The sequence below is a fragment of the Vicia villosa genome, linkage group LG5 (genome assembly GCF_029867415.1).
Source record: "Vicia villosa cultivar HV-30 ecotype Madison, WI linkage group LG5, Vvil1.0, whole genome shotgun sequence".
NCBI lineage: Eukaryota > Viridiplantae > Streptophyta > Magnoliopsida > Fabales > Fabaceae > Vicia > Vicia villosa.
Window position 1 is genome coordinate 91,091,994 of NC_081184.1, and position 72,089 is coordinate 91,164,082.

The 72,089-nt window shown below is 34.4% G+C and overlaps 4 protein-coding genes across 4 annotated transcripts; 1 reads left to right on the forward strand and 3 right to left on the reverse strand.

The window, feature by feature from the left end:
• The first annotated feature begins 12,424 nt into the window (after window positions 1-12,424).
• Window positions 12,425-16,557, forward strand: LOC131601836 (protein ADP-ribosyltransferase PARP3-like). The gene is made up of 17 exons (XM_058873734.1): window positions 12,425-12,574; window positions 12,659-12,951; window positions 13,031-13,226; window positions 13,334-13,447; window positions 13,530-13,587; window positions 13,663-13,732; window positions 13,832-14,006; window positions 14,096-14,229; window positions 14,315-14,552; window positions 14,639-14,766; window positions 14,849-14,925; window positions 15,012-15,382; window positions 15,470-15,572; window positions 15,655-15,737; window positions 15,823-15,966; window positions 16,047-16,229; window positions 16,306-16,557. Exons 1-17 carry the CDS (start codon window positions 12,569-12,571, stop codon window positions 16,372-16,374), a joined length of 2,442 nt encoding a protein of 813 aa, XP_058729717.1. The 5' UTR covers window positions 12,425-12,568; the 3' UTR covers window positions 16,375-16,557.
• Window positions 16,558-17,295: 738 nt separating this feature from the next.
• Window positions 17,296-19,451, reverse strand: LOC131601837 (beta-1,6-galactosyltransferase GALT29A-like). Its single transcript, XM_058873735.1, has one exon. The coding sequence runs from the start codon at window positions 18,840-18,842 to the stop codon at window positions 17,583-17,585; it is 1,260 nt and encodes a 419-aa protein (XP_058729718.1). The 5' UTR covers window positions 18,843-19,451; the 3' UTR covers window positions 17,296-17,582.
• Window positions 19,452-31,929: 12,478 nt separating this feature from the next.
• On the reverse strand, window positions 31,930-32,902 carry LOC131605001 (uncharacterized). The gene is made up of 2 exons (XM_058877409.1): window positions 32,437-32,902; window positions 31,930-32,246 (listed from the first exon to the last, which is right to left on the reverse strand). Exons 1-2 carry the CDS (start codon window positions 32,900-32,902, stop codon window positions 31,930-31,932), a joined length of 783 nt encoding a protein of 260 aa, XP_058733392.1.
• Window positions 32,903-56,119: 23,217 nt separating this feature from the next.
• LOC131606859 (zinc finger A20 and AN1 domain-containing stress-associated protein 3-like) lies at window positions 56,120-57,263 on the reverse strand. The gene has a single exon (XM_058878962.1). The coding sequence runs from the start codon at window positions 57,042-57,044 to the stop codon at window positions 56,559-56,561; it is 486 nt and encodes a 161-aa protein (XP_058734945.1). The 5' UTR covers window positions 57,045-57,263; the 3' UTR covers window positions 56,120-56,558.
• Between the last annotated feature and the right edge of the window lie 14,826 nt (window positions 57,264-72,089).

A 72,089-nucleotide genomic window follows, 5' to 3' on the forward strand; every position in this document is an offset into this window, starting at 1 on the left:
CTCCAAACCTGCATTCAAGTCTAAGAATGTTGTCTCTTCCTCAAGGCCGTTAGAACTTTTGCACATTGATCTGTTTGGCCCAGTCAAAACAGCATCTGTCAAAGGGAAGAAATATGGATTAGTCATCGTTGATGATTATAGCCGCTGGACATGGGTAAAGTTCTTAAAACACAAGGATGAGTCTCATTCAGTGTTCTTTGAATTCTGCACTCAGACCCAAACTGAGAAGGAGTGTAAAATCATAAAGGTCAGAATGATCATGGTGGTGAATTTGAGAACAAATTCTTTGAGGAGTTCTTCAAAGAAAATGGTATTGCCCATGATTTCTCTTGTCCTAGAACTCCACAACAAAATGGAGTTGTAGAACGAAAGAATAGGACTCTACAAGAAATGGCCAGAACCATGATCAACGAAACCAATATGGCTAAGCACTTCTGGGCATAAGCAATAAACACTGCATGTTATATTCAGAATAGAATCTCTATAAGACCTATTCTAAATAAGACTCCTTATGAATTGTGGAAGAACAGAAAGCCCAACATTTCATATTTTCATCCTTTTGGATGTGTTTGTTTTATTCTGAACACTAAAGACCATCTTGGTAAGTTTGATTCTAAGGCACAAAAATGTTTCCTTCTTGGATATTCTGAACGCTCTAAAGGCTACAGAGTATACAATACTGAAACATTGATTGTAGAAGAATCAATCAATATCAGGTTTGATGATAAGCTTGGTCTTGAAAAGCCAAAGCAGTTTGAGAATTTTGCAGATATTGATATTGATATCTCAGAAGTTGAAGAACCAAAAAGAAAAGTTTCAGAAGCTGAAAACCTAAGCAGCAAAGAATCAGAAGAGCAGGTTGCTGCATCCTTGGAAAATCTGAGAATTTCTGAAGAACCAACTATCAGAAGATCACCTAGACTTGCTTCAGCTCATTCAGAAGATGTGATCCTTGGAAAGAAAGACGATCCCATCAGAACAAGGGCATTCCTTAAGAACAATGCAGATTGTCAATTAGGTCTAGTTTCTTTAATCGAGCCAACTTCTGTTGATCAAGCTCTAGAAGATCCAGACTGGATAATTTCCATGCAAGAAGAACTAAATCAGTTTACAAGGAATGATGTATGGGACTTGGTTCCTAGACCAAATGGATTTAACATCATTGGCACTAAGTGGGTGTTCAGAAATAAGCTAAGCGAGAAGGGAGAAGTGGTAAGAAACAAAGCCAGACTGGTTGCTCAAGGTTATAGTCAGCAAGAAGGGATTGACTACATAGAAACCTTTGCACCAGTGGTCAGGTTAGAATCTATTCGTCTATTAATTTCTTTTGCCACTCAACACAACATCACTTTTTATCAGATGGATGTTAAGAGTGCCTTCTTAAATGGTTACATAGATGAAGAAGTTTATGTCCATCAACCTCCTGGTTTTGAAGACTCCATGTCTCCAAATCATGTTTTTAAATTAAAGAAATCATTATACGGATTGAAACAAGCTCCTAGAGGTTGGTATGAACGTTTGAGTTCTTTCCTTCTGGAAAATGGTTTCACTAGAGGAAAAGTGGACACTACTCTCTTCTGTAAAACATTTAAAAAGGATATTTTAATTTGTCAAATATATGTTGATGATATTATCTTTGGAACATCTAATGCTACACTTGGAAAGGAGTTTGCTGAGTCTATGCAGGCTGAATTTGAAATGAGCATGATGGGAGAACTCAAGTATTTCCTTGGGATTCAAATCAACCAAACTTCTGACGGAACCTATGTTCATCAAACGAAGTATGTGAAAGAACTTCTGAAGAAGTTTAATCTTTCTGAAAGCAAAGAAGCCAAAACTCCTATGCATCCAACATGTGTCCTAGGTAAGAATGAGGTAAGTAAGAAGGTAGATCAGAAGTTGTACAGAGGTATGATTGGATCTCTTCTATACCTAACTGCTTCTAGACCTGACATTCTCTTCAGTGTTTGTTTGTGTGCTAGATTCCAATCAGATCCGAGAGAATCTCATTTAACTACGGTTAAGAGAATTCTGAGGTATCTGAAAGGTACTACTAATGTTGGTTTAGTTTACAGAAGATCCAAAGATTACAACTTAGTAGGATTCTGTGATGCTGACTATGCTGGAGATAGAATCGAGAGGAAAAGTACTTCTGGAAGTTGTCAATTTCTTGGAAGTCATCTAATCTCTTGGTACAGCAAGAAGCAAGCAACCATTGCTCTTTCAACAACAGAAGCAGAATATGTTGCTGCTGCTGGTTGTAGCACACAAATGCTCTGGATGAAAAGTCAGTTAGAAGATTATCAGATATATGAGCGTAACATTCATATTTTCTGTGATAATACTTCTGCTATATGTTTATCTAAGAATCCTATCTTACATTCAAAAGCTAAACATATTGAGATTAAACATCATTTCATAAGGGACTATGTTCAGAAGGGTGTTATATCTTTAAACTTTGTGGATACAGACCATCAATGGGCTGATATCTTTACAAAACCCCTTGCTGAAGATAGGTTTAAGTTCATTCTGAAGAATATCAGTATGGATTTATGCCGAGAATGAGAAGATGAGAAGATCTTATGTATGAGTATCTTCTGAAAAAAGATTGGATTAGTCTTTTATAAGAAGTTCTGATTGTTATCAATTAGAAGTAGTGATTCTGTTATTACTAACGTTTCATTGTCTAAGTTGATTCAGAATATCTTTTAAACTAAATACAGCTGTATCTAGCTTTCCAGATGGTAACATGTGTCTACCCTATTTGGACAAGCATGCGTGCAGTTGAGGAGGCGCCTTTCCTAGGTAACTGTTCTATCACTTCATTTGTCATAGTTTCTCTCTCCTCTTGTCACGTAACATTAAATGCCATTCATCATTTCTTTTATTTTCTTTTTCGTGTTTATATCCGTCAAACGTTTCCCTTCCCTATAACGTTTCCTTCCCCACATTCCCTCTATTTATTTCTCCATTTCTTTGCATTCTTCAATCAATCTTTGTGCTCTCTCCTTCTTTCTCTCACTTTTCTATGAATATCTTTTGCGTAAACCCTAGTTCATTCTTCATCGATCTAGCGTTCATCATGAATCCTTCGCCTAGTTCCCTTCATCAAAACTTTAAACCAGTTGAAGAAACTAAGTCTCAAAAGTGGCTGATCTATTTGAATAGAACGGATGGAAGGGTTAATCGGTTACAGGATGAGAAACATATCTCGGGATGGCATTCCAAGTTTTTCTCAAGTCAGATCTCTTCTTTGATGCTGTTATCAACATTTGTCCAAAGGAAGAAGACTTTCTTGAGATATTGGATGAAGTTAGGTTCCATAAGGACTTAACTTCTATGTTAAGGGAAAGCCCATCTGAGAATACGCTCTCTCCTGGTGAACTGTTCTCAATTCCTCTTTAATATTCATTTACTTCTTTCTCTGGGAGCTGCTCAGGCATGCAGAGTTTCAAGATTTGATGACCAAGCAAGAGCAAGAACAACGCTGGGATTCATGATATGCTGGCTTAGATTAGGACTAGGCTAGGGTTGTAGTCTTTGTGTTCCTGTAGTTTTCTTTGCTTGTTGCACTTGTGTATCAGCATACATCTTCTGTAACTCTGTTTGGTTAATCAATGAAAAGCTTTTCTGCATAACTCTTGTACTTCTGCTTGTTTTATCAATGATTATTTGTTTTTCTTTCTTTTGTCGAATGCTTACATCTGAATCTTTTACATTCTTTTTGATGTTATGACAAAAAGGGGGAGAAATAGTGATAAATAATTTGATTTATATTAGCAGCTGCCGGGAAGAAAGCCCCCACATTACTAACAGAAGCTGCAAGCTTCATATGTTTCTAAGTTGTTTTGCAGGATTGAAAGCTCAACATTAGAAGCAAAATCATGAGAAATCGCAAATTCTGTAAAAGGAATATGCTCTTGGATTCTTGAAGCAAGTTGAGTGCTATGAAGCTTCAGAATCAGTAGCAAGAAGGAAGAATGATCAGATATTCTGATGATAGAATATGTTCTGATACATTTTATATGGCTTATATGGCTCTGATACATATTATATGTTCTGAAACATATTTTATGTTCTGATTCATTCACGCTGACTTTTGTCGTTTAGTTTTGTTCTGTAACATTTCAGGATGTAGAGATGCTCTGATGATGCTCTGGTACATTCAACAATGTTCTGATACAATCTAGCATGAAGTGATGTAAGAAGAAATTCAAGCTCTGAAGCTGTCCGCTGGAAGCAAAAATCAGAAGCTGTGAATATTCTGAGGATCAAAGAAATTCAAGTTCTGAAGCTGTCCGATGGAAGCAGGAATCAGAAGCTGTGAATGTTCTGAGGATCAAAGAAATTCAAGTTCTGAAGTTGTCCGATGGAAGCAGGAATCAGAAGCCGTGAATGTTCTGAGGATCTAAAGAAATTCAAGTTCTGAAGCTGTCCTATGGAAGCAGAAATCAGAAGCAGTGAATGTTCTGAAGTTCAAGCATATGTGAACGTCTCTACTGAAATACTCAGGGAAGTTTTTTTTATAAAATTCTTCTAGTATTAATTTCAGGGGGAGATTATTCATCTCAGGGGGAGATTGTTAATCTCAGGGGGAGACACATTCACATTATGTTTATATGCTTATGCTATAACTGTGCAATTGTCTTTTGCCGTCTGTTATTCTGATTGCAAATTCATATCATTTATATATGTTTTTGTCATCATCAAAAAGGGGGAGATTGTTAGAACAAGAATTGTTCTGATCAATAATCTTAGTTTTGATGATAACAATGTATATGAATTTTGCTCTAGATAATGTGGTACTCTAATCCTATGCAATCTCCTTTTCAGGAAATATATAAAGAGTATGCACAAATCAGCGCTAAGAAGCTTTGACTCAGAAGGTTCAGTATGCAACTTCAGCACATGGTCTGGCAAGACATCAGAAGATGGTCAAGCAGAATCAGAACATGGTCTATTAGAAGCATCAGAAGAACTTGAGTTCAGAAGCAGAAGCACTGAAGTCATGGAATCACGCTCAGAAGCATATCAAGATCAGAAGATCAGAAGATGCTCTGCACCAAGCTGTTTGTACTCTAATGATTTTCAACGTAGTATTTACAAAGAACAAATCAGAATCAAGTACTAGATGGCAGGCTACGCTGACTGACAAAAGGAACGTTAGAAGCTATTAAAGGCAATGTCGGTAGTCACAGCAAAAGCAAGGCTCGAGGTAGTTGACAAAACAGTGAAACATTAAATGCAATGTTGTACGGAATATGCAAAGCATTAAATGCTCCCAACGGTCATCTTCTCAAACGCCTATATAAATGAAGTTCTGATGAGAAGCAAGGTTACCAATTCTTAACAATTTCTGTGAATATTAACTTGCTGAAACGCTGTTCAACTCAAAGCTCAGAAACTTCATCTTCAACCTCACTACATTACTGTTGTAATACTTTAGTGAGTCTAAGCTTAAATCTGTAAGAGAAATATCACTGTTGTGATTATAGCTTTTCAGAAGCAATTGTAATACTCTTAGAATTGTTTACATTAATTTGTAAGTAACTAGAGTGATCAAGTGTTGATCAGGATACTCTAGGAAGTCTTAGCTTGTGTCTAAGCAGTTGTAATTAGAGTGATCACGTGGTGGTCAGGATACTCTAAGAAAGTCTTAGCTTGTGTCTAAGCATTTGTTCCTAGAGTGATCAGGTTGTGATCAGAAGACTCTAGAAGACTTAGAAGTTGTCTAAGTGGAAAACCATTGTAATCTGTTGCGATTAGTGGATTAAATCCTCAGGTGAGGTAAATCACTCCGTGGGGGTGGACTGGAGTAGTTTAGTTAACAACGAACCAGGATAAAAATAACTGTGCAAATTGTTTTTATCGTTCAAGTTTTTAGACTACACTTATTCAACCCCCCCCCCCTTTTAAGTGTTTTTCTATCCTTCACCTCCATCAAGGCTGTAACACAAACACACCAACCATAATCACACCTTTTGTTACCGTAGTCAATCTTAAGCATGTATGAATCAAAGCACTTGTACCATTGCACTGGAGATGGGTTTAAACCATACAAAGACCTTTTCAATCTACAAACTAGTCTTATATGTCAAGTGTCACTAAACCCTTTTGGTTGATCCATGTAAATATTTTCATCTAGAATACCGTAAAGAAATGTTGTCTTCACATCCATCTGCTCAAAATGCATGTTTCTGCTGGCTACCAAGGCTAACACTACCCAGATAGAAGTATGTTTGACGGCTGGAGAGAAAATATCTTCATAACCAAACCTCTTATTTTAGGAGTATCCCATTGCTATAAGACAAGCCTTGAACCTTTTCCATTCGTTTTCTGTTACTATTGGTTTTTTCTTGACAACCACTTACAACCGATGATCCATTTTCCCTTAGGAAGTTGAACAAGCTCTCATGTTTGATTTTTCTTCAAGGACTCCATCTCATACGCCATTTCACTCATCCACTAAATTTTTTCCTAGCTAGTTATAGCCTCTCAAAAGGTAGAAAGGTATCTAAAACTTGTAAGAAGTGCATAAGCTTCCTAGTCTTCATACCCATATCTTTTTGGTGGATTGGTTGAACGATGCTCTTAGGGACGTACAAGAATATATTAATGTACTCCAAGTTAAACTTCAGGGTCATGGTCAATTTTAGTATCAGAGTATGATTCCTCATTTGCCCATACACTACCTGTATAATGTTCAATGGTGGCAGACCAATATCCACCTCAATCACATGTTTGATGGATGTTTCTCCTTCAGGTGCTAATACATTTGTTGCAACTGTATGCTTCAACATTAGCTGCTCGTGTAAAACAGTATCTTTGTGGATTACCATCTTCCTTTTAATCAGATCCCATAACTTGAACGCCTTCACACATTTTACGTAATCGACAAAGACACGCATTTTCGACTTTGGATCAAGTTTGGATCGATCTTCACTAGATATATGTACATAAGTTGGACACCCAAAAATGCTTAAATTGTCAAGATCAATAGAATTACTTGTCCATACCTTCTCTCCAACTTTCCCATCCAATGAAGCTCGTGGTGACATGTTGATAAGATAGCATGTTCTGTTAAGTACATCTGCCAAGAAACCTTTTAATAGTATGGCATTTAATAAGAGACATTTTGTTCTTTCACTTAGACGCCTTGTGAACAGAGAAATGTCTTTAAATATCGTGTTCTTCACAAAATTTCTTGAAACTGAATTAGTGTACTATGTTGCATTATCTAACCTTAAATACTTATTTTTTTTATATGTTTGATCCTCTAGTTTTGTCTTCCACAACTTAAATTGAACACTAAAAAATTCTTAAATTGTTAAGATCAACATAATTACTTGTCCATACCCCTCTCAAACTTTCCCATCCAATGAAGTTCGTGGTGACCTGTTGATAAGATAGTACGCTGTGTTAACTACATCTGCCCAGAAACCTTTTAATAATCCATCATTTAATAAGAGATATCTTGGTTTTTCAGTTCGACACCTTGTGAACTAAGAAATGTCTTTTAATTTTGTTATTTACAAAACCTCTTGAAAATTGAATCAGTGTACTCTGTTTCATTATCTGACCTCAAATACTTGATTTATTTTACCTGTTTAATTCTCTATTTATGCCTTCCGCAACTTAAATTTGGTAAAAACTTCAGATTTCTACTTCAACAAATACACCCAAACCTTGCGAGAAAAATCATTTGTGAATGTCATAAAATACTTGAAACCACCCATGGAAACCTCTTTGATAGATCCACACAATTCAGAATGCACATAGTCTAAAACTCCCTCAGTTTTGTACTTTTCGGTCTTGAATCGAACACGACACTATTTTCCAAGTATAAAAATACTTGCACAATGCTAACTTGAAACTACGAACACCCTTTAATAGATTTATATTATGAAGTTACGTCATCCCACGCTCACTTAGAAGACACATAAGCGTATGTTAAATTTTGGTTGCATCATTAACAAACTTAATTAATGCAACATCACCCACATTAGTTTGCAGATATTACGTGCATTCAGTCATACCCTAATTTTATCCCTTAATTTTTTTTAATTCATCTGGTCATTTTTCACCATTGACACATTTTTATAATTTTGCATTATTCATCTTTTATTTTTTTTCTTTTATTTAAAATAGCATTTTTAAATTTTTAATCACATGAATTTTATTACAAAATAAATGATTTATTTCTCTTTAATGAGAATGGTCATGTGTGAAGGTGTGTGAAACACAAGAAATAGGAGGTTTGAATTAGGTTTCAAGGTTTAAAATAAATTCTTCCCAAGTCAAACACAAAGAACACAAGAGCAACAATAAATGACAATTTTTTTATCATAGTTCACTGTCAACGAAGTTAATCCAGTCCACCCGCCAAAGTGATTTTGCATTCTCAACAAGGACTTAATCCACTATAACCGAACTGATTACAAACCCACAACAAAGACCAACTGTCAATGTTACAAACCACAAATACTACCCGTTAATATCTTCTTGATAAATTCTGACTATACCCTAGTCTCTCAAGGAACTATCAACTTACAAGTTGAAATACAAAGGTTGTGTTACAAGGTTGATTCTTAAAAGCAGATAACACAAGTTTAAATACAATCAAAAACACAAAAGTGTTAATAGCAAGTACATGAACAAAAACTCACTTGATGCAAGTTAACGAACAAAAGTTCACTTGCTTTTACAAAACTTTACAAAGAATATATCAGAGAATTTTGAGCTGCGTTTCACCGTAACTTTTGTAGAGTGTCATTCCCAAGATTTTTCTTATCTTCAATCTTCCATGTCTTCCTTTTATAGGCCAAAAGAAGTCCATTGAAGGGTAGAATAGGAATATTTAATTCCAATTGTTTTTTCCATAACAGTAAATGAGGGAGTGGTCGACAACATAGTATTATAGTACAGTCCTTGCGCCACACTATCTGGGTAGTGGAAACATATGTACCTCGTACTATTTCCTCATGTAAACCAATTTCGATCTTATATTATAATCTTTAAAGGATTATGATACTTGATAATGAAGCATGCTTAAAAGGACCAAAACTTGAATCTTCAGAGCCAAATTCATCAGAGTCTTCAGAACTTGTTCATCCAAAACCTTGTCTTCAGCACTTGGTCTTCATAATCTTTGTCTTCAGAACTTGTTCTTCGGAAACCTTGTCTTCATAATCTTCAGAACTTGGACAACAGAATCACAGAGCTAATGAGGTCTTCAGAAGCTCTTCCAAAAGAGTCATGATCAAAAGCTCTATCACTAACGTTCATCAGAACCGTTGTATAGAAGCATTTTGGAACTTGACTAGGTCATTGTAAACACCACTGGTTTCTTCCAGAGTCAGAGTGTGTTGAGTTCAGAACCTGATGACGTCACACACCTTATCTTCAGAGTCAGAGCCTATTAGAAAAAGCTACACACTAGACTGAAACCGTTAGAGTATTAAATTGTTCTCTAAGATATCATGTAATATTATCATCAAAACATAAAGCCAGGTGCAGAACCAAATTGTGTTCTTATAATTTCTCCCTTTTTGATGGTGACAAAATCATGTATTTTGATGAACAATTTATGCTAGGTTTAATTACATAAAGCATATTCAGAGTTCTCTAAACAGCTCCCCTTGAGATATATAGTCCCAAAATTCATTTTAGCTTGTTCAGATGCTCCCCCTAAGCTCAAGACTTACAAAATAATTTTGAAGTATAAAGAAAGTAGCAGGAAAGGAATACTTCCATGTTTGCAATTTCATCAGAGTTTGACTAGAAATGTCTGGTTCTTCATCTCAGGTCCTGACTTGCTATCAGAACACGATGAAGTGGTAGAACCGAGTTATGAATATGCATTAATCATTAGAACTTGGTTCATCTTGAATCTTTGCCATGTTCAGAACATCTAAAGTTGTTGGCTTCTCATAGATCTTGACCATGTCATCTGAATATCCTTCAGAGTTTTGTCTGTCTATAGAAATTCAGTAAACTTTTGCAAAGTTCCTAAGTCAAATGTTGGTTAGAAGCAAAAAGCTCAGAACATGTATGGGAATGATCTTCGAGAATAGGTATATTAAAATTATCTCAACTTCTACCCCTTTGTCAGAAATCAAAAAGAATTTAACAAAATAACCAAAAAGATAAACTTTATCGATTAAAAAATAAAGTATAGAATTTAAAAGAACAAATATTTGGAATAGTTTATGGAAATAAATATTAAAGTAGATCATAACACGCTTTCCTAGAAAAATAGAATAAAAGAGAGAGAAACGACAAAATTGTCATTAATAAATGGATAGAGGGTACAACTAGACAAACAAAAGAAACAACAAGAGAAATCACTCAACATATTCAAATATCTCGCATTTTTCTACATCTAAAGCATTAGCGAACATTCCATTCCTGACATTATCAACTATCTTAGCTCTTAAGAAAAACTCAGACAACCCTCTTCCATAAGGAATAAGAAAAGTTATTTGTTCTCTAGAAACCAGAATTGTTTTTTTGAGCTAGTTAAAGATGGTCTTATGAAAGTTGATGCAAATGTTGAATACAAGAAAATACAGAAAAGGCCTGTCTTCATAAGTGAGGAGTTTCGTGTTTGTTTTCCTTGGACGAAGGTTTGACATTAACACTTGATGCCAGACTCTTGCAACAGGAGGAAGAGTCGATGGACAAGAGGATCCACTGACTCGATTGAACTGGTCAAGAAAAATAAGAATTTGAGATTCAACCAAAGTGTTGTTGAAATGATAGTCTTCCACAAACGAGCTAACATCATTACACCCTATTGCGTCAGCAATAGAGGTTCGAGTGATTTTTATTGGATGACCAAACACAAAGAAGTGGATTTCATTTCCATCAACTGTAACAGATGCAATAATCTATAAATTCTTAACCAAATTTGGAAAAATGGGTCCATTAAGCGAAATAATTTTCCCATCCTTGTGTTTGTACATTCTTTAAGCGATCAAAATCTTGAGATTTCAGCTTGATCAGGTCGACAGTGTTTTTAGCAATCACGGATAAAAGTTCTTCATCACTTTGAAAAGTTCTTGAAGACGTGATGATATAAGAGAGTGGGATGATTTAGAAAATGGATTATGAGGATAAAAGTGTGATGGGAGTGAAAGGATATAATATAAGGAAAAAGAAGTGAGAACAACACGCAAAAAGACTCAAGTTAGATAATTATCCAACTTGAGACACTCAAAAGGATTTAATGATCAGAGAGAGAATTAAATATATCTGCTGATTTTAAGACAAGTGCTAGCACACTACGAAGCTTATGAACAGAGTTATACGGGAACTTAGTAAAACGAGCTACAATTCCTTATTTTCAAAATTAACTTATTTCCAAAATGTCACCAATCGAAATATGAGATTCAGAGAAATGACTTTTGTCATATTTTTAAATAAAATGTATACTTTAATATGACAAGAATTAACGAAGTAAACTCTTCAATTTCCATAGGGCAGAAGTTTTTCAGAGAAAAAGATTCTGATCTAGGACATTTCTGATACATGAGAACTTCACTTTTCAAAAGCCTTATATTCTAGAAACGAACAAAATAAATGATAAATAAATATCTCAGAGTCTCATTTTCTTGTCTCATTTTCTTATTCAAGGTGAACATTATTACATTATATCTTTTTCGTTCTGGACAAGACACTATACTAAGGTTCTTCGGAATGAAAACAAATCTATCTTCAATAAAGGATTTTGTAAAGATATAAGCTCATTGTACATATAAATTTTAAAAATAAAATTTCTTTCTGAACATAGTCTTGTATAAAATGATATTTAATTTCAACATTCTAAAATTTAAAATAGGATTTTAATAATATCCAAACACTCTTAATAATTTTCAATTTTTAATATTAAAATTTTTAAAAAAAAATTAGGGGAAGTAAAGTAAAAGTCACTCATATAGCCGGAGGAAAAAAGTGTTATTAACATATATTTTTAATATGAAAATTCAAATGTAGCATCCAATACAATTGATTTTTATTCAACCTTTAAATTGTTAGCAGCTCAAAATGCTACGAATCAGAAAGCTGAATATCTCTGCCCAACCGCTACTTTATTCATGCATTCGAAAGACCAAATTCAGTATGCTTGACTTGATCTTTGTCTTCACATAATTGAAAAAAATTGAAACAAAAAAAATAATAATAAACTGGTTATCATGATCTCGATTGGCTTGCACCGTTTGAGTCCAACCAACCGAATGCTAATATGTAAGAAAAGACAAACCAGAATGGCATGATATTCCCACATGTCATCATTGCAATGCGTTAAAGTGTCCATAGTTGCACACGTGTCAAAGTTTTGCGATCCTTAGCTGACGTGGCAGGTTGTAGTGAAGACATGAAATTTTGATTTTTAGTCAGAACTCATGCACGTGGCAATTTAAGGTTGTTGTCTCAGCTCAACCTATGATCATGTGAAAAGGCTATTTAGTATAAACCATATCCAATTCTAGACACTCTAAACTACATGCTTTGCTTTTCATCACTGCAAGAAACGAAAGAAAAAACTCATTAAGTAACTAGCACCAAAATGAAGGTATGTTGATGTTTTTTTCATGGACATGTTCTTTTTTTCTTGTTCTTTTGACATATATAGTTCTATATTTGGTTTTATGGAAAGGTTCATGAAGCGAGGTCGCATGTTCATCATGCACATGGGGAAGAAGAGAAAGTGATGACAAGGAAACAGAAAGCAGAATCCAAGGGACAAGAAGTTGAACATTCTCCTAAAAAGGCTAAGGTGGAAACTGAAGATGGTCACATTAATGGAAAATCTGCAGCTAATGTTGAACACGAGTATGATGAGTTTTGTAAGACCACTAATGAGAAACTGTCTTTGGAGCAAATGAAAGAGATTCTTGAGACTAATGGTCTTGATTCCTCTGGCTCTGATATCGAAGTTACAAGAAGATGGTTGGTTTGATTAGATTAGACCCTTTTGCAAATTGAGTATTTTCGGTAACTGATTCAATTGTATTGCTTTGTGTAACAGCCAAGACTTGCTGTTTTTTGGTGCATTAGAGAAATGTTTGGTTTGCAATGGCAATTTGGAGTTTGATGGAAGACGTTATGCTTGTAGAGGGTTCTACAGTGAATGGTCTAGTTGCCCTTTCAGCACAAGGGACCCTCCAAGGAAAAAGGAACCCATTAAGCTACCAGATTCTGTTCAGAACTCTCCAATTTCAGATGTATTTTTACCATTTTTGTTCTTTCATTGTGTATGTATATTAGCATTGTTGTAACTTGTCACCTAAGAAACTATCTTCTTTTGCATGTGTGTGTTTGTGTGCTGTAGTTGTTGAAGAAATATCAGGATCCTAGCCAAAGGCCTCAAAGGGATTTAGGCTTGGCTATAAAGCCTTTTACTGGAATGATGATTTCTCTGATGGGTCGTCTTAATCGGACACATGTATGCACCTATGTTGTTAAACTATACTTTGTTCTTTAGCATCAACTAAGTTTTGATGGATTTTTTGTTTTTGGCTACTTAGCAATATTGGAAAACAACTATAGAAAAGCAAGGAGGGAAGGTTACAAACTCTATTATTGGTAATGTGATACAAAAAGTTTCTCTTCTCATCCTTCTATTGCTAGGAACTTCTATAAACTGTTTAAATGTTTCAGGTGCAACTTGTTTGGTGGCTTCGCCTGCTGAGCGAGCACGTGGTGGAACATCCAAGCTCGCAGAAGCCATGTGAGTGTAACTAAGGCTTTAGAAAAATTTATATGTTTGTTTGAAGATTGTGAAAAAATGTCAACATTTATAAGTAATAATGAACCTTTTTTACTATAGGGAGAGAGACATACCTGTGGTTAGGGAGGCTTGGTTAACTGACAGCATCGAAAAGCAAGAACCACAACCTTTGGAAGCTTATGATCTTGTATCTGATCTTTCTGTGGCTGGCAAGGGAATCCCCTGGGAGAAACAAGATCCTGGGGAGGAGGCTATTGAATCACTCTCAGCAGATGTACATAATTGACTCTTTCATGCTGCTATTTTTCATTATTTTATAGAATTTGTGTTCTATGTATGATAAAATTTTGTGATTGGTAACAGCTCAAGCTTTATGGCAAGAGAGGAGTCTACAAAGATACCAAATTGCAGGAACAAGATGGGAAGATATTTGACAAAGATGGGATATTGTACAACTGTGCCTTCTCTGTTTGTGACCAAGGGAGAAAACTTAATGAGTAATAATAATACAATGAATTATCAATTGCTACTTTAAAATTCATAAGAAAACTATGGCTAATTAGTGTTGTTAATTTGTTGCAGCTACTGTATAATGCAACTGATTGTTGGCCCAGAGAATCGTTTGCATCTGTATTTCAAGAAAGGAAGAGTGGGGGACGATCCAAACGCGGAGGAGCGATTAGAAGAGTGCGAGAACGAGGGCAGTGCTATCAAAGAGTTTGTGAGGCTCTTTGAGGAATTAACAGGAAATGAGTTTGAATCATGGGAAAGAGAGAAGAAGTTTCAGAAGAAGCCACTAAAGTTTTACCCTATTGACATGGTACATATATAATTATTCCCTTAAATGACTAATGATTTATTCATACCACTTCTGTTAAACATAGATAGCATTATGGCATTGAATAGGATGATGGAGTTGAAGTTCGACATGGGGCGTTAGGACTTCGACAGCTGGGGATAGCAGCGACACACTGTAAACTTGAGCCTATGGTTGCAAAGTTTATGAAGGTTTTGTGCAGCCAGGAGATTTATAAGTAAGCACAGTAAGAGAACACTATTTTGCATGAATAATGAATATTAATTGAATTTTCAGAAATAACCTTACATTGAATTCAGGTATGCATTGATGGAGATGGGTTATGACTCTCCAGACCTTCCAATAGGAATGGTTACAAATCTTCACCTGCAAAGATGTATGTACAATGGAGACAATTACATTTTCATATTTATCTAATTCTCATTTAGAGTGACTAACAATTTAACAAATGAACTCTATCAGGTGAAGAAGTTCTGTTGGAATTCATTGAGAAAATGAAATCATTGAAAGAGACAGGGCCCAAGGCTGATGCTATTTGGTCTGATTTTAGCCAGAGATGGTTCACTCTGATGCACTCCACAAGGCCTTTCATTTTTAGAGATTATCAAGAGATTGCAGATCATGCTGCTGCAGCACTGGAGGGTGTTAGAGATATAACCCTTGCTTCTCACCTCATTGGAGATATGAGTGGCGCTACCATTGATGATCCATTATCCGCCACGTACAAGAAATTGGGTTGCTCAGTTTCTGCTCTGGAGAAAAATTCAAATGACTATGAGATGATAGTGAAGTACCTTGAAAAAACTTATGAGCCTGTCAAAGTTGGTGACATTGTAAGAATACAACTTTTTCTGTTTGTTTCATGTATAACTGCAAGAATGCTGGAATCTTCTTGAATGTTTACTTGCTATGAACTTCAGGAATATGGGGTTTCAGTTGAAAACATCTTTGCTGTGGAACCAAGTGCTTGCCCTTCTTATGAAGATATAGTAAAGCTTCCAAATAAGGTTCTTCTATGGTGTGGTAAGACAGATAGAATACTTTCCGAATAGATTAACTTGGTTCTTATCAATCATACACTAATTCTATGATTATACTATGAAAGGATCGCGAAGCTCAAATCTTTTGAGGCACTTGCACAAGGGGTTCTTGCCAGCTATATGTTCACTACCTGTTCCAGGTTACATGGTATAACTCAAATAAAACTGAAGAATATGCTCAATTATATTGCTGCTAATTGTTTTCTAATCACTTGTGTGTTCTTGGCAAACAGTTTGGAAAAGCCATTGTTTGCTCAGATGCTGCAGCAGAGGCTGCAAGATATGGTTTTACTGCTGTAGACAGACCAGAAGGGTTCTTGGTTTTGGCCATTGCTTCACTGGGAAATGAGATTACTGAGTTGAAAAGCCCACCTGAGGTAAGCAATAGTTATTATCCTTTATGGTTTTCACTAACGAAACTGTCATTGATATGGTTATGAAAATGAATCTGAGACAGGATACAACATCTTTGGAGGAAAACAAGATTGGAGTGAAGGGGCTTGGGAAGAAGAAAACAGATGAATCAGAGCACTTTGTGTGGAAAGATGACATAAAAGTTCCTTGTGGTAGAATAATTGCCTCAGAGCATGAAGATAGTCCCTTGGAATACAATGAGTATGCTGTCTATGATCCTAAGCAGGTATAAGCCAGATTTCAGTAGGGAATAACATCTTGATTATATTATATCCGGGTTTGAGCATAATTTTGTTTTGCAGGTACGTATATGCTACTTGGTGGGGGTGAAGTTTGAAGAGAATGGTGCCGTGATAGACACGGCAGAGTAAAAGGCACAACAAAAATGATAATCAAAAGAACTTTTTTGTAATGCATATGTTACTCAAGACCATCTTGTTTGAAGCTGTGGCTCTTTCAAGCTTAACAAGAAGTTTCCTTGGGAAAATATGTCATTTTGATGTAAATAACTAAGTTATGTAACAGCAGAATATATCTAAGCTGTGTTATGTTTAGATGAATGTATATCTCCTACTTAACTTGAGAGTAAATGTTTTGTCCTACTTATGTATAAACTCAAAAGTTGACCCTTTAATATTATGAATGATAATGAGTAGCTGAATGGTATGTCTTTTGGTGTGTAACTGTAAGCTACCATCTAAATTTTGCCCCATGTAACTAATAAAACCAATAACTATTATGATCATCAAAAGGGTCACGAGCTGTATTAAGTTACAAAATAGAAAGGAAGCTCATGAGAAAAGTTCTTAAGTTGATACCTCAAAATAGTATAGTGCATTAGTCAAGCTTCTGTAGATTATATTTATGGTGGAATGCACTTCTTTGATAGCAAGAGAACCCTGCATTATTTTGAATGGGAAAAGTAGAATGCACTTCTTTGATAGCAAGAGAACCCTGCATTATTTTGAATGGGAAAAGTAATCTGGGAAGAGAACCCTGCATTATTTTGGAAAAAGTCATCTAACATATAAGCTGGGAAAAGTCATCTATCATATAAGCTGCAAGAGCATAGAACTTCATAACACACTTGTAATATTAATTAAAGGCTAAAATGGTAAGAAAGATGATGATGATGAACACTTGAGTACATTTCCATATCTTTAACCAAATCGTTTGATATATAGAAATGTTATTAACACTGTTGTATTTTTTAATTACTATTTCCTCTATTATAAATGACGCTTTTTTATAGTGTACTCTTTGATTTAATAGGAAACTCAAGAAACTGAAAATAGATACAAAACACATCATAGATGCTTCATAATTTTGTATTGATCTAATCAAAATTTACACTTATATGTTGCCTTGAGGCTACATTTGGGACAGTACAAACTTGAGAAAACAAAAATTGAATCTCAAACCAAACCCAATAATCCCTTCCACTATCTATTCATTCCAAAACTATTACAACAACAAAACACTTCAACCTAATCAACCCCTCCAACAATTCACAACACTAATCAACCCCTCCAACAATTCACAAAACTTCAACCTAATCAACTCCTCCAACAAATCACTGTCAATGATACATTACAACAGGAGGAATCTTAAACTTCTCTGATACAAAAGGTATAGGCTTATGTCCATCCACAAGGTCCCGATAAAAAGCATACTCAGCCTCATAGTCATGCAAATGAAGTTCAACTTTCTGATTAGTATGATAATGATGTTTAGCAGAAGGTGATTTACCAAACCCAAAAATACTAACTTTATCACATACCCCTAAAGCCAACATCACAGCCTGCATACCAGAAGAATAATGAAACAAAGCACCATCATGAGCAGAACCCCATTGCTCCAAACCCTTCCCTGTCTCCTCCACAAACCTCTTCAATGAGTAATACTTCACAATCCTAGAACACAACACATCAAACCTTGGATCTGTAACCAACAAAGGAGACTTATGAGAAGCATTACAAACGGTATAATCCAAGAAATGCACAGCTTGACAAATGTACATAACAATTGGCACATTAGCACCATAAGGATGACAAAAACACCCTGTTCTTCTTGCACACAAATGCAAAATGTTGCTATTCACAAACGAAATACTCGTTTTCTTCCCAACTTTGTTTTCATAGTTATCAACCCTAGCATTGTTTAACCTTATAACAAACTCATGCGCATCAATTAACGAACCATAGTTTCTATTAAGCAAAATCCCACTATTACCAACAACAGCACAAGAAGAGTACTTTTTATCAATAGAATCGGTAGCAAGTTTGTTAAACCGATCGAGTGGAACCTTCACCGACCGAGTTAACTCAGTCATTATCCCTGGTTGAAACCTACGCTTCCTTGCCCAATCATGCAAAACTCGCCGGAAATCAATCCAATACCGATAAAAAAGCGGCGAACGGAGTGTTGCCGGAAAGTTTCTATCACCGTCATGATGGATAAACCTCCGCCACGAAACAAACGTTCTATGCCTAGCTTGACTAGCAAAGTTACCATCAAGAAGCTGCTGAATCTCTTTCCGGGATTTCTCCTCGCCGATCTCGACCGCAGCGTGTTTGAGAAGCGTGGCGTTTAACGATGAATCGCGATTGATCACACGCGTTTCGAGCTCGATTGAGATTATACCTCTACGAAGAATGGAGCGCGAGGTTAACGTGGCGAGGAAGACGAGAAGAAGGAGGAGAACGAAGAGAGGACGAACGGTGCGTTTCATAGGGAAATTGTTGAGTTTAGGTTTTGTTGATGCTAATTGAGTAAACAAATCGATGCAGTTTGGTGGTTCGATTTCAGATCCATCTTTTTGTTCAGAAGATTTAAGCATTGGTAATGGTAATGATGAAGATGAAGATTCGAATCCGAATGTTAGGGTTTTAATTTGGAAAGTGGTAGTTGAACTTGAAACTGAGATTCCATAACTGAGGAAGATTTGGATTTGGATTTGAATAGAACCCTAAAAATTGGAAGTGAATGTGAGTTTGTTTAGGGTTATGCAATGAAGTAACGAAGAAGGGTACATAAGAAAAGGATGAAGAATTTGCTGTAGGAGCAGAAACTGAACATTGAAAATGGGGTTTTGGGTATGGTTGTTTTCTTTTCTTTTTTTTTGTTGGGTTGGTTTGGTGTGGAACCAAAACCAAACCCTAATTGGGATGAATGATTATGGTGCTAGAGAATGATAAAGTACTGGTTTTGTGTGTGAGAGAGAGAAAGAGAGAGGGTTAATTGGTTAAGGGGTGGTTTGTGTGGTGTGGGGAATGCATTAAAATAGTGGGTGGTTGGTGTTGTTAGAGAGCATGTTAAAAGGCATGTTTTTGTGGTCTGATTAGTGTAAATATGGCGTTGAGAGTGTGTGGGGTAAGGGCTTAATGGCGTGGGAGTTGGAGTGAATAATGATGTGCTTTGCAAGTGAATGATGTCATGTCATAGGATTTGAGGTGGGTCCATGAGATTAGTTTATTATGGCTGCGTAGAAAATAGATCTAAGGACTAAGGTTATCTTGGTTGTTTTTAGAATTAGTGTATAGATCTATATGTGAATGTGAGTTATTTGGAGTATGCAATAATTGGAATTAGGATGGATAGTTAAGTGGGTTTATTGATTTTTAAGTTTGCACGTCTTTCCATAAAATGGAATCTCCTTCAAAGAAGATAACGCCTTGATGCCACTAGATGAACGCATTGGAAATAGAAGCTTTTCTTGTTGTGACGGGATACTTTAGTGTGTCACGGAGATTTTATAAAATAGGGTTAGTTTTATTGCTACGTTAACATGAAATCAATGTTGAAGGCATTAATTGTTAGTCTTAATTACTTCATCCGTCACCTTTTTTCAAATGAACTTGGTTGATGAATTTAACGTGTTAGGTAGGTACATCTTCATACACTAAAATAATCTCTCTTTTTTTTGTTTCATAAAATTTTGGGCTCTGAGTAGGCCCAATCCAAGGTCCAAGCTTAAACGTGTTTTTTTTTTTACCGTTAGAGTTTCAGTCTCACGTGCTCAATGAAGAGCACGTAATCACCTACTAGCAAAAATTTCGGTCATTACCTTCGAATCCTACGATCGGTTCAACTAGGATATGAATCACTTGTTGACTCTGTCCTACCACGTAGCATTCTGGCAGTTTCTTTTGTTTTGGGCATCCAACAATTCAGTCCAAAATAGGGAAATTTTGGCCCCGCGTTGAGACTATAAATACCCTCTTTCAATGAAGGGTCATGTAATTCATTCATTCTCACCTAATCTAAGTACTTGCATTCCCTTGCTCTCTTTCTCACTTTGCCATCGGAGTACCTTGCAGGTACACTCCCCATTCACTCAAAGACTAATTGTTGAAGGCCATCGACAATCCATTCTGATCAGGTACGATCAGTATTTTACTAATTCTTCTATTTTTAATTATATATTAACTTTAAAAAATAATTATATTAAGTTATAAACTTTGTATAATAACTAAAATTTTGTTTCGTAAAAATAGCAGTTAATTGATAAAGTAGCTTTTAACTTATAGCTTATGATCAATGGTTGATGACTAATAGCTTATAGCAGAGGGCAGATGATTTATAGTTGATCAGTTAATTGAAGTGTTTGGTAAAATTAGTGGTTCAATTAATTGATGATTTAAAATAGTTAAATATGTTTTTGGTCCATATAAATTACCAAATTTTACTTTTGGTCCATATAAAAAAAAATTGACATGTTTTGATCCCTATAAAATTATTATGCACGTAGATGTAGTTCTTGCGGTTAAACCAAAGTGTATTTTTGAATGATTATTTTACAAACATGTGTAGAACGTTATAAAAAGTTTCTTGAAAAAAAAACTCAAAATTTATTTCTAAGCCGACACTAAAATTGCATGCATAAAAGTTTTGGGATTAAAATATGTCATTTTTTTAATAGGAACTAAGAATAAAATTTTAGATATTTACGAGGATCAAAAACATGTTTAACCCAATTTAAAATGACATAAAAGAAATTTAATATTTAATTATTTTATTTTAAATTGAAATAAATTATAGGCTTAAATACACTTTTGGTCTCCCTATTTTCAAGTTTTTTCAGTTTTAATTCCCTCATTTTAAAAGCCACGTTTTTTGTCCCTAAACTTTATTTCACTTGAGATTTGTTTGACCCCCTCCATCTGCCTCATTAATGACATGGCATGTGAACAGCTCAGCCACGTCAGATATTTTAGATAATTTTTTTCAGACTTTAATTTTAAATTTAACATTTGTGCTAAATTGTTTATGTTTCAATCTGCTTTTTAAAAGAAATATCTTGTAAACTTTATCCTTTGTAAATTTGTTGAGATTTGTATTCCTCAAGTGACAAGGTTGTTAGTCTGTATACTTTATAGGGCTAAGGTGTCTTTCTAGGCTCTTAGAGGTTGTTTGTAATCTTTCAAGATTAGTGGATTAAATCCTTTTCTAAGGCGAAATCACCTTGACGGATGGACAAAATTAACCTTTTCTAAGGCGAACCAGTATAATCGAACGTGTTCTTTTTCTTCTCCATCTTAACTATCTCATTATCTTTTGTGAAAATATTTTAAAAGATTAAAAGTTTTAGAAAACCAATTCAAACTCTCATTTCTTGTGTTTTTCTCTATCTTTAATTGGCATCAGAGCTTCGGCTCTTTGTTGATTTTCATCAAACACTTAACAGTGTAGAGAGGTACAGCGTGAGAAAAAATTCTAAATGGTTGTCGCTGCTAACACTCATGGAAGAGATAGTTACAATGTTAAACCTCCAGTCTCTGATGGAAAAAAATTTGATTATTGGAAAGATAGACTAAAAAGTTTCTTTCTAGGATATGATATTGATCTCTAGGAGATTGTCACTAATGGGTATATAACACCTATTACGGAGATTGATATTCCAATTCCCACAAATGAAATGGATGATGAACAGAAACGTGCATTCATGAATCATCACAAAGCTAGAACCATCATTCTTAATGCCATATGTTACAACCAATATGATAAAATTACAAATAAATATTCAGCAAAAGATATTCTTGATTCGTTAATAATGACTCGTGAAGGAAATACTCAAGTTAAATAAACTAAGGCCATGGCCTTAATTCAAAAATATGAAGCTTTCAAGATGGAAGAAGAAGAAGAAGAAGAAACTATTGAAACTATGTTCTTAAGGTCTCAAACTTTGGTCGCAGGACTCAAGGTTCTAGACAAAAGTTATAACATTACAGGTCATGTTATGAAGATAATCAAAAGTCTTCCCAAGAAATGGAGACTTATGGTAACGGCGCTAAAACTTGCAGAGGATCTAAATAACATAACTCTCGAGGAGCTGGTTAGCTTTTTCAGAAGTCATGAAATAGAGCTTGAAGAAATTGAACCTCGGAAAAGAGGAAAATCAGTTGCTCTCAAGTCCAAATCAAAAAGGACTAAGTCAGAAAAGAGTAAGGCCTTCCAAGTTGAAGAATTAGAAGATTCTGACAATGAGTTATCTGATGAAGACGAATTGTCACTTTTGTCCAGAAGAAGTAAACAACTCTGGAAGAAAAGACAAAGCAACTTCAGAAGATCCAGAAATAGAGAAGATCGTCCATAAACGTCTGATAATGGAAGATCAAGTGAGGAAGTTATGTGCTATGAATGCAAAGAGTCGGGACACTACAAAAATGAATGTCTAAAGCTCAAGAAAGAAAGCATAGAAAAGAAAACTTTAGAAAAAGAAATTTCAAGGACAAGAAGAAAGGGTTGATGACAACCTGGGATAACTCTAAGTCCTCAAATGGCAACTCAGAAGAAGAAAAATGTAACATGGCACTAATGGCTTATGTTGGAACCTCTGATAAGGATACCTTCCCAAACTATGAAGCAGACTCAGAGTCGGAAACAGAAAAGGATTTTTCCAAAGAGGTATTTTCTGATCTCTCTCATTTAGAATTAACTACTTCATCTTGAAACTCTGGAAAAATTCTCATTACTCAAAATTGAATTTAAGGAACTAAAGAATTCCTATGAATCCATGTCTTGTGAGAACAATAAACTTAATGAAGAACTTCTAGTCTTGAATAGAAATCTTAATCTTCTTAAGAACAAGAGTTGCAGTCTTAAAAACTTAGAAGTTAAGTCAGAAATGTTTGATAGCTCTAGCATTATATCAGCTGAGATTGTAGTCAATGATACAAGAAAAGAAAAAGGAGCACTTACTCATAAGCTTAAGAAAAATGTGTCAACTAAAACATCTATCTCAAGCCCATCCGAAACTAAAACCAAAAGTGCTATAAAATCAAGAAGATTAACCAAGATAGAAACTAAAAATTTATGGCTATCTAGAAAAAAATTAATCTATATCTTAATTTCTTTCTTGATTATGTGTTTACTTCTATTTTATCTGGTTATTTGAATTCATAATGCTACTTGGATCTGCTACTCAGACTTCATCACTTAAGCTATTCTGACTGCTTGAAAGTCTATGGAATATGCACCGATGAAACATTGAGGGTCTAAAGATTCATTTGTGACTTGTTGTTAATAAGCTTGATTCAAAAAAATCAAAGTTGTATGAAGGTTTGTGAAGATCTAAAAATAACAATTGCAGGAATCTAAAAATAAGGTTTCTGAAGTTCTATCTATCCAAAAAAGACAAAGTCAGAAACAAACAAGTATCAGACGATCTAATTATTGAAGATAAAGTTGAACTTGTCAGAACAAGATTCACCATAAAATAATTTAAAGAGTTAAATAAGTTCTTCAGAAATGTGTGGATTCAGATACCAAAGCTCGAAGAAATCCATGTTATTGAAACATAATGGGAACTCTGAAATAAATCAGATAAGAAAAGTAAGAATATCTTATGATAAGATATATCAGGTTAGACTCTTATCAAATTTCATTTATTCTTTTAATTCTTTCTTCAGATATCTCTACTAGTTAAAAGCTATCTGAGTCAGAAATACCTCAAGTCAGAAAACTCTTTATTTTTCTAATATTGAGAACATTAACTCGTGGCCTCTCATTTTGTGTGGTTGTTTACTCGTTTAGACACTTGTCATCATTGTTCGAGTGACACATCGAGCAGTGGGATTTCTGATTTTAAATGAAAAGTCATCATTATTCGCCTTTCTCTTTGTCATGCTTGTGTATTTATTATATTTAACTATTTAAAACTCACTACTTTATAAATCACTCACTACGTCACTCACTTCCCACACTTTATTCTTTTCAAACCATAAACCCTAAAATCCCTTCTCTGAAATCATCCCCATGTTGGCCTAACAACAAGAGATCTATGAGTTCTCCAAGCAATTTGAGAAACAAGGAGAATCATCACAACAGACCAATTCAAGCACTCCTTAACAAACAGGTTTTGCATGTCATCAATCTCTTGCGACATTTAAAAATCTAGGCGTACCGCATATTCTCGATCAACTGGATGTAGTTCTTCTTTCAACCCCAGCGAGTCAACTAGAAGTTCGCTGTGAACTTCTTGTGAATTTTGAGAATCTCAAAGAAAATGGAATAGATTTAACGAAACAACTAGATAATCAAGGATGGTGAGTGTTTTTCAAACATCTTTATGGTCCTGTTTTCACTTATATGGTTAAAGAATTCTGGAGATTTGCTGACCCAGATGAAAGGTACATTGTATCCTATCTTCTCGATAAGAAAATTGTCCTCATTGAAAAATATATTGCCACTTTGGTGGATATGGAAGGAGTCAAAGGAAAAAGGGTTTATCACACAAATCATAACTTCAAGTTTCTAAAGGAAGTGATTATCCTAACCATCTTCAAAGGAAATAAGAAAAATGTGTCTAAAGGAACATCCAGTTACAAGATTGGAGAACTTGATGATAGACTTAGGGTTTGGGTCAAGATCATTCTAGGTTGTATTCATCATAGACCTGTGTAACACCCTATTTTTATTAGATTTTATTTAATTAGGATTATTTGATATTTGTGTTTGTGTGTTTTATTTAATTATTGTTTGAGTGATAGTTATTTAATTGTGTGGTAATATGCCATTTAGCTAATTAATAAATGGTAGAATTATATTAGAATTAGCTATTGGGGCTTAGTTTCATTAGAAATGAGAATAGTGGATGAGTTAAGCCAAATGAGATAATGAGAGTTAGAAGAGAATTTTATGAGTTAACCTAAATTAGAAGAGAAAAGATAGAAAGAAGATAAAAGAGGCATAAAGAAGAGAAGAGGAAGTAGATTCTTGAAGAGGGTGGATTAAGAGCTAGAGGTAAGGGTTAGAATCCAAATTCTTGTAGAATCTATGATTGGGTAATGTATGTGTTTGTGTGAATCTCTTCAATCTTTGCAATTTCATGAAAATGTATGAACCCTAACTTTTGTGCTAATTTCTATGGATTGACATGATTAAACATGATTTTGATGAGTGTTATGGTTCAATAATGATTAATACTGGTTGTATTTGATATTTATTGATGTTTGGAAGTGATTTGGAGTAGTGGGTGTGTGATTTTGTAGTTCTGATTTTGTTGCTATTTTTCTGCATAATCGCATGTTCGCTAAGCGGACACTGTAAGTTTGAAAAATAAAGAAGGCTCGCTAAGCGGAGCTCAGAAGTGGTTCGTTGCTGTTTTTGTCCGCTTGAAGCGGGGTTATTGAAATTTCAATTTCCATAAGCGCGCTTGAGGTCGCTAAGCGGACCTTGCTGTATGGAACTTTTCCAAACTTTGAAATGTTGTATCTTTTGATACGTAACTTCTTTTTAGGTGTCGTTTGAAGCATATTGAAGCTTAAATAATTGTCTATATGATATAATAAGATTGGTTGGCAATTGTTTAATTTAATTATGATGTTAATTGAGAATAACATGTAATTATATGTGTATGCATATTCTTAATGAATTATGTTAAGTAAGATGTGTTATTATGATGACCAGATGCATTGTATATTTATGGGTGTATGTTTGTTGGTTTTTAAAAGCTTTTAGTTTTTGAAAACGTCGATGTGACGCCCCTGTTATATGCATGTTTACTCTGAATATTTGTTTATTATTATTAATTTGGGGTATTAGAAAGGGGTGTTACAACCTGCATCAAATTCCGCAGACTATGTCAACTCTTACCAGAAGCTCATCTTGTAGTACATCTTGAACGACATTAAAGTTAATATTTTATATCTTCTCTTCAACTATCTGAGAGATATTGTGATTGAAACCATGAGTGTTGATACTAGAAAATCCAAAAAGAATTACGTTCCTTTAGGGAGACTCATATCAGACATATTGAAAGAAAGTGGCCTTATTGATCATCTGAGTGAATTAAATCTTGTCAAAGATTTAGAACCTAAATTGGAAAAACACTCAATGGTAACAATCTTAAAGGTCTAGGTCATCTTGAGAAGTTTGTACTGGCTATAAAACCTACCATTCCAACAAATTATGATTCTGTGAAAAATATAAGAATTCCTGTCAATGAATATCCTCTCTTCACACAACAAGATCATCCAGAAAATCTTAAAACCTACATCGAAATGCTTGAAGTAGAAGGAATTGATACTACGATCATGACCTATGATGCTCTTTTAGAAAAACCCATGTCTCCAGCTGGTAAAAGAAAGTTTTTTCTAGTCAAAACACTCAAAAGAAGAAATCTAAGAAGTTCAAATCTCTAGTAAAAGGACAACCTTCAACACCCTCTGAGAATGTTGCTCTGAATCAATCTAATGCATCTGATTGTAAGGTTTCCAAACCTGTTAATCATTCTGTATCTATTTCTGCAAAGAGGTCAATTATTTCACCTTTACCCACACCACCTCCACACACTTCGACCATAGTGACTGTAGCACCCTTCTCATCTCCATCATCAAATGATACTACTCCCGCAGCAAAATCCAAAAATAATTCAATCCATCAAACAACAACCACCTCAACCTTTCCACAATTTAAGTTCAAAACATCTCTTCTTAAATCATCCTCCTCTTGATCACTAATGTCTTTTGCCTTCAGAACCGCTGCAACCACCAAACCACCAATTTTTACTTCCTCTGAAACTCCACAAAACCCTGTTTCTTTCCCTATAGTCTCGAAGGCTATTACCTCTGTTTCCTTTTCTCCCACTTCCAAACCAACATCAATCCCCGCTCAAATGTGCCCATCTAAACTTAACTCTACCATTACCAATCCAATTGACCCTTATGACTTTGAATCACCTGTCTATATTGACACCATCCTGCTAAAATCCAATCAACCGAATTCACCTATCCCTGAAATTTCTTCTTTTGAAAAAATTCCTTGTGATGAATAAAACTCTGAAGATCACAACTCTGAATCTCAACCTCTTGTCCTATCCTTATGTGAAACAATATCTTTATTCAAAAATAATGCAGAAGAAAGAATCAATATCCTTCATGAAGAATCTAACATCTCAAATGATTCTTCAAGAGTAAACTCCAGCTGGAACTCTCTCAGCAAATGGATGTCTGAGGAACTCCAAAAGATCTTCGATATTTTAGAGCATGTAAGAGAATCTTCGATGACAAAGGCTGATGAAAAATTTGAAGAAGAAAAGAAAGTTATTGAGCTTGCAGCCGCAGAAGCTGCTCACAAAGAAGCCGGTGAAAAAGTAGCTGAAGAGGCTAAGATTCTAGCTCTCAAGATTACTGAAAGGGCTTCATGAAGTACAAATGTGAATTTATTCCCTAGACTTATAAAAACTCTTGAAGATGTCAATACTAAACATCAGCAAGTCAAAACTCGACTTGACAACCAAGATGCTCAAAATGCTGAAACTAAAAAGATGTTGTCCAAACTTTTGGAGAAATGATTTTCTTCTGCTAACCCTTAAGAACTTAAGAATTTCCCGTTTCTTCATGTTTTCCAAAATTATCTTAAGTCACTTTGTTTTCTTTGGTTTTTTGCGTTTTTGATCAATAAATTAACATTAAAAATATGTCTTTAATTTTTTTCTCTCTCTCTGTTCTTTTCCTTGATTTTGTTTAATTATGGTAAAATCTTTTTCTTTACTTTTTCGTTTCTACTTTTTGATTATGACAAAAAAGGGGAGAAATATAGTGATGATTTTGATCAATGTCTATTCTCAACAAATCTCGCTGCTTACATTTTAATTAAAAAAGAAAAAGAGATTTAAAATTAAATTCAGGAATACACTATACAAATTATATCCTGAGAAAGATGAGAAAACTTCTAATGGTCGGTCAGAAATATCTGATTAGAAATATATCTGATGATACATGATATGAAGTTCAGAAATATTTTGTTCACAAGTCTTAAATGACTCTGATACTGTTTAACCAAAAAACACTCTGATACTACTAATTCAAATGATTTGATTCCAATGATCTTATACTACAAATCATTTGCTCTGATATTATCATACTTTGATCTAGTTCACCAAGTTCTGAGTTACATGAAAATATGTATTATGACTTATGAACATACATGAGTTCTGATAGTTAAAGATCTAAGTACTCTGATATCCGATGCTCTGATTCAAGTGAACACTTATAACAATATCAGATGAAGTGCGAACAAAGCTCGGAAAACCCTACATTTCTGAAAAAGTCTTAAGTTTTAGATTCAGGGGGAGATTGTTTAACTTAGGTGGAGTCTTCCAAATAATGCTCAGATATCCCTTCCTTCTAAAATTTGTAAGTCTTTGACTCAGGGGAAGCTGATACATATTAGGGGAATTTTCTCTATCTAAACTCTGATTTGTTTATTTTTATGATATTACCTTGTAAACATTGTTCATCAAAATACATGGTTTTGTCACCATCAAAAAGGGGGAGATTGTTAGAACAAGATTTGGTTCTGCACTCAATCTTTAAGTTTCGATGATAACAATACATATATTTGTTATGCAATAATTTTTTACTCTAAAAGTTTCTTAAGTGTGCAGATTTACTATTTTGGCTGATTAGGATTGTTGTCTAGAAAAATCACCAGCATCAGCGTCATCACACATTAGAAAAACTATTCATCTCAATTTTGAAGTGACATCAGCAGTTCTCAAGAATGGTAAATGACTCATTAAAAAAAGAATTTACAGATGTTCTGAAGTAAAGCTACTTTTCAAGATCATACTTCAGCTCATATATGCTTTAAAATCAGAATTCAGAATTTGTCGTTCAAATAGGCTGCTGCTTATAACTCTGAAGACTTCTTTCTGACTCTGAAGGATACTGTCTTCTGGAACGTCTATGTTACATGGTATCTTCATTGCTCTCTTAACTTCAGATAAGAAGTACATCTCAAATGAAGAATGACCGGAAACTTGTAAAAAAACAATATGGTACAACAATACATCACTTTTTCCACTTTTGTAAGACGTATTGTACAATTGCGTCTTTTGTATGCTCTTTGTTCCCCACGACTTTTTAGAGTCGTTACGTCAAGGAAAGATACGTCTTGTCCTCTCTCAACATAATAGAGCCTAATTTTTTTTTATATTATGCTCTTAAGTATTACAACTTAATTATTTCAATTAATTTTTTTATTTTTTTTCAAATTATAAATAATAAATAGTTTTATAAAATAGTATTTATGATCCCTAATTTTTTATTCAAATACATTAATTATTCCATGCATTTAAAAATAATTTTTTATAATAAAAAAACTAATAACTAATAACTTCTCATTTTTCTTTCAAAGGCATAAGTTTTACCGAGACTTTAATTTTTTTTTTTATAAAAGGGAGGGCTAAAGAGCCTGAAACAAAACAACTACACGCAAAAAACGCGGGGAGAAGACTCCCCCGTCAGGTCCGACAAATAGGCCCGAGCAACCTCCATTGGGCAACTATCATAAAGAAGAGTACCTTTCTCGTGACCAAGGCTAAGATTAGCTAGAGCATCCGCCGTCTTGTTCGCTTCTCTGTATATATGAGTAGTTTTGACTACCCAATCTCTGTTGAGAAGTTGCAACACAGAGTTGAGATAAAATTTGCAGGAGTTTGGGATATGAGCATTCCTATTAATAGCATCGTGGACCACTTTGTTGTCCATTTGAAGAAGAATTCTTCGACAACCTTGATCATAAGCTAAATGAAGACCAATAAAAACAACTTTGAATTCACCTTCAATTATCAAACCCGACCCTATATTATGAGAAAATCCCCCACACCATTGGCCCGTATGATCTCTTATTGTACCACCGCAACCTGTAGCCAGACTATTCTTGACAGTACCATCCGTATTAAGGGCGTACCAATCCTTTTGAGGCGGTCTCCAACAAACCAGCTCAGAGACTTTCTTGTGCTTCTGAAGATTCCTGCTGAGCCCAGTACTGGATTTGTAGGCAGTTACATTTCTGCTAATGTCTTGCTTCAAGTCAGCAAGCATAATGAAGTCGTCATTATGAGTCCGTTGGTTCCGCCAATACCATAAGTTATGGCACGCAAAGGCCTAGACGATGCTCCAATTGGAATCTTTGATGGTGAACAGGTTTAGGTTGATCCACTCTTGAAGTTCATAACTGAAGAAGGATTCCTTATGCTTATCTTTCACCAGACCGTGCCACAAGGCTTTTGCGTTTCGATAGTCACGCAAGATATGAAGAATTGTCTCCTCTTCTTGGTGACAATTAGAGCAGAATGGATTGCTCAGATTTCTGGAAGCAAGTCAATGATTTGTGATCAAGCTATTATGTTTAACCATCCACATGAAAGTTCTAATTCTTTCCGGGGCTTCAAGCTACCAAATTCTCTTCTAATCATCAGTGCATCTCATAAGGTTGTAAGCACTAGAAATTGAAAATGAGCATGTATTGTTCCCTTTCCAAATGCAAATGTTTGTCCCTTTGTCATGACTAGGAAGGCTATTTGCTAATATCTCTTCAATGATGTTTTGGGGGAAAATTCTATGTAACAAATCCACATTCCAGTCGCCATGATCATTCAAAAGGTCTGTGATATACTTTTGTTGAGGCTCACCATTATGCGTAGCACAATACTCCTCCAAAGTGGTTCCACCTTGAAGCCAAGAAGCCTTCCAAAGGTTTATGCTTTTTCCATCACCCATTTTCCAATGCACCATGTTGTTCAAATCTGGCCAAATCTTGACAATGTCTTTCCACACAGTTGAGTCATGGTTCTTGGCTGAAAAATCGAGAAAATCTTTGTTCTGACTGCCATATTTACCTTGAAGGACTTGACTCCATAATGCCTGCTCTCCATTTATTAACTTCTAACCAAGCTTGAGAATACAAGCTTTGTTCATATCTTTAGATTTCTAATTCCTAATCCTCCCAAGATTTTAGGATTAGCAATATAGTCCCACTTGATAGTGTGGACTTTCTTTCCTGAATCAGTTTCTCCCCAAATAAAAAATCTTTGAGCCTTTTTAATTTCTTTCAGACTTGCCTTAGGAAGAGAGCTAGCCATCATAGAGTACGTGGTAAGAGCTTCAATGACAAATTTTACTAAGGTGACTCTTCCAGCAAAAGACAAATAAGCACCTTTCCAAGCTTCAAGCTTGGTGTTGACTTGATCAATAATGAAATTAGTCACTTCTTTTAGGATTCTTACCTGTTAAAGGAATTCCTAAGTACTTGCCTAACTCTTTGGCCTCCTTGACTCCTGAAAGACGAGTCAGAAGTCTTCTAGTATTAACTGAGGTGTTTCGAGAGAACATGATTTTGGTCTTCTCTTTATTAATTTTCTGACCAGACATATCGCAAAATTTACTAAGAATTTTAGAGACACAATCCATCTGCTCTCTAGTAGCTCTGCCAAATAAGAGCAAGTCATCTGCAAACATCGGGTGGGAGATGGCGGGTCCTGATCTTCCAGCTCTAAGGGTTTTCCACTTGCCTATGGTAACTGCTTCTTGACTCAAGTGAGAAAGCTTATCCATACACAACACAAAGATGTACGGAGAGGTAGGATCTTCTTGCCTAATACCTTTCCTAGGAGCAAAAGGCATACTGTCAGCTCCATTTTAAGACACTTTCATGTTAGAAGAAGATATAGATTCCATAATGATCCTTCTCAATTTTTTTGGCAGGTTCACTTCACTGAGCACATTGTCCACGAAATTCCAATTCAAATTATCATAGGCTTTAGCAAGATCCACCTTGATCACAAAAGCACCAGTTCTACCATTAAAGGTGATGCATGGAATGTAACATCTCATGAGCAACAATGACATTCTCCTAGATGTTCCTCCCTGGAATAAATCCGGTTTGGAAAGGCGAGATGATTTTGTCAATGCAGATTTTAAGGCGATTGACAATGATTTTGCTAAAAACCTTATATCTAGAATTGCATAAAGATATAGGTCTGAATTGACTAACATTAACCGGATTTTTCACTTTGGGGATGAGCACAATGTCAGTTGAGTTAACATCTCTAATGCTTTCAGGATTCTACCTGAGATTCTTTATGAAATTGCAAAGAGAATCTCCTATTATTTGCCACGATCTTTGGTAGAAGCCGACAGGGAAACCATCTGGCCCCGGAGCTTTCCGCGGGGACATATCAAATAAGTCCTCCTTAATATCTACATTACTCACCTCTTGATCCAAAATATATAAGCTATATATGTCAATATAAGGATAAGAAATTTCTGTTTGGAACCAATCGCACGTATTAGTGTTGGTAGTAAACAACTTTTGAAAATAATAAGTGGACAAACTCTTGATTTGATTACTGTCTTCAATCCAATTTCCATTCTCATCTTTAATTCTGCTAATTTTATTCTTCCTTCTTCTCTTCACAGCTTTGATGTGAAAGTATTTGGTATTGCGATCTCCATCTGTAAGCCATTTGGCTCTGGACCTTTGGAACCACATAAGCTCTTCCTGATGTAAAATGAGAGACAAATATTTTTGGAGCTCCTTTTCTAAAGACTGCATCCCATGGTGGAATCTCCCTTGATGAAGGGCATTCTGGATTCCAGCAAGTCTCCTCATAATCCGCTTTTTTTAATTATGCAGAGAATTAACCGTGTAGGATTTCCATTCAGGAATGCTGCTGGTGAGATTATCCAGGTTCTCTTTAAGAGTGATGTTATCATTCCAAATTTTGTTCAACATCTCTTCCTAAGTCTCCTCTAAGAGCCAGGAACTCTCGAATTTAAACTTGGAGATGATACTAGGAAGTTCCTTGTCGTGTAAAGATATCAGAAAGGGGGTGGTGGTCTGAGAATTCAAGCTTAATAAGAACCTTTACCATAGATTCTGGAAATTGAATGCGCCAGTGATCATTACATAAGGCCCTATCGAGCCTTTCATATATTATTTGACCCCCGTGATAAATTGGCCCCCTCCAGGTGAATTGGTGAACAGTGAAACCCAGATCCATCAGTTTACAATGTGAAATTCTATTTCTGAAGGCTTCACACTTTCTGCGAGAGTTTGGGGCTCTACCTCTTTTCTCACTCGCATTCAAAATATCATTTTAATCTCCCCCCTAACATCCAGTCTTTGTTCATGGAGTCAGCAATCCTTTTCAAATCGCTCCATAACTCTTGCCTATTCTCCTCACGAGGACTGGCATAAACAGTAGTAAAGAACCAATCCTCATTTTGATCTTTTCTAATCTTAACATGAAAAAATTGGAAGTTTTTTTCTACAATATCTACACTGATCTTGTGTCTGATCCAAGCTAAAGCCATGCCTCCTGCATATCCATTAAGTTTAGTGAAATCATACTTATCATAACCCAAAGCTTTAAAAGTTTTCCTAAGCTTCTCCGGGTTGACTCTTGTCTCCAAAATTGCAACTAAATCAGGTTTAGAGCCTTTCCAGAGTTGTTTACAAACTCCTTTAAAGGCTTTGCTTGCATCTCCTCTGCAGTTCCACACAAAAATATTATAGTTGTGGTCCACCATAAAAACGGATTAAAGATTTGTTCCAAGCTCATCGCTTGGTGTCTAATCCACCACTTCCATGTCAGATTCATCATCTCCAATACCTTTCTCTTGGACATCATCTGATTTTTTCCCCTCTGCAAGCCGATCTTTTAGGGAAGAGGCAGAAATGAGAATATGTTCAAGAGTTTTGGGCTATGTGTTATCCAGATTATCTGGATTAGATCCTTGGGCTCTAAGATATTTTGGGCCTAACTGATCCAATCCATTAACTTGAGTAGTGGAAATTTATAATGCGGGCTTCTCAAGGTCCAAATTCTCATGCTTGTTCTCCTTAATGGTCAGCCCCGTGACTGTCGCCGACAAGATGCCTTCTTCAAAGATCCTTTCCAAAACCGTTTTGGATTTCCCTTGTGGGCCCCTTTTCTTTTTCTATTTTGAAATTGCATGTGTGCCAATCTCAAGACTCTTATTCATAGCCATTTTTTCTTCATTATTTTAAAAGCTTTCCTCTTCCGTCTTTATTTATTGGGACATTCTGCTCCACCATTATTTCCTCATTATTTGGAAATAATGACTCCTTGATTATGATATCTTCTGTGGTCTTATTTCCATTACTTTCAACAGTGTTTTCAGGAACATCGACTTCAATGACATTAAATCTTGATCCCTTCCTAGAAGCATGGGAATTAATGCCATTAATTCTCGCGTGAGACTTGTTTATTATGTTTGACGATCCTTTCTCCATCGTGTTAACATCAAGTTATTTTCCTTTACATTGCTTTCTGACTTTCTGAACGATTGACCAAGGGCCGTCTTCCTCGTGTTGTTGTGTATCCACTAGTTTCCCTTTTCCTCTATCATCATTTGTAGTTGTAGCTACTTTGATGATACCTTTTTTTCATCGCACAAGTCCTTGTAATGACCAAAGAGGCCACAACTTAAACATAAAAGGTGTAGACCTTCGTATTAGACTTTGTAATGTCTATCTTTAATCGAGAACATAGCTAGCAGAGGTTTGGTTAGATCGACTTGTCTGGTGTACTTCCCATGTTCTTTTGACAAAGTATTTTTGTCTACCTTCACTGTCTTACCTATACAATTACCAATGAAAGATAGAACACGGTCATCCTAATACTCTATAGGTAGACCCGAGATGCAAACCCAGACTGCTACTTCTTCAATGGCATCACTTGTCGGGCAAACGTTTGGGCTCCACTCTCTAATAGATAGATAGTGTTCATAGATGAGACAAGGACCCTCCATCAACACTGTCATTCCCCAAAATTTGCCCGTCATATTTTTACTGTTAAGCTCATTCAAGTATCAAAGGCTCAAGGTTGGACTAAGTACACACTTTCCTAAACCCACAACTAGGGTTTTGGTTTCTCTCAAAGTAAAATCAGGTTCTGACACCTCACGTGGACCTCATGGCCTCTCATATGCCTCAAAGGATCATCATGCCAACTTTCAAGCTCTGATTCACAAGATTGCTCAAATCAACAGCTCAAGTAGTCAACAGTCGACTAGTTTGACCTAAAAGTCAACTATGGTCAAATTACAATCAAAACTCTTGATTTTTGGTCAACATCCTTCATTTGAAGTAATATTCATCATTCGATCAAGAGTTGATCATGATTCATCAAGAAAAGCTCTAAAATCATCAAAAGTCCAAGCTTCTAAATTAGGGTTTCGAGGAGAAAGTCAACCCAACTTTGACTGATCATATCTCTCTCATACTTTATCAAAAATTCCTCAACCAAAGCTAATTCTCAAGGAAATTTAATTTTGTACAACTTTGATGTTGGGCCCAAGGTCAAGAAATGCTTCTGCCTAAGAGATATAAGTCAAAACATTACAGGTCCTTCTGAAGCTCGCAAAAAGCTGTTTTTTGTCAGGAGCCATATCTTCAAGATAAAATCTCCAAATGCAAAAAAGGATCCAAAGTGGGTTGTGGAGGACATATTAAGCTTTCTAGAATGATCAAAAACACTTTCATATCATCAAAAATGAGAAAGTTATGGCTTACTAAAGTTTGTCATTTTCTAGAAGATGCACAAAATGCAAAGTATTGAATTTTGATGTTTTAAGCTTTTGGGCCTAAGATTTGGATCCCCAACGTGTTCATGGGCTAAATGGAGACTCGTGGTCCAATTTTTTATTTTTATAACATTTATTTTTATTTATGTGAATTTTATTCATTTAAATAATTAATAAATCAAATAAAATATGAACGAATTGAATTAAATCATGAGATTTATTTTGGGGCCATATCAAGTAATCTAAACATCAAATATCTGATCAGAATCGTGCAAGGCATGATTGGTAGAAGATTGGATTCAAAAAAGCCAATTTTAGAAAAATTGAAAATCAAGTTTCTATCAAATCTCAATCTTCTCAATTAGAAAGATTTAATTCATATTTGTTGACCTAAGGCATTCCCTATAAGTACTTGGGTCTATTCAGATGCGTGGGGAGAAGGATTGGCTGCAAAAAGAACTCTGTTGAAGCTTCAAAAACCGTGAGAACAAGGGACCTAACCAAGCGAATTTCCAGACTAATTCAAGCAATTCCAAGCCTCAACAAGGTTCCTCTACATGTTCTGAAGCTAACCAGATCGTTCCCATCGTCCGACGCTCCTTGGATCGACCCAACCATAGCCACGGTTTGTCCAAACTTTTTTCAATTCGATTATGGTTATTCACGCATCATGAATGTATTTTGATCGTATGATTGTATTCGTGTGAGTGTGTATATGATTTCTGGGTTGCTTAATTGTATTTTTGTTGCAGAGTAAGTAATTCACCATGGCTAGGGTTTGTAACTCCCAAATTAGGGCTATGCGAAATATGTGAAATTGGCCAAAACTAATGGCTCCATTGGATTCAGTGGACGATTTCTAGTCGATCCATAACCTAAGTCTCGATTTATAATTTGTTTTTGATGAGCTTTGATTTTGCAGGGGCTATAGTGATGCTTGAAAACCATGGGTAAAAGTCTCTGCCATTTTGCAGAAAAACGAGTGAAGAAGATGGGCTGCGCGATTTTCTTTTTTTATTTAAATTTGAACGTTTTTATTTTATATAATGTTTGAGAGGTACATGTTTAACAGCGAAAAGCATCCAGCTCGGTGGGGATTGAGTGTGCCAAAGGTTTGTGTACAAGATCAGGGGTTCGACCCCTGTGCGCTGCAAATTATTTTTTCTAACATTTTTTTTTATGCTTGCCATATCAATCCAGTGTGGGGGATCTATTCAGGACCATCGCATGCCCTCACATCTCTACCGTCAGATATCCTCAATGCCAGATCCAAAGGTCACCGTAACGCTGCCTACCATGGACCATCAGAAGTTAGCCACACTTGATCTCAGCGCCCCATATTTGTTTGTTTTTTTTCTCTTTCACCTTTTATTTTTTTTTTCTTTTGTTTTAATTAATTAAAATTAGGTTTCCGATTAATTAGTAATCAACCATTAAACCATTAATCCTAATTTTGTGTAAACTTAACATCAATTAATTTTAGGTTTAACTTTAGGGTTTTTTAATTAGGTTCCTTTAATTTAATTTTAGGCTAATTTCTTAGGTTAAATCATTAGGGTTAGTTGATAATTTTAATTAGGTTTATAATTGGTTTTAATTTAATTTTTTTAGGTTAATAATTAATTAGGTTTATAATTAGTCTTTAATTTTATTAAGTAGGGTAATTAGTTAAATGATTTAGGTTTAGGTTTACTAATTTTTAACTGCAATTTTATTTTTAGGTTAACCACTAAGATTTAAGATTTATCACCATAAAAACCTCTAACCCTTATTTTCTCTCAATGCGATCTTCCCTTCTCATCTCCTATTTTGTGATTGTCGCATGCCTTTTATTTATTTATTTTCTGCCATTTAAATTCTAGAAAATGTGTATAGGTCGCAATAAGTTTTCTTGTAATAGTGATTAGGGTTTATATTCCTGCCTTTAATTTCTGCATTTTATTTATGCTTTTCCCCGGGTTTTTGGCTATGTAATCCCCCATCCCGAAGCCTTGTAATAGCGTAGGATTTTACTTTCCGTATTTTAATTTCCGCACAATATAACTGTTATATAACTGCGTGGTTAGTAATCCTAGGGAGTGCAAGCCTTGCTAATTAATCTAGAATAACTATAATTACAAGATAACATATCTGAATTAACCACCTGATTGTGCCACACACACACCTTTAGGGTAACCCTTCTTGTTGCCTGTTGCCTGCTGCCTTAATTTGTGAAAATAGTCAAGTCCCTCAAATACAAGGATACCTAAGCAAAACAAATGTTACTCTCAGTTCATCATCATAAGATCATAGTCCCTTCGAAGTTGCCTCGGTAATGATGATTGTCCCAATTGCTAAGGTATCCTTGCCGGTTGCCTAAAGATTAAATGACTATTCTATCCTTCCCTAAAGACTACCTGCCCTCTTTATGGTAGGGACAGTTTTATGGCGAACGATAATTCCGATGACCCTTTTTAAATCCAATGAAAGGACTACCTGCCCTCTTTATGGTATGGATAGCCCTTTCCCATTAAAGTCTGAATGAACAAAAATTTTAAACTTAGGGTAGGTGCTCCCGATTGCTTGATCTATTCAAATTCAAATTCAAATTTCAAAATCTTTTCCCACTTCTTTTCAAAGAATCTTTTCAAAAAGACTACGCTTATTTACAAGCTAAAGCTCTTATTCAAACATTTTCTTATTCATACACTTCAAATATTTTGAAAATAAAAGTGAGCTAAGCAATTAAGAGCCCATGGATAACCATGGATGCAAAGGGTGCTTACACCTTCCCTTTGTATAACCTACCCCCCGAACTCAAAGTCTTTTAAAAGGTTTTTTTCTGTTCTTTTAGCCTTTCTTATTGGATAAAATAAAATTCGGTGGCGACTCATGCTATCCGCACATTTTTAAAAAGTCAGTTCTCCCATCGTGTTACAAACGCCATATTCTGATCTTCTTCGCATGTAAACGTAACTAAGTAGTAATCTTGTCCAAGGTCTACAATGGTTAAGGCTCCTTTCTTGGCCCACATTTGGTAAAGCCTATTTTCTAATGTTTTGTAGCCTATTCGTCTACCAAGCATCTTCACAACGACTCCTTTTCTCCAAGGCGCAACAATTCTCACCTATTCTTTCTTTGACAATATAAATTCGGGGCATTCATACTCCCCATATTTCTTTTCCTCCACTCACAGATCCCCTTCCTTGCCGTCTTTATCTGTAGATCCACATGTATCATGGTAATCATCAATATTCATTGCAGTACCAGTAACTATGGCCCTGTAGGAGACATTCGCCCTTCTTTCTTCTTCTCCTCCAATCTCCGTAGTGTCTTTGAGTCTCTTACTGTTGCGTACCTTCAGATCATCTTCCTCCGCGTCGTTCTCGTGGTTATCGCTAGTAAGCCCTTGCAGAGACATATTTTCTCGCGTGTCCTATATCTCACTAATATTTCTGTTAACAAATTAAAATAACGAGACTTTCATTTACTATAATGAGTTTTTCAATAACAGGTTGAAGATAAATACCCTTCCTAGATTAAAATTTTGACGATAAATACTCTATTAATATTTGAATTGAAAAAGATAAATAGTTTTATCAAATTGAGATCCACGACGATAAATACTCTCTACATATTAGAATCAATAACAACAAATACTCTTCTAGATTAAGATTTGGGATTAATAACGATAAATATTCTCATAGCGGATCGATGAAGATAAAATACTCTCATTTGATTAGGATTGGTGACAATAAAATAATCTCTACAAATTGAGATCAACAAAGATAATTACTCTCTCCAAATGAGAAATGAAGATGATAAATACTCTCATCCTATATAGGGATTACTACCGATAAATATTATTCTCATATTAGGATCTAATGCCGTCTTTGAGGGCGTATAAGGTGGGGTACTGCACATGGTCTCAAATTTTCTAGAGTTAAATTATAGCTAAATAAGGTCTCACATATTTTTTAATAGATTAAATCGTGATTATATAGGAAATTTATTTATTTTTTTGTAATTAAATTATAGAAAAACTACACAGGGCCTCCAAAACTTGACACGACTCTGTTGGGATCCACGACGATAAAATACTCTCTTTAAATTTTGATCGACAACGATAAAATACACACCCCAACTTTAGATCAATGACGATAATTACTCTCTTTGAATTGGAATTGCAAATGATAAATACTATCTCCCTTGATTGGGATCGATGACGATAAAATACTCTCCTATGATTTGGATCGACGACAATAAAATACTCTCACCAAATTGAGATCATCGACTATAATTACTCTCTCGAATTGGAGTTGGATATGATAAATACTTTATCCCTATATTGGGATTGATGGTGATAAATATTCTAATTAAATTTGAACTAATAATGATAAAATTCCTCTCGAGTTGAGCTCAACACAAACATAATAGAGCAATACAAGGTTAAAAAAATTGAAAGTGATAACGTGTTTACATGTTTATTGACATCTTCATAGAAAAAATACAATGTGCATGTGGCATTCCCTTACCCTGACTTAGATATGGGCAAGCTTGGTCTATTTAAGGTCATAAGTGGAGATTAACTGATAGATAAAGAGGTTTCAATCGATAGAGTTATAGAGTAATCTCCAATCCAAGGTAAGGGTGGGGTTCTGACTCTATAACAGGGTATATGATGGATAGTATGTGGGGATTGGTTGTATGAACTTACCGTATGTTTAACTCTGTGTAAATTTATCGTTGTATGTTTGATGTTATGTGTAATTGTTGTTGTTGTGAAATGTTATTGCCACTGTTATATTTTCCTGATAAAGTTGCAGTGATTCGATTAATGAATTGTTGAGAGAAATTAACCCATGGTTGATCGAGCTGTTATGTTGCTGTGTAACTCATGTGGCTGTATCCTAAAATTATTGATTGACGAAAATATTCTGAGGTTTTGCGTTGAAACAAAGGTGGAAACAGAGGGACCTGCATGAAAGATCACACTGTGCCAAGGGGCACAGTGTGCGTGCCAAGCGACACATAGGAGGATGGTGTGCCGAGGGGCACGTTTTGTGTGGCGAGCGGCACTCCTGGGAGGGGTATGTGCCGAGTGGCACACTATGAGTGCCGAGGGCACAATAAAAAAATTGTCGAGGGGCACTGGTTATCCACTTCGAAACACTCTAAGTCTTCCAGAGTATACTGATCACACCTTGATCACTCTAGGAAATCAACATTTAGAAACTTCTAAGTCTTCTAGAGTCTACTGATCACACTGATCACTCTAGGAACCTTTTACAAATCAATGTAAAATAAATGTTTACAAGAGTATGAATTGCTTCTTAGTAAGCTATAATCACAACTGTGATATTTCTCTTAAGTTCTACGCTTAACACTCACTAAATATTACAATAGTTTGTGAGGTTGAAGATGAAGTTCGTTAGTTTTGAATTCAGCAGCGTTTTGGTATTCTTGCAAGAGTTGTTTTTGCTTATGATCATAACTTCATATTTATAGGCATTTTGAGAAGATGACCGCTGGGAGCATTTAATGCGTTGCGTGAATAGTACAACTTTGCATTTAATGTTTTTGAAGGATAGAAAAACACTTAGAAAGGGGGGGTTTGAATAAGTGTAGTCTAAAAACTTGAACGATAAAAACAATTTGCACAGTTATTTTTATCCTGGTTCGTTGTTAACTAAACTACTCCAGTCCACCCCCACAGAGTGATTTACCTCACCTGAGGATTTAATCCACTAATCGCAACAGATTACAATGGTTTTCCACTTAGCCCACGACTAAGTCTTCTAGAGTATCCTGATCACAACCTGATCACTCTAGGAACAAATGCTTAGACACAAGCTAAGACTTTCTTAGAGTATCCTGACCACCACGTGATCACTCTAATTACAACTGCTTAGACACAAGCTAAGACTTCCTAGAGTATCCTGATCAACACTTGATCACTCTAGTTACTTACAAATTAATGTAATCAAATAAGAGTATTACAATTGCTTCTGAAAAGCTATAATCACGACAGTGATATTTCTCTTAATGTTTAAGCTTAATCTCACTAATATATTACAACAGCAATGTAGTGAGCTTTGATGAAGATGAAGTTTCTGAGCTTTGATTTGAACAGCGTTTCAGCAAGTTAATATTCACATAAATCGTCAAGAATTAGTAACCTTGCTTCTCATCAGAACTTCATATTTATAGGCGTTTTGAGAAGATGACCGTTGGGAGCATTTAATGCTTTGCGTATTCCGTACAGCATTGCATTTAATGTTTCACTCTTTTGTCAACTACCTTGAGCCTTGCGTTTGCTGTGACTACTGACGTTGCAGTTAATAGCTTCTAACGTTCCTTTTGTCAGTCAGCGTAGCTTGCCATCTAGTACTTGATTCTGATTTGTTCTTTGTAAATACTACGTTGAATATCATCAGAGTACAAACAGCTTGGTGCAGAGCATCTTCTGATCTTCTGATCTTGATATGCTTCTGAGCGTGATTCCATGACTTCAGTGCTTCTGCTTCTGAACTCAAGTTCTTCTGATGCTTCTAATAGACCATGTTCTGATTCTGCTTGACCATCTTCTGATGTCTTGCCAGACCATGTGCTGAAGTTGCATACTGAACCTTCTGAGTCAAAGCTTCTTAGCGCTGATTTGTGCATACTTTTTATATATTTCCTGAAAAGGAAATTGCATAGGATTAGAGTACCACATTATCTTGAGCAAAATTCATTTACATTGTTATCATCAAAACTAAGATTATTGATCAGAACAATTCTTGTTCTAACAATCTCCCCCTTTTTGATGATGACAAAAACATATATAAATGATATGAATTTGCAATCAGAATAACAGACGGCAAAAGACAATTACACAGTTATAGCATAAGCATATAAACATAATGTGAATGTGTCTCCCCCTGAGATTAACAATCTCCCCCTGAGATGAATAATCTCGCCCTGAAATTAATACTAGAAGAATTTTATAAATAAAAGACTTCCCTGAGTATTTCAGTAGAGACGTTCACATATGCTTGAACTTCAGAACATTCACTGCTTCTGATTTCTGCTTCCATAGGACAGCTTCAGAACATTGAATTTCTTTAGATCCTCAGAACATTCACAGCTTCTGATTCTTGCTTCTAGCGGACAACTTCAGAGCTTGAATTTCTTCTTGAATTATTCCATGCTAGATTGTATCAGAACATTGTTGAATGTATTTGAGCATCATCAGAGCATCTTCTACATTCTGAAATATTACAGAACAAACTCCACAACAAAAGTTGTAGCATGAATAAATCATAACTTATCACATATATACATATCAGAACATACACAATGCATCAGATTATATATGATAAGATATAGGATTATCAGAACATGTTAAGGACAGAAAATAAGTTAATGCATATTCTATCAGAATATCATCACACTTCTTTCTTCCTGCTTCTGATTTTGAAGCTTCATAGCACTCAGCTTGCTTCAGTTTCCATGAGCATATTCCTTTTACAGAATTTGCGATTCCTCATGATTTTGCTTCTAATGTTGAGCTTTCAATCCTGCAAAACAACTTAGAAAGATATGAAGCTTGCAGCTTCTGTTAGTAATGTGGGGGCTTTCTTCCCAGCAACTGCTAATATAAATCAAATCATTTATCACTATTTCTCCCCCTTTTTGTCATAACATCAAAAACATAAAAGATTCAGATGAAAAACAAAAAGAAACACATGGAAGAAAAAGATAATTTTCATTGAAGTTCAAGCAGACAAAAGTACAGAAGTACAAGAAGATAAGGAAGAGAAGATGCACAAAACAAATGCAGCAAAAGCAAAAACAAAACAACTAAGACTCAATCTAAGATGACCCTAGCCTTGACAAAATCATGGCCAGCATCTCTTGAACCCCATTGTTGTGCTCATTCTGCTTCTCTATGAAAGCTCTAAACTCAGCATTGACTGAGCTTTGCTCATCCTGGTTCTTCTGAAGAACTTCCAGAGTCCTTGCAAGACGAGAAGGTTCATCAGAAGAAGCTTCACAGCTTCTATCCAACGGGATGGCATTGTGATCTGTAGCTTCCATTGATAGATCATTTGCAGGGATTTCCTCAATAGGAACTGATTCAGCAACATGATCTTCTACATCTGCTTCTTGCATAGAGGCATCGCCATACTCTGCAGCAGGAACCTCAGAATCTCCATTCTCAAGTGCCTGAAGAATGGCAGCTAGATTCCTGGGGGCAGAAGGACCTTCAACTTCTGGTGGGTCAACAACTTCTGGAATGACCAAGCTTGGGTCTTTCTTAGAAGGGTTTTCCCTCAGAAAGTCAAAGAGAGTCTTTAAATCCCCAAGTAGAACAGGATATTGAGGTATCCAGACCACAATCTCCCTGCAAGGGTTAGCTTCCAATGCAGCAGCCAGTCTTGCTTCTTCCAATTCATCCACAAACTGCTTCTCTTCCAGGGTATATCTCCCTCCGAGACGAGCAAACCAGAAATCTTCATAACTTCTCAGAATTCCACGAGGCCGTGGAGCAGCTTCTACACGGGCTTCCTGAAGTTCTAAAAACAGAGCATCTGATTCTCTGCGTAAGATCCTCCAGAACTTCCTCATAGCGACGTCATTCAGGCCAGAACTTTCAGCAATTCTGAGGGTGTCAAAGATACTTCTGAGATTCCTCTTTACCTTTTCAAAAATTACACCAATAAGGTAGACAAGGCGTGATTTTATTTTGGTTTTTGAAAAGGCAGGGTTGGGAATGAAATATGGTTGAGGTTCTCTATCCAGCCTATAAGAAGATTCTGCTTCATTGTCAGATTCTAACACAACCAGTTCAGCTTCAGGACGAGGCTTTGGAGTGTAGTTGCAGTCACGGAGCAGTTGCTCATGTGATGCAGAGGTTGGAAGATCAGAACCACTATGGTTGTTTTGAGAGGTGGAAGGAATGTGTTCAAAGTTGGCATGGGGAGGAGGTTGAGAGATGGATATTTGAGTGAGGTGGAAAGAGAGTTTGAAGAGGTGGTATATCCAAAACAGGATTGATGGTGGGTGGAGAAGAAGGAATGGTTACAAGAGAAGATGGAGGTGTAAGAACATGGACATTTATAGGTGATTCTGATGGGGCTTTTTCTGGTTCAGGGATAGGGGCAACCGCTATTGGTGCAACTTCTGAAATACCAGCAGGAGTAGAATCAGGTTCAGAAATACATATACCTTTGGATGCTTTCTGAACAGCTTTGACCACAGCCTCAGTCTTCTTCTGTTTCTTACTCTTCGGCTCTTCAACAATCTTTGTTTTGCCGCTAGAGATCTCTTTCCTTCTGATGCTCGCCAGAACTTCCTGCTGATTCACAGCCTCATGAACATCATTTTCTTCATCGGAGTCTTGGATTATCAGCTTCCTTTTTCTGGTTTTCTCCTTCTCAACAACTTCAACAATCTCAGCATTGTTATTTGACTTTTTCTTCTTCTTCTCAGCTTCCTTCTTATTCTTCTCAAAATCAACAGAAACAACTTTAACAACCTTCGCAGTGATTTCTTCCGGAACTACTTCTTTCTCAGTGGTAGCAGCACCTTTCTGAACTACCTTCACCTGATTAACAGAAGGATAATCAAACTTCCTTTTGGTCCTTTCTTCCTTCTTGCGATTTACTTTAATAGGAGCACCTTTCTCTTGATCTTTAAGACTTTTATCCTCCTTTTGTGACTTCAGATACCTAGTTCTGACTTCTGGTACCTCACTATTGAAGAAGGTTTCAAATTCAGCTAGAACAGGTTCTCTTCTGATTCTTGTTCCAGCAAGAGGTTGGGGAGTCTTGATGATAGTCTTAATCACCTTCATCTTCTTTAAAGTGAAAGCATTCAAGCAGGCCCCAGAGGTGACAGCAAGGTCTTTGATAATATCTTCAGTTTCCAGGTTCTCAACAATCTTGGAATGAACCAGAAGATTTGTGATAATTCTACCAAAAGGAATGGTGGTACAACTTTTTTCTCTGAAGGCATTTCTGGAATCCTTCACAGCCTTCCACATATGGTTGAAGATAATGTAGATAGCATTAACCTTCTTCTTAGTGGCAATGCAATACAGAATGTATTTTTGCTCATTGCTGACGAAGTCAGAAGCATGTGTCCCTTTCCTGTGATAAAAACACCCAAGAAGAATCTTGGTCCAGATTTTGTAGAGGTGTCTCATGTCCTTGACATTCTTTGTTTCATTTACGTCTGTGTAGAGAGTAGATAAAACATCTTTCCAATTAGCCCTTTGATCGATTTCAAAAGCTCCCTCAGGGTTTCTCAGATCAAACATCATCCTTAGGATATTCTCAGTCACTACCACAAACTTTCCATGGACGAAAGACAAGTTTGATTTGGGGGCGACAACTGCATGTACCCAAAATTCCTTGACAAGATCTGGGTAGACTGGTCCACAGAACTCAGCGAACAACAAAGTCCATCCTTGAAAAATTATATCTTCTTTGAGATGAAATTGGTGTTCTTCAATGTTATCAAAATCAACCATGAGTTCATATAGAACTTCTAATTTATCCTTAGAAATGGAGCACGCAACGACTGGAGTGAGTTTCTGATTTTCTTCATCTTGAATATGGAGAGGAGCAGATGAACCAGCATTTTGAGATGAAGAAGCAGCCATTGAAGCAGAATGAACAAATAAGAAGAACAAATTCTGGGTTTTCGGTTAGGGTTTTAGAAGAGACTAAGAAGTTTTCAAAAGAGAGTATGCAAGAAGAAAGAGAGAATGGGAGCGAAAAAGATAAATGATATGATTTGAAAAGAATATATAGAGACGGATTTAAAACACTATGCAATAAAATTTTGAGAATGAACAGTTACAGAATCAAAAGAAATCAATTACATTAAATGGTGAGTGACGTTAGGTGAGAGAACATGGTAAATGAAATGATTTAACACAGTTACCTAGATCGGCGTCTTTTCAAATGCACGCTTTTTACTAACCGTACAGACACGCGTTCACTATTCGAGAATAGATGACAACTGTATTTTTCTGAAAGAACTTCACGCCCTCTGATTCTGATCACTGCTTCTAATTGTCATTCTTTAGAAATGATCTTGTTCTGATAGGATCATCTTTCTTTCCAAGGATCACATCTTCTGAATGAGCTGATGCAAGTCTAGGTGATCTTCTGACTGTTGGCTCTTCAGAAATCCTGAGATTCTCTAAAGATGTAGCAAGTTGATCTTCTGATCCATTGCTTCTGAGACTATCAGCTTCTGCAGCTTTGCTTCTTGGTTCTACTGCTTCTGATATATCAATATCAAAATCTGCAAAATTCTCAAACTGCTTTGGTTTTTCAAGACCAAGCTTATCATCAAACCTGATATTGATTGATTCTTCTACAATCAATGTTTCAGTATTGTATACTCTGTAGCCTTTAGAGCATTCAGAATATCCAAGAAGGAAACACTTTTGTGCTTTAGAATCAAACTTACCAAGATGATCTTTAGTATTCAGAATAAAACATACACATCCAAAAGGATGGAAATATGAAATGTTGGGCTTTCTGTTCTTCCACAATTCATAAGGAGTCTTATTTAGAATAGGTCTTATAGAGATTCTATTCTGAATATAACACGCAGTGTTTATTGCTTCTGCCCAGAAATGCTTAGCCATATTGGTTTCATTGATCATGGTTCTGGCCATTTCTTGTAGAGTCCTATTCTTTCGCTCTACAACTCCATTTTGCTGTGGAGTTCTAGGACAAGAGAAATCATGGGCAATACCATTTTCTTTTAAGAACTCCTCAAAAAATCTGTTCTCAAATTTGCCACCATGATCACTTCTGACCTTTATGATTTTGCACTCTTTCTCAGATTGGATCTGAGTGCAGAAGTCAAAGAACACTGAATGAGACTCATCCTTGTGTTTCAAGAACTTTACCCATGTCCAACGGCTATAATCATCTACGATGACTAATCCATATTTCTTCCCTCTGACAAATGCTGTTTTGACTGGGCCAAACAGATCAATGTGCAAGAGTTCTAACGGCCTTGAGGAAGAAACAACATTCTTAGACTTGAATGCAGGTCTGGAGAACTTGCCCTTCTGACATGCTTCACAAAGAGCATCTGATTTGTATTTCAGATTTGGGAGTCCTCTGACCAAATTTAGTTTGTTAATCTGAGAAATCTTTCTCAAACTAGCATGTCCTAATCTTCTGTGCCAGACCCATTGCTCCTCAGAAACAGACATAAGACAAGTCACCTTCTGCTTCTCAAGATCAGAAAGATCAATCTTATAAATGTTGTTCTTTCTCTTTCCTGTAAATAGGATTGAGCCATCCTTCTGACTTACAGCCTTGCAAGACTTTTGATTAAAGATTATGTCATAACCATTGTCACTTAATTGACTTATGGACAATAAGTTATGAGCTAATCCATCTACTAGAAGAACATTAGAAATAGAAGGAGAGTTACCAGACTTTATAGTTCCTGAGCCAATAATTTTGCCCTTCTGATCTCCTCCAAACTTGACTTCTCCACCTGGTTTAAGCACCAGGTCTTGGAATGTAGACCTTCTTCCCATCATGTGTCGCGAGCACCCAGAGTCCAGGTACCATGACATTTTGCTTTTTGTCCTCTTTGCCGCCAAGGATATCTGCAACAGAAATTATCTTCTCCTTAGGTACCCACAATTTCTTGGGTCCTTTCTTGTTAGTTCTCCTCAAGTTCTGATTGAACTTGGGTTTAGCAAAATATTTAACAGGAGGAACAACATGATATTCTTTAGGTTTGTCAGCATGATATTTCTTAGGATGTGTCACATGCTTCTTGGTGTGAACAGTGTTAAACTTCTGTGCATGTGAAGTGAGCCTAATATCATGAGCATGGCCATATTTGAACTGATCATACAATAGCTTGTATGTGATCTTCAGATCATCAACAGGTTCAAATTTATGTGAGGTATCACCCTCATAGCCAAAACCAAACCTTCTGTTTCCAGAAACACCATATATCATAGAAGCAAGATGACTTCTGCCAATACTTCTAGATAAGAACTTTCTGAAGCTCGAGTCATATTCATTCAGAATATGATTCATGCTAGGAATGGATTTTTCTGTTTCAGAGGGAGATCCACTATCTTTGGATAGATTTAAAACTTTTTCCTTCAGTTCAGAATTTTCCAATTCCAGCTTCTTAGTTTCAAATTCAAACTGCTTTTTCAGCTTTTTGTATTTGATACTAAGATGAGCCTTGAGTTCCAGAAGTTCTGTTAAACTGGAAACTAACTCTTCTCTAGATAGTTCAGAAAATACCTCTTCAGAATATGATTCTGATGTAGATTCTGATCCATCATCTTCTGTAGCCATCAACGCGAAGTTGGTTTGCTCTTCTTCAGAGTCTGATTCTGATTCTTCAGGATCTTCTTCTCTAGCCTGAAAAGCGTTAGTGAATTTTTTAACATTAGATTTTAATGCAATAGACTTACCTTTCTTCTGAGGCTCGTTTGCATCCAGCTCTATTTCATGGCTTCTCAAGGCACTGATAAGCTCTTCCAAAGAGACTTCATTCAGATTCTTTGCAATCTTGAATGCTGTTACCATTGGACCCCATCTTCTGGGTAAGCTTCTGATAATCTTCTTTACATGATCAGCCTTGGTGTAGCCTTTATCCAGAACTCTTAATCCAGCAGTTAGCGTTTGAAATCTTGAGAACATCTTCTCAATGTTTTCATCATCCTCCATCTTGAAAGCTTCATATTTCTGGATTAGAGCAAGAGCTTTAGTCTCCTTGACTTGAGCATTTCCCTCATGGGTCATTTTCAATGACTCATATATATCATGGGCAGTTTCCCTGTTAGATATCTTCTCATACTCAGCATGAGAGATAGCATTCAGCAAAATAGTCCTACATTTATGATGATTCTTGAAAAGCTTCTTCTGATCATCATCCATTTCTTGCCTTGTAAGCCTTACACCACTGGCTTTCACTGGATGTTTGTAACCATCCATTAGAAGATCCCATAATTCACCATCTAGACCAAGAAAGTAACTTTCCAGTTTATCTTTCCAGTATTCAAAGTTTTCACCATCAAATACTGGTGGTCTACTATAGCCATTGTTACCATTGTATTGCTCAGCAGAGCCAGATGTAGATGCAGATGTATTTGTTGGAATTTCACCAGCCATCTTTTACTGAAGCATTTTTCTCTTCCTGAATCTTTTCTAAACACGGTTAAGTGCTTGCACCTTAGAACCGATGCTCTGATACCAATTGAAGGATAGAAAAACACTTAGAAAGGGGGGGTTTGAATAAGTGTAGTCTAAAAACTTGAACGATAAAAACAATTTGCACAGTTATTTTTATCCTGGTTCATTGTTAACTAAACTACTCCAGTCCACCCCCACGGAGTGATTTACCTCACCTGAGGATTTAATCCACTAATCGCAACAGATTACAATGGTTTTCCACTTAGCCCACGACTAAGTCTTCTAGAGTATCCTGATCACAATCTGATCACTCTAGGAACAAATGCTTAGACATAAGCTAAGACTTTCTTAGAGTATCCTGACCACCACGTGATCACTCTAATTACAACTGCTTAGACACAAGCTAAGACTTTCTAGAGTATCCTGATCAACACTTGATCACTCTAGTTACTTACAAATTAATGTAATCAAATAAGAGTATTACAATTGCTTCTGAAAAGCTATAATCACGACAGTGATATTTCTCTTAATGTTTAAGCTTAATCTCACTAATATATTACAACAGCAATGTAGTGAGCTTTGATGAAGATGAAGTTTCTGAGCTTTGATTTGAACAGCGTTTCAGCAAGTTAATATTCACAGAAATCGTCAAGAATTAGTAACCTTGCTTCTCATCAGAACTTCATATTTATAGGCGTTTTGAGAAGATGACCGTTGGGAGCATTTAATGCTTTGCGTATTCCGTACATCATTGCATTTAATGTTTCACTCTTTTGTCAACTACCTCGAGCCTTGTGTTTGCTGTGACTACTGACGTTGCAGTTAATAGCTTCTAACGTTCCTTTTGTCAGTCAGCGTAGCTTGCCATCTAGTACTTGATTCTGATTTGTTCTTTGTAAATACTACGTTGAATATCATCAGAGTACAAACAGCTTGGTGCAGAGCATCTTCTGATCTTCTGATCTTGATATGCTTCTGAGCGTGATTCCATGACTTCAGTGCTTCTGAACTCAAGTTCTTCTGATGCTTCTAATAGACCATGTTCTGATTTTGCTTGACCATCTTCTGATGTCTTGCCAGACCATGTGCTGAAGTTGCATACTGAACCTTCTGAGTCAAAGCTTCTTAGCGCTGATTTGTGCATACTCTTTATATATTTCCTGAAAAGGAAATTGCATAGGATTAAAGTACCACATTATCTTGAGCAAAATTCATATACATTGTTATCATCAAAACTAAGATTATTGATCAGAACAATTCTTGTTCTAACAGTTTTCACTGTTTTGTCAACTACCTCGAGCCATGCTTTTCTCTGCTTTTACTGACTTTGCCTTTTGTAGCTTCTAACGTTCCTTTTTTCAGTCAGAGTAGCCTGTCATCTAGTACCAACTTCTGATCTCAGATTTGTGAATACAACGCTTGAATAATCAGAATCAGAGTTACAACTTGGTGCAGAGCATCTTCTTGTCTTCTGACTTTGAAGTGCTTTAGCGTGATACCATAAGGACTTCAGTGCTTCTGCTTCTGATCTCATGCTCTTCTGATGCTTCATAGACCATGTTCTGATTGTGCTTGACCATCTTCTGATGTCTTGCGAGAGCATGTTCTGATGTTGCAATCCTGAACCTTCTGAGTCAGTGCTTCTGAGCGTTGAATTGTGCATACTCCTTATATATTTCCTGAAATGGAAAATTCATAGGATTAGAGTACCACATTGTCTTATACAAAATTCATATACATTGTTATCATCAAAACAAGAATATTGATCAGAACAAATCTTGTTCTAACAATCTCCCCCTGTTTGATGATGACAAAAACATATATAATTGATATGAATTTGCAATCAGAATATCAAATGACAAAAGACAATTACACAGATATAGCATAAAGCATATAATCAGAGTGTGTGAATATGTCTCTCCCTGAGATTAACAATCTCCCCCTGAAATAAATACTAGAAGAATTTATAAATAAAAGACTTCCCTGAGTATTTTTCATTTCAGCAAATACTTTCACTTCGCCTAGAACTTCAGAATATTCAGAGCTTCTGCTTCTTGCTTCCATAGGACAGCTTCAGAGCTTTGAATTTCTTCTTTGTTGTCATAGCATGCTTGATTGAATCAGAATATTCTTGAATGTATCAGAGCATCATCAGAGCATCTTTTCATCCTGAAATGTTTTAGAACATACTAGACCAAAAATATCAGAATCAAGAATGTATCAGAGTATTCTTAATGAATAGCATGTATCAGAGCATTCTTGATAGATTCTTAATAAGTAGCATGTATCAGAGCATATGAGAGAAGAAAAATGTATTAGAGCATATTCTGCCACGAGAATATCAGAACATTCTTCTTGCTTCTGATCTTGAAGCTTCACAGCACTAAGCTTGCTTCAATTTTCCAAGAACATGCTTCTTTATAGAATTGCTTTTCCCCATGTATTTGCTTCTTATGTTGAGCTTTTTCAGAATATCTTTAATCCTGCAAAAAATCTCAAAGACATAGAGCTTGCAAATAATGTTAGGAATATTGAGACTTAATCCCAGCAACTGATATAATAAATCAAATCAATTATCATGTTTCTCCCCCTTTTTGTCATAACATCAAAAAGCATTAAAAGATTCTGATGATGAACGACACATAAAGTGAAGAAGATAATATTTCATTGATTAACAAAATATCAGAAGTACAATAGGGATAGAAGCAGATACAAGAAACAGATGCAAGAAACAAGAAAACATCTAAGACCAAGACACACTACGACTAGCCTAGCTTAGAAGCTATCTTAGCCAGAAGGTTTTGAATCTCAGCAGTGCTTTCTGTGTGCGTCTTCATAAACGATCTGAACTCATTGTGAGTATCCTCATGCTTGTCCAGACGAGAAGCTAGATCAACTTGATTCTGTTGAAGAGCCTTCATGGTGTCTATCAGAGCAGAAGGTCCAGCAGAAGAAGCATCAAAGCTATTGTCCAGAACAGTGGGATTGAATAATTCGCTTTAAACTTGTCTCTGGTTGAAAAGTATGAAACCTTGTGTTACACTTGTGCATAAGTTTCGACCAACTTCCTTTAGTCGAGTTACCATAGTGAAATCTTTTGGCTAACAAGTATCTTGAATATTTTTTAGTTTTTGAGTCATGACTTTTACTTATTTAGTATGCCGTACTTTGATTATTTTAATGCTAACTCATGTAAGTCGCAAGTATTTTATGCAATTATAGGTATTACCGTAATGTAACTTTAGTTTTTGCAAGTATTTTTAATTTGGAAAAGAAAATGATACATAATTTATAATTATATAAGGAAAAAAAGAGAAAAAATAGATAACCCGCTACCAAACCAATCCACCGCACAAATATGTGATTTTATCCAAACCGATCAATAATGTCGGATGCATTATTTTACCTCATGAAAATCAATGTACTCTATATGGACGAAGCCTTAATTCTAGATAATTTCAACTCAAACTGACTCATGTACACCTCTGTCCATCATCAGTGAAGCAATCTAATTTCCGATGATTTACACACAAAATTAGAAAAATGGTGAAATTGAAAACCTTTAATGTTTTTTTCAGATTTGGATTCACCGCAATCAATATGACTGCAGGATCCTACATTCAAGTGCAATAAAGTAAAAAATGATTTGGAGGGAGAAGCAATTAAAAGATATAATGGCAAACATATCCTTCAAAATCCACTAGAAATGCATTGACTGCATGCAACTATATTGTTTTTAACTGTAAAGGAATTTTTCCTAGAGAAAACAAGGTCACCGTTTGAATGCCCTTGAGAAGGGCTTTCCACTTAGATGATGTTGAAATATTGTAGGTGCTAGAACCCCTTTTTAAATCCTTATATTTATGGTGTATGTACTTGTTGTTTTTGGTTTCAAGGTTGATGGTCATCATATTTTGTTTGTTTAGGTCAAAACCTCTTGGTGTTTGAGCGATCAGCAAGTCATAGATTTTTGGGAGTTGAATAGTACGAGGACCCGTTTGTTTTAGGTTTTTTAAAAAATAATTTTTATAGTGGCATAATTGTGTAAAAAAAATTTACAAAAAAACTCTTTCTAAAAGTTTCAAATAAAAATTTGGTTTAAATAGTTATTCTTAAAATGTTATTTTAGGTATTTCATCTTTTTATTAAAAAAAAAATTGGATATCAAAATTTCAAAAAATCACATAATTTTGAAGCTATTTTAAATAAATTTTCATAAAAATCATTTTTGAAATACCATTTTTTTTAAAATTGCGATTTTTACTATGTTTTGATCTTCAATAATAGTTGTTTATGTTATAGGATGTCAAAAGTACTGTTTCAATTTAGAAGAAAAAAAAGAACATAAAAAACTTTTAATATTTTGAAAAACGATTTTGTAAAATCTATTTTAAAAAATATAAAAAAAATTTCATATTTTTAAAGTTAAATCAAACAAGCATTGAGTCATGCATTCGGAATGACTTGTGGAAAGGAAATTTTGATCCATACTAAAAATACTCACTAACTTTGATAGTAGAGAAACTCATGTAAGCAAGCTATGTTTCATTAAGATTGATGCATTAGCACTGACACCTCTAAAATAAGATGCGTATGTGTCCATGTTAGACATTTACACCGACATTTGTAATTCTATATCGAGGCCATGTTCCGAGTATCCGTTCTTCTTAGTTCTTCTATACACGTTGGGTCTAGCCATACCCAGGTGAATTGAGGATTCAGATTGTGATATGTTTTGGAGAGTCTTGCAACAAACTTCATCGTGATGAACCAACTCATATAAAAACATAATTGAGGAATGCTTTTTGATTTAAAATTGACCCCCAAAAGGAGCTATCATTGGGATTGTTAAAGCTCAAGCCAAATTTTATGGGTTTTCTGAGATTATCTTATCAAAAATATTATTTTTACATACTAATCGGTGACAAATTCAAATACCAACCAAACTTACAAAAATAAAAAAGAGAAAACCACGTCTTCGTTACTCTGACTTGTTGTTGTGTTTGACATGTTTAGATTAGGCTTTACAAAAACATGCATAATTATTGGAGTTATATTGGGAAGGAATTCATGGATACCCGCTTGAATCATGGACCGAAAAAACCTATTTTAATTAGATTTAAATCTTAGGGGTGGTTTTTGGTCATTTTTGGCTAGAAATCACCCCTCAACACGTTTTTATTTCTCTTTTTATTTAAATAAGTGGTTATCCATATATATTTGCTTATTCTTTTGGGTGTTTTTAAGTTCTCATCGTCTTGTGCGGTGTTTGTTGGTTTTACCGTCTTAGTACGGTGTTCGTTGGTTTTCCCGTCTTAGTACGGTGTTTGTTGGTTCAGGTTGACACATTTACTTCAAATCATTGCAGATCTGAGGAAGACTTGGGCGTCAATGTTGCAGATCCAGAAGTATGAATATTCTGGTGACTTTTATTTTGTCATATTTGTAGGCACTTTCATGTTGCCGTTGTATGCTATTAACCTAGGTGCTGCAAGATTGTTTGCAGATTCACCTTTTTCAGTTTTTAGCGATCTTGAATTTGTAATGATCGATGTATTTTTCCATTTGAATGAATGAATATCTTTTTAGTCAAAAAAAAAATCTAATTTTGAATTTATTCAATTTTAAAAAATTGATATGGATACAACTTCATCAATCTGTTTTTTCAACTAACTTTCAAAAGATTGAAACAAACTGGGTAATAGAAACATTATCGACCCAAAATCTCTTCTTGATGCTAATTTAAAATATTTAATAATCTCTTCTTCATGATAATTTAAAATCTTTAATTATAATAATTTAGAATATTTAATTTAAAATATTTAATTTTTAATTTAAAATATTAATTATTTGGTAGAAATTTGATATTTTTATTTCTATTTTATTATTTGATAGATTTAAAATATATTTTTTAAATAAGAGAAAAAAACGCTCACAAACACTAAAACATCAGAATGGATTGTTTCATAAAAAATTAAAAAAAAAACAGAAGATTTCTGGTAAAAGAATCTTGATAAAAAAACCTGAGAATTCGTAGGTGGATATCACCGCATGTGTATAATTTAATCATATTGCATTTATAAAAAATAAAAAAAACTCAACCTCTTCAATAGTTTTCTGAATTTGTTTCTTTTTTATTAAGAATTAAAGACCAAGAACACAAACCAATTTGATGTCCATGACTAAACTCAGTTATGAAGCGCAGTGCACATTCAAGACCATGTAAATCGTATGAATGTAACTCAAACTTTTTATCTTGATTCTTAAAACCTGTTTTTTTTTCCGACAAAATTTGTTAAAAGAAACAACCAAGAATCGAAACTAAAACAAAATAAAAGAATAATAACAACAGAAAATTATGAAACTAAAATCAAACTTTTATTAAACTAATATTAACATGAAATAACAACATCGAAATGAAATAACAATTCCCGAATCCCCCACCCACCCAATTAACCCGTCCGAAAACGGATCACCCGACCCATACAATCAAATCCAAATACTTGACCCTTTTGATAACAAACCCGAAATTACAATAATACCCTTCATCGTTCAGATCTTGTTCAATTTCTCTCCCTTCACCACCGGATTCGCCTTCTTGATCTGCTCTCTCCCCATCCCCTTAAAATCGAACCCACACTCGTGTTGCTCCGGATACCTGTGGGACCCACACAGCGTCAATCCGCACCTGCACTTAAATCCCGTCAGCCCCACGCGCCGCCTACAGTTCCCGCACCGGTTCGGATTCGCCTGCACCGATGTTCCAACAACAGTCTCCACCACCGCCGCCGCCGGTAAAGACTCAACCACCGCCTCCGGAGAAGAAGGCTGAACAACAAGAACCTCCTGAGAAACCACCGCTTGAGGAGGAGAAATCAGGGTTTGATTGAGAACCAGTTTCGCCGACGAAGATCGCTGTTCCTTGAGCTGCAAATCACGGTAACATTTAGAACAGAGATCCTGCATGGCGGGACTCCCGAAGAAACCGCAGTTGTTAGCGCAGAGACGTGGAGCTTGGCATCGATGTTCTTCCGCCATTGAAAAGAATTCTGCAGGTTCGGAATAGATTCGAGTTTGAAGATTTTGATGATTTTCCCTTTCCTTAGAGGAAGAAAAAGGAAAATCGAAGCGTAGTGGAAAGGAGAAGAAAGAGAAGGAATGGAAAGAAATTGGGATTGGAATGTGTTAATAATAGAAAAGGGAAAGAAAAGCACCTCCACAGAAAAGAATTAACAAACACGGTAACGTCGGTTTCTTAATAGTTTTTTCTTTGTATACCAGAATGTTCTAGTCTAAACATATACCTACTACGCTAATATTATATTAACTAGATATATGGCCCGTGCGCTGCACGGGGTTTGATTAGCATTTTTACCTTAATATTTTTTAAATGAAAAATTTTAATATTATGAAAATACTTAATGATTTATATATAAAAAAATTCAATTATGTTTTTTAAATATGAAAGATAAGTCATATTTACGTGAATAATGCAATATTTTAAAACAGTGTTATATTAAATTATTTGTATATATTATTTGTCATTAATCATTAAATTTAAAATACGTATAAAAGTAGATCAATTTAAATTTCAATTATTCAATTATAACATTATATTTAATTTTATTTTGCAATTTTATTTTCTGTAAATAATTATATAATTTAAAAGGATATATAGAGATAGTTAATAATTATTATCATATTAATAACAATAGTATAATAATAATAATAATAATAATAATAATAATAATAATAGTAATAATAATAATAATAATAATAATAATAATAATAATAATAATATAATTTATACAATTCAATTGATGTGTAAAATAAAATAGAAATTATACCTATTAAACTAAAAAAAATTCTTAAATTTTCACTGTTATTACAATATTTTATCCTTTATGTGCAATTAAATGTAATTTTTAGTATATTAATATAATAAATATTTGAAATAGTCAGTAATATGCTTTATCAAAGGAAAGAGCACTGCAATAAAAATTATGTAAATTAAATATATGTCATAAATATTAATAGACTATTAAGTTGGAAGTGTGAAAATTAAAGAGTTTATAATGAATATTTAATGTAATAACCGTTTTCTTTTTAATGAATTTTTAATATTGTTAGAAAATGAAGATTCTTTTAATTAATTTTTAGTACACTAAGTTAGAAATTAAAGAGTGTTTTACGGAATTTTTAATCTTAAATTTTTCATTATTTTAATTGTGAAACACTCAAAATTAATTCAATATAAATTTTTAAATAAGAAATAATTATATTCTAAAATTATATATTAAATTTAGATTTTTATAAGCTCTATTTTTATTTTATTAGATACCCTTAATAATTGGAATAGGAATCTAAACATTTTTATAAGTTTTATTTTATATATTAAATTTAGATTTTTATAAACTCTATTTTTATTTTATTAGATACCCTTAATAATTGGAATAGGAATCTAAACATTTTTATAAGTTTTATTTTTCTATTTTATATTTATAATTGAAATAGAAATATATCAATAATAATAATTGTTATTATTCATAACTCAATTATAATACATAAAATTAATAATAATAATTAAGATATTTATTAATATTTATTCATTATTTATTATAATAAATTAAAAATTTAATTTACTAAACTATATATTTGAAAAAATATTTTTATTATATTTCATAATTAAAATTTTAATTATATTAAATTAAATATATTATTTAGTCACTAATCAAATTGAAACAAAATCTTCTTATAATTTTTATAACTTATCAAGATTTTATATTTTTTATTTGTATTTATTATTTTGAAAAACTAAGTAATTCAAAATTTAAATAAAAATATGAATAAGGTAGTAAATAATTTTATTCTTATTTAATTTCTTTTATTTTATACTTTTGATGAATAATAATCATTAATGTATTTTTGATGAAATAAAATTTTAGTGATTATTAAAATAAAACTCATTAAAATAATTTTTATATTTGTAATTTGTATTTATTATTTTAAAAAACTAAGTAATTCAAAATTTATATTAAAATATGAATAAGGTAATAAATAATTTATTTTTATTTAATTTCTTTTATTTTATATTTTTGATGAATAATAATCATTAATGTCTTTAATTTTCTATGTTTTACTTTTTATATTCTCATAATTGCAGTGTATTATTAGAATAAAATTTTAGTGATTATTAAAATAAAATTTATTAAATATTTTATTTTTTGAATTAAAATAAAAATAATAAAGAGTTTTATGAATTTTATTATTTTTAAATATAATTGGAATTGAAATAAAAATATGAATAGTATTATTATCATTATTATTATTATCCATAACTCATAAAATATATCAATATTAAGAAATTATAATTATATCAATTTATTAATTTTTTTTTTAGTATATTGATATTAAGTACATTGAAAATATGTGAGGTTAACACATAAGCATATTACTAATATTTTATAAATTGTTATTAAGAAGCATATTGTCATGTGTAATTTTTCATTGTTTATGATATCTTCAATTCTAATGTTTTCAATTCTAATATTATAATTTGTAATTTATAAATTTTTCATAAAGAATAATAAATAAATTGACAAATCTTATTAAAGTAAATCCGGTGACCGCCTTAATTTAGGTCCTAAGCTTAGACTACATATAGCTAATCTTTTAATGCCTTAATTTAGATTTGTTTCTCTTGTCTTTTGAGGGCTGAATTCTAGCGATCGCCTTGTACCTTTCCTGTTTTTGAATTAATACAATTTTGATTAAAAAAAACTGGTGATTATGAAAAAAAATACATAGATAGAAGAAAATACTATGATATAATAAAAAAAATTAAGATGATGTATTAGTTGGTCATTGTCATGTATACATTCAATCATTTATATAGTGATAAAAACATTTTACATGAATTGGTAGTAGAATTTACTTCTATTTGAAATAAGCTTTTATAATATTTGTTTAGACCTTCATATTATAGTGATCATAGATCTAGAAAACTCACAAATTGAGTTAGAGAAAAAAGTTATCATTCAATGAAAATATAATACTAATCATTATAAAAGTATAAAAATATATCTTTGCAAACATAATTAGTGCTCATGAATTTTATATTCTAAATATTTTAAATTAAGTTGTACAAAACTATTAACAAAATTAATAAAAATGTAAGAAAAAACACACGTCATCTGTAAAAAGAACAAAAACAATAAATATAAGTATTCTTTAGATGAAGAATATAATATTGGTAATAAATGATGTATTATCTAAAAAAATCCTCTACATATCTATTGTAATTATAAAGATGAATGGAAATATACAATTGATTATTATGAAGTGCATAATAAAAGAGAGCATAGAACAAATATATGCTTTCACAAAGAAGAATGAAAGAAACTGGTGTGGTGCAAATGGGTCAATATAGTTGTTATCACTTCTACGCGACTACTTATATAAGATTATGAGAAAATAGAAAATAGAAACGTTTACACATATAGAAAACATTCAATGAATTGAATTAGATATTATCAACAATTATCAATATTTAATTGAATTAAATATATTATGCACAATTATTAGTGTACGGTTACAACTTTATTTTAATTTAACAGTTACAAATTTTTATTAATTTAAAAGTTACAAATTTAACTTGATTGTTACAAATATTTTCAAATAATTAATTATCCAAATTTATTATATCAATATTTATTTAAAAAATAATCTTAAATTAATTTTTTTAAATCAATTTATAAATTAAAATTTATCATTAATATAATGGGTAAATGTATGATCATAGTTAGAAAGCAGATGAAATAGTAGTTAAAAGAATGTTGATATAAAAAAGAAAATACTAAAAACATCTAATATTTAAGTAATAGAAAAAATTACCAAAATTAATAGTTTTAATAAATAAAAAATTACTTTAATAAATGAAATATATTTAGGTTTCTTATACCTACAAAATTATAGGCAAATACAATTTATCTCATAAATTTATTAGATATTTTATATTTGACAAAAAAAGTATTAGTTATCTTACGCTTAAAATATTTTTTTACTTTTTATTTTTATTGAAATTAATATTAAATTTAATTGCATTGCAATAATTAATAAATAATAATAATTTAGATAAATCATACTATTTTTAATAGTGATTGCTAGATATTATGTTATTATTATTATTTTATTTTATTATTATGATTAGCTAAATATGAAATTATTATTTATTATTTTTTTATTATTATATTATATTATTAATACAATGTTATTAAGTTGTGATAGTAATATTATTATTAATAGTAGTGGTTGAATATTATATTATTATTATTATTATTATTATTTTATTATTATTATTTTATTATTATGATAATTATTATTAATTTTCAAATATATAATTTATCCCAAATTTATTATATCAATATTTTATTTAAATAATAAACTTAAATTAAGTTTTTAAAATCAATTTATAAATTAAAATTTAACATTAATATAATGGGTAAATGCATGATCATAGTTAGAAAGTAGATGAAATAGTAGTTAAAAGGATGTTGATATAAAAAATAAAATACTAAAAAATATAATATTAAAGTAATGGACAAAATTACCAAAATTAATAGTTGTAATAAATAAAAAATTACTTGGTGGAATATTATTATTTTATTATTATTATTATTATTATTATTATTGTTATTATTTTATTATTATTATTATGATATTAGTTATATATTATATTATTATTACTATTATTAGTGATGGTTTAGTTTTATTATTATTATAATTATATTTATTTTATTATTTATTTTAATATATAGTTTGTATAATTAGAATTTGTATTTAGAATTATTACCAAATGACACGTGGCGAAGACTGTTACCAAGATGACATGTGGCTAGGGTTGCCATCATGACTTCTTTGGATTTATATTAAGTAGATATATATAGTTTTTTTTTTTATGGAGTTGTAACGTTTTTTATGGCATGAAGATTTGAAATTTTTATTGATATATTTGATTTGATTTGATTTGGCATGCGTGTAGTAATAAAAGATTTTATTAATTTTAGTTTAAAAAAATCAAGAATTATTCACAGATTATATTTTTTACAGCTAAAATCTTTTTAGATAAGATTTGACATCTAAAGATGTAGTAATAATTACGTGTATAAGAAAATTAGTATTAGATTCAACACTATACAAATATATTATTGGTATAATTTTTTTTAATTAGTTTGATAATCAATACATATTAAAATAAATATTTTTGGATGAAAAATTAATAAACAAAAATGTAAGAAAAAAACAACATCTTATTCAAATTTAATGTTGGACATCCTTTTTTACTCTCCAGCCCAAATGATCATAAGCCAAGACTCTCAAGGACTATAGACCCATACCATAGTATATAAACTGTACTCCAAGGTGCTAACTACAAGATTGGCTAGAGTCATTGGTTCTATAATTGGGCACAACCAAGCTGCTTTTGTACCAGGTAAACAAATCCACAAACATATTATGCTGGCCTATGAATTAATCAGTGGATACATTAGGAAACAAGGCACTCCAAGATGCATGATTCAACTTGACTTACAGAAAGCATATGACATGTTGAATTGGAAAGCACTGGATACTATCCCCATTAGATAGGCATACCTAACCAGTTTGTGAAGTGGATCATGAATGGTGTAACAACTGTGACTTATAGGTATAACATAAATGGAGAGCATTCTAATTTGATGAAAGCTGCTAGGGGCATAAGGCAAGGAGATCCAAAATTTCCCTACCTTTTTATGATAGCCATGGAGTACATGAGTAGACTTTTACACCAAATGCAGCTAGATCATCAGTTCAAACACCACTCCAAGTGTAAGAAGTTAGCCCTCACCCATCTGACCTTTGCAGATGATGTCATTCTTTTTGCAAGAGGAGATATAGGGTATGTGCAAATGTTGTGCCACACTCTGCAGGTGTTCTCTGATTCTGCTGACTCAATGTGAATCCTATGAAATGTCATGTTTACATGGGGTCCATAGAAGAGGAAACAAAGCAGCAAATCCTGGATGTGACTGGATTTAAGGAATGATCCCTACCTTCAGGTACCTTGGTGTACCTCTGACTTGTAAAAGGCTCTCTGTGGCACACTATCTCCCCCTCATTGAAAAAATTCTCCACAGGTTGCAGCATTGGAGCTCAAGGCTTGTCAGTCAAGCTGGCAGGGTGCAATTGGTTAAAGCTGTGAGCTTTGCCATAGCCAACTATTGGCTTCAGTGTTTCCCTATCCCTAAAACTGTGCTGGAAAAAATTCAGTCGGCTTGTAGGACTTTTATATGGACTGGGGGCACTACTCCAAGTAGGAAAAGCCCAGTTGCTTGGAAAACTTCAGCTGAAACACAATTACAATGTTGAAGCTCCTGTGGGATTTAAGGAAGAAGACGGATTGCTTATGGGTGAAATGGATGCACATTTACTTCATCAAAGGAAGAGATTTAATGCACATGAATGCTCCCAATACTGCATCTTGGATTATCAAAGGTATTCTCAAAGCTAGACAAGATGTCACTGAAGTGCAAACCAGATGGGATAAAAGCTTGATAGATAACAAGTTTAAAGTGGGAGATATGTGTCATACCCCAATTTTTGACCCTAAGATCATACATCATTTGCATCTCAATCATTAATCAAGATCACAATCTTGAGATTTCATTTTTTGGTGTTATGTCCGCTTCGTCTTTGAGGGGAACTATCAAGCACCTAATTTTGTTTAATTTGTTTTATACTAACCAAAATCCAAAAATATGCATTTTGTTTCCTTTGTTTGTGTTTTGCAGGAAAAAGATCGGGCAGAAATCAAAACAGTGCAAGAAAACGGATTTTTGAAGATTTCACTATGGAAATCGATTTACCCATGAGGGAAATCGATTTCCCTGTGCGCAAAATTCAAAAAAATATAAGGAGGGAAGTTTGACATCATTTTGGCACCAATTTTCTTTGATCATTTTTGTCATTTTACCAATTTTCCACCTCATCAAAATTAATTCCCTTCATTAAACCTTTTTTAACCCCATTTTACCATTTAAATACCATTTAAACACCAATTAAACACAAGCTAATTACAAAATGCAAAAAGACCAAATAGAGGTCTCTACCTTCCTATAAATAGAGGTCTCTACTCCCTCATTTCTCAAGCTTTTGGTAGCCAAAAAAGTTCTTGCAAATTCATTTCTCAAGCTTTGAGAGCCAACAAACTCCTTGCAATTTCTCTCCTCATCCATACCAAATTCACCAAAGCTCTTTTTCTTTCATAAAGTTTGTGAGTCACATCTTGAACCTCACAAACTTTGAGCTAAGCCACCATCCATTTCACTCTTTTTTCTTCAATTGTTGAGAGATCAAGATTTGTGTTGGTGATTCTTGAAGTAGATCTAAGTTTTGTTCAAGATTTGGTAATTTTCTTCATCTTTATTCATCCATCATAATGTGATTCTTTTGTGCTTGTGTGTGATGCATCTTTGATGCTATATTGGTCCTATTTGATGGTGAATTGATGGAAAATTCGTGCTCCAATTGATGTGTGATCATAAGGTGTTTGTATGTTTGCTTAAGTCAAGTTTTATGCCTCCTAATGCTGATTTTTTGAATGCTGCGTGCAGGAAATCGATTTCCCTCTGTAGGAAATTGATTTCCACCTTTTTTTTAAAATTTGAACTCTGCACTCAGGAAATCGATTTCCTACAGAGGTAAATCGATTTCCTGCTGGCAGAATGTGGTTTTTTGCCTTTTTTATGCTTGTTTTGGCTTCCTACTTCCTCCACTTCATTAATATCATTGGATCTAGGATGTTGATAGGTTTGAAAGGATCAAATCCATAATATTAGATGAATGATATTAATGATAGTGTGAGTTGATTTTACTTTATGCATTTTATCTTCTTCTTCTCCTTTTTTTCTTTTGATCGATGAAAGTCTTAATACTTTGAGAATTCTTATGGATTCTTAGTAAAGACTAGATCGTTACCTATTTTCTTTTCGTGCGGTATTGCTTTCGGAGAATGATCTACATATCATGTCTCTCGCATGCATTAGCACATAAAGTTTTGACCGGCCTCGTTGTAGGGTGATTTCTATATAAATCACTTGGCGATCTGCTTAACATAGCGCAATATTTCGTGTCCCGAATCAAAAAGATCAAATATGGAAGAGAATTGTATGCGGTTGATTTATGACTTATGGAGGTTTATCGTGTAGTCGCTATGATTTTATCAAGCTTCTGATAAATTTCCATTGAATTTAAATCCGAGAACATCCTTCAGTCACCATCGATCTTCATTACTAACTTTGATAACATACTTGACAAGTTTCAAGATGGTTATCTTTAACATCTAACAATTGACTTTAATTTCCGCACTTTATTATATTGCTCTTTATATTTCTCGCTTTATCGCTTTATTTTATCATTTCATCATATTTACATTCCGCTATTTTCTCTTTGTCCATTTAGACGTTTATATTCCGCTATTTTCTCTTTGTCCACTTGGACACTATGTTTATGTTTCCGCCATTTTCTCTTTGTCCACTTGGACCATACTTTACTTTTATGCTAAAACACTAATAAATATCAAAAATCTAAAAAACACTTAAGGCTCTCTTTTGGACTATTGGTTACTATCCCTAGCATTTTGGAGATTCGGACTTATGGACTTAGTACCTCTGGACCCTTATGATACTGTTACTCTACTGTTATTCTGTCTGTCTGGCATTGGATTGTTGTCTGTTTGTATGTGCAGGTATTTCCTTGAAAGCCCTTGATGGTTAATTCCAAGGCATTGAAATAAGGATTTTACCCGAAAACAGCCGTTACTCTGCCCGATTTCCGTCAGAATTTTAATGTGCTTAATGCAAAGTGGTGCTAAAGATAATAAGTTCATCTGGATCCCCAAGTGATAATGTGATGGTTTGGTATCGATAAATCCAAAGGATGGGAAATCTACCTTGACTCATAATGTCAAGTGTTGGCTTCTTAATTTGGTTAGACCGTTTCTTTCCTTAGCTTTTATTTTACGCAATAGGATAGCCTCTTCATCTCCTCCCACTTCTTAGATTTTCAAAATCTTCTCTCTTTTTCCAAAACCTTCTTATGTTTGCAACCTTTTTAAAACTCTTTCTTTAAAAATATCTTTTGCCCTTAGTGGCTTTTTCTTCAAAGTTTAGACACCGTTAATTGTCGAAACGAGTGGTTATACCCCACGATTTTGAAATTGATTGATATAATGAGATCTTTTCCGCGTGAGAGAGCTAGTGGCATACTCGTTGATTTTATCCGAGTTGGAGCCCTTCTTTCATTAGCGATGCAAAGAACTCATTTTTTCTCATGCTCAAGATCAATGGCTGAGTATTTCTCTCCGATGACGATAAAGTGTTTATTTGCTTTTTAAAACGTTTTCCCTTTAAGCGGAACTACATTAGCTCTGACTTCTCCATTGCACCGAGGAGGTATGTAGGCACAAGGCTTAATGTCTTACCGAGCTTAATTTTAAAAATAAAACAAATCGTTTTTAGCACACACGACACAGATTTTCAAAAAGGTTCCTGTGGAGTACCACAGATATGAGGGGTGCTTAAAACCTTCCCCTTGTATAATCAACACCCGAACCTGAGTTCTCTTCCTTGTTTTAAAAACAAACTTTGGGTTTTTCGTTCTTTTCCCTTTTCCTTTGAAAAAATAAAGCGCGGTGGCGATTTCAAACGAAATATTGAGTCGAGTCAATTCCATGGCTTCGATCTCAGAATTTCCCCGCTACAGAAAAAATGGCGACTTCACTGGGGAATCCAGTTTTATGTGTGTTAAGCCTATTTTTGTTTATCTGTGTGTTTTATTTGTATATATTATTGTGTGCTTTGTTTGTTTTTTTTCTTTTTTTTCTTTTTGGTGCTCGATGGTTCCTCTGTGATGAGATAAAGTCCTAACCCGGACTTTGGTGAGTAACTTGAGATAGGAGGTGGTAAGACCAATAGTTGCATGTCAGGAGCAATCCTTAACATGAGCATCATATGGTGGAACCCCAATCAGTGGAGGCCTCATGGAAGGTAGTAGATGTTGTTACGAATCATCGTAAGAACGCTATTACTTTCAATAGTGAGTGTCCGTAGAAGCTGAATGACCTAGAACCCTTTTAACCCATCTAAGCCTTTTTAGGATGTAGCGCAGAAACAAGTTCGAGTACCAATTTGAGCTTGTTGTCATGCGATGCTACGCTCAGACGAGGTCTTTTTAGGCATATTATTGGCGCCCATGAGCAATTGTGCGAGCCGGTAGTATCCGATAGAAGATTGAAAACTCTGGGAACCTTTGTAGAACCCGTTCGGCAGGTACAAAATTCCCTAGTACATACCTTTGTGGGTGGTTCTTAACCTTGACTCCATGCTCGTGACGTCAAACCTTTGAACTTTTTCCGTGCGGCCATGTGTGATCTCGATTGTGATTGATGCATAAACCATTCATCCATGCATTCATTTTGATTTCCAAGGAAATCATAGGTCTTTCTTTGTAAACATCATAAGTTTCATCAAACTCAATGGATCTTGGGTGTTGATGAGGTGAAAACCTTAATCCACCAAAATGGATGATTGATCTTGATGATAACTTGATCAAAGCTTTGATCCAATATAGGATTTACCTCCTTCATGTTTTGATGTTTACAAGTTAATAACTTGAATTCCTTGAAAATCAAATAAATAAAAAGAAACAACAACAATTGCATCATTTGCATACATACATCCAGGTTGTCCAGAAAACTTATCCTTGTCTGTCTTCATCTTCAGAGTTTGTCTGTCTACTGTCAAGCTGATTCCTCGACACATTGAACTAGAAGCATGTATCTGAAAAGTATGGAAGAACTTCAACAAGACCAAGAGTTTCTAAGAGCAGAGGTCAGCGAGTTGAAAATTCAGATGAATCAAATTATGGAAATCCTGCAAGTATTGTTGAAGAAAGAATGCAACATTCCTCCGATTATCACAAAGCAAGTGAATACTCCTTTAGCCTTTTCCGTTGCTACTCCAACTCAGGGGAAACCATATGTTATGTCATGTGATTCATATTTTGGAGTAGAGAAAGAAACGCTTGTTTGCTTTCCTCAATCAGTGCTTCATAGGACCCTGCATCAACGTCCATTGTCTGTTCCTTCTCAAGGTAATAAGAAGCAGAAACAAAATCAGATTCGTGGTAGGACAACTTATGATCCTATTCCCATGACTTACACTGAACTATATCCCACATTGGTCCATAAAGGGTTGATCACAACAAGAGCTATGCCTCCTCCTCGAAATCCTCCCTCAAAAGGATTCCGACCTGATCTTCATTGTGAATTCCATCAGGGTGGTGCTGGCCATGATTTAGAAAACTGTTATGCTTTGAAGGCTAGAGTTCAAGAGTTGGTGAGATCAAAGATGCTCTCTTTCAAGGATATGGGTCCCAATGTTGTCACTAATCCTTTACCAGACCAGAGTGGCTGAAGACAGGTCAAAGGCAATTATCTTCCTAAAGCCAAGTGTTTCAGACAGGATAGCTCATCTTTGTTGCTGATTAGTCACTAGGCCTTGTTTCTGTACTGTTCGTATTTCCTTTATTGTGCTATTTACTTTTAGACTTTGTTTGTTTCTGAATGGTAATTTTAATGGAATGAGCATTGCATATTTTGAATTCATTAACATCCACTGTGTTTATGTTTATACCTTCGTTTACAAAACTTTTTCTTCCATTTGCTTTCTCTATCAAACTTGTGTTTTATGCAAAGATTGGAGGGAGGATGATGACAACGAAATACCCAAGTTGTTGAACTATATGCTTTCGAATAAAACTTTGCTGATGATGTACAGGCATTGTTTCAATTCCCAAACACTGGAGAAATAAGGAAGTTAATCCCTTGTCAACCCCTCTGAGCCTTCGAAGTTGGTGTTTCTTTCTGTACAAAAAACCCGCATCTTTAACCTGGGGCAGGGTAGTTCTCAATTAATTTGGCTGTGCATTCTATTTTAAGAGAATCATTCAGTACACCTTTCCACAAAGGTTTCAATCACAAGCTTTCCTCCGCATACATCAAAGAAATGTTGGAGATGCCAATCAAAAGCCAATGATAGTTCATCAATCATTAAGCAAGGCAGTCACTATCTTTCAAAAAAAATGTATCAAAAAATATATATATACAAAGAAAAGCCTGCTAAGTCAAAAATCCAAAAAATGACTTAGGCAAAAATTAAGGCATCCCGCTGACTGTAAGTTCAAAAATAAACAGTTCAGGCAAAAGTTAGGGATATCAAAAGAAAAAGATGAAAAAAGAGAAGTCAATAAATTCCTCAAACAACAAAATGTTGTGATATCAAAAGGAAGAAGTGACTGCCATTTCAAAGGTTCTCTTTGCTTGTGAACTATCATTATCAAAGGTACAATTCCATAAGTCTCTTGGAACCTGAATGCATGAGTTGAATTAACTGAGTTTTAGGACTGGAGATCATCACGAAGATGGGGTGGATACAATCAAATTTTGAGCCTTATATCCTTTGTTTCTTAAACCGTGAACCAGGCCACGTTACAACCTTTAAAAGACCTAATTGAGGCAAGGTTTGTTTGAAAGCCTACTACAACAAGGTTGCGTAAGCTGGCTCCCATGAGATTTGACAATCATTTGCTTTGATATCATATCTTTTCTTTATCTTTCACTTTGAATGTCTTAACCTTTATGTTTTGACCAGTGATTCCATTTGCTTTACATCAATAACATCATTCCAATAATGATTTTGATTTCAAAAATATTCTTTGAGCATTGCATTAAAATTACCATTCTTGAACGAACATTTTATTTGCAAGTAAGCACTCATCTTTCAGGAAGTTCAAACAGTCGAGAAACTTGATCAGTGATCCTATCAGGGGCATGTTATTTCAAGATCCTGTTGTTCAGATGTTCATTCAAGATTTGTTGATCAGAATATCCTTTCAAGACTTATACTGAGGCAAGCCATCCCAACATGCATTTCAAGAATTGAAGCCATGATCAGTTCATCCCCAGTACAGTTCAACTGAAGCCATGATCGGTTAACTTACAACAATCACTCAATCAGGGGCAATCTTCTTCAGCAATCCCCAAGCAGTTTTATCAGCCCTTCTCAAAGGATCATCGTTTTGATACAGTTACCGGTGTAATAGAAGTGTGTTTAAGCATCTTCTTCCCAAGCAGAGTTGGCAGAGTTCTCGTGTTGAGGAATCAGGGTTTTAATCTTGCCTCACAAAAGAGTCTCCCTCAGTTGTCACAAACAATTGCATTGCATTGATCATATATCATGCATAGAAAAATTCAACATCATGCATTGAAACAAATTTCATACTCATTTGCATTTTCCGAGGTCCTGTTGCTATCAACATCTCCACCTTGAGATCAAAGTCCAACTTACTTGGCACCTATCCAAAACAGATACTTGTTTGTCTTGTCCGTTTATTGTTGTTCCTTGATGTATCCTTTCTTCATTTAGGGCCATTCCTGGATGTTATGATTTCTCTCTCTTCTTTCAGTGTCATTCCTGAAAGATTTACACCATGTTTTATCTTGGTTCCCTTCAATCATGTTTTATCTTGATTGTCTCTGATCATGCTTTATCCTGATCACTTACACCATGTTTTATCTTGTTTCCCTTCAATCATGTTTTATCTTGATTGTCTCTGATCATGCTTTATCCTGATCACTTACACCATGTTTTATCTTGTTTCCCTTCAATCATGTTTTATCTTGATTGTCTCTGATCATGCTTTATCCTGATCGCTTACACCATGTTTTATCTTTTTTCCCTTCAATCATGATTTATCTTGATTGCCTCCAATCATGCTTTATCTTGATCGCTTTCGACCATGTTTTATCTTGTTTACCTTCCATCATGTTTTATCTTGATTGTCATTTGATGTTATCCAATCATGTTTTACCTTGATTATCCCTTAATGACATCCAATCATGTTTTACCTTGATGGACCTGTGATGATTATCTAATCATGTTTTACCTTGATTGTCCGTTGACGATTATCCAATCATGTTTTACCTTGATTATCCTTTGACGATATCCAATCATGTTTTACCTTGATTGTCATTCGATGTTGCCCAATCAAGTTTTACCTTGGTTGTCATTTGATGTTGTCCAATCATGTTTTACCTTGATATTCATTTGATGTAGCCACATTCATGTAGGCCTCAGATATTCTCTTCTCGAAGTTCAATCATGTTTTATCTTGAAAGCTTCTGTCGACTGTTTCTTTCTCCCGTGAAGTCCAAGTTTTATTCCTGGATAACACATACCTTTTCCCCAGTGGAGTCCTTTCTCATCTCCCCAGTGGTTTTATATTTCCCTCAATTCCATAATCATACTTGATGCATCCATTAGCATCGCATTATACCTTAGGTTCAAAAATTGTGTGTTTTATATTTAAGTCTCTTCAATTACGTCGAGCCGAGGATTTTAACCCTCACATCTCCGGATAGAAGAAACTTAAATAGGGGCATCTGTCATACCCCAATTTTTGACCCTAAGATCATACATCATTTGCATCTCAATCATTAATCAAGATCACAATCTTGAGATTTCATTTTTTGGTGTTATGTCCGCTTCGTCTTTGAGGGGAACTATCAAGCACCTAATTTTGTTTAATTTGTTTTATACTAACCAAAATCCAAAAATATGCATTTTGTTTCCTTTGTTTGTGTTTTGCAGGAAAAAGATCGGGCAGAAATCAAAACAGTGCAAGAAAACGGATTTTTGAAGATTTCACTATGGAAATCGATTTACCCATGAGGGAAATCGATTTCCCTGTGCGCAAAATTCAAAAAAATATAAGAAGGGAAGTTTGACATCATTTTGGCACCAATTTTCTTTGATCATTTTTGTTATTTTACCAATTTTCCACCTCATCAAAATTAATTCCCTTCATTAAACCTTTTTTAACCCTATTTTACCATTTAAACACCAATTAAACACAAGCTAATTACAAAATGCAAAAAGACCAAATTGCCACTACTCTTGCTCCCATCCTATAAATAGAGGTCTCTACTCC

What these genes read in the sequence shown, in the direction of transcription:
- LOC131601836 (XM_058873734.1), top strand. An exon ending in AGTTTTACCCTATTGACATG is followed by an intron (nt 14,553 to 14,638) that starts GTACATATATAA and finishes GGCATTGAATAG; the next exon opens with GATGATGGAGTTGAAGTTCG. An exon ending in TACCTGTTCCAGGTTACATG is followed by an intron (nt 15,738 to 15,822) that starts GTATAACTCAAA and finishes CTTGGCAAACAG; the next exon opens with TTTGGAAAAGCCATTGTTTG.
- LOC131601837 (XM_058873735.1), bottom strand. Translation starts at nt 18,842, where the DNA reads ATGCTTAAATCTTCTGAACAAAAAGATGGATCTGAAATCGAACCACCA.
- LOC131605001 (XM_058877409.1), bottom strand. Translation starts at nt 32,902, where the DNA reads ATGAGGAGACTTGCTGGAATCCAGAATGCCCTTCATCAAGGGAGATTC. An exon ending in GAAAGCTCCGGGGCCAGATG is followed by an intron (nt 32,247 to 32,436) that starts GTTTCCCTGTCG and finishes ATGCAATTCTAG; the next exon opens with ATATAAGGTTTTTAGCAAAA.
- LOC131606859 (XM_058878962.1), bottom strand. Translation starts at nt 57,044, where the DNA reads ATGGCGGAAGAACATCGATGCCAAGCTCCACGTCTCTGCGCTAACAAC.